At 39.9% G+C, this 58945-nt stretch overlaps 1 long non-coding RNA gene across 2 annotated transcripts; it reads left to right on the plus strand.

Moving 5' to 3' along the window:
- The first annotated feature begins 352 nt into the window (after positions 1–352).
- Positions 353–40454, plus strand: LOC147016001 (uncharacterized). 2 transcript variants are annotated; one of them, XR_015049963.1, is made up of 4 exons: positions 353–439; positions 7792–7917; positions 12250–12331; positions 39883–40454. It is a non-coding gene; the product is annotated as an uncharacterized LOC147016001 (long non-coding RNA). The 2 variants fall into 2 exon arrangements; XR_015049964.1 differs by lacking the exon at positions 39883–40454 and adding an exon at positions 15039–15420.
- The last annotated feature ends 18491 nt before the right edge of the window (positions 40455–58945 follow it).

Genomic DNA, 58945 nt, shown 5'->3' on the forward strand with positions numbered 1-58945 from the left:
TCTCCATTCATAAAATTCACCCCCTCTCCAGTGTGGTGCTGTTACAAAGCGTGAAACGCGATGGCTCACTGCCTGTGACACGTGACCTAGACCTGACCACACGCTCACGCACCTACCAACGATGAACACGTGTTTGACAGTAGCTCGCGTTGCAAGTTTTTAATTAGCTAACATTATGAAAAGAAAGCAAACTACAATCTTTCAGTGTTTTCATGAGCCTGGCCCTGAAGTTACTGCCGCTTTGGATAACACTTCAGAAACTACAGAAAAGGAGCAGCCTGATGCTTACGCTACACCTGGTAAGTGAAAGTCGCATACAAATTAGTTAATCTCTCTATAAATAGAGGGGTGGTGGGGTGTGTGGGGGATTGGCCAATTAATTATTGGTCTATCCTCAGGCGAGATCAGGGAGGACGGAAAACCACCTGAACATTTTGAGGTATGTTTGGACGTTTTCGGAATTTGTATCGTCATTTTATGTGTTTAATGAAATCGCGGCTTCGCGACCCGGAGCGTCACGCCAAGGAAGTTGTAGGCCGCAACGGTTCGGGGCCCCTTTAACGACCAAAATGGCTTCTTCCGCCTTTATAACTGATATCGCCGGATGCCTGACGTTATTACCTGCACGATGATGTGTGTGTTGAATTTGTGTGACTTTGTGTTGTCGAGTTATGAGCGAATAAAGGACTTCATGCCGCTGGCCTATACGATTAGTGTTAGGCCTTATGGCTGTGATAGTTTCACTCTCCCGGCTCTCACGAACGAACGGAAAGATATTTTGGAATTCTGTTTTCAGATTTCGCAGTCGATAGCCATCGGCTAAATCCCAACGTAGAAAACCAGGTGAAAATCGGAGGATTTTTGGTATTTTGGCGACTAAAGCAGCTTTGGGTACTTTGAGAACAGGAAATAAAATGCGCTGATGAATTCCCTTTCGCGGCGGTTAATGTGAATATTTTTTTCATCAGTACTTGGAGGTTCGTGAGGTACAGACCTACGAAACGAGGGGTATCATTCGGTTGTCGGACTTGTGGTGATTAAATTACAGTAAAAAACGATTGTTGGTGGGCCGCGTACATTTCGGCGCCTCGCCATCGAAGGGAACGAAAAATGTTCAATCCGTTTTCGTATTTATCAGTATCTCTAGGGAGGTAATGAGATTACCGCGAAAATCCGATTAAAAACTGCTTATGTTTCGCAGTTTAGCCGCGGCTTGCATTTCGTACTGGGAAAAATAACATTCCGGAAGGAATTTCTCTTCCACCATCATCCGAATAATTTTTCCGTCGGCACGAGGACATAGAGGAAGGATAGACTGACAAAATAAGGAGTTCCACTAAGCTCTGTGACTTGTAATGATTAAATTAGAGATTTTAAAGGCAGCGGTGGAAAAATATGCAAATTCACTCCAACAGCTCTGACGAACGAACGGAAAGTTATTTTTGAATTCTGTTTTCGGATTATACAGTATATGTATGTGTGTGTATATATATGTATATATATATATATATATATATATATATATATATATATATATATATATATATATATATATATATATATATATATATATATATATATATATATTGTTGCGGATTCGCGCCCGCCGGCGTGCGAACGGCCACGTAACTCGAATCGCGGCACGTCGCCCACCGGACGGACAATCCCGTCGTGACCCTCTCGAACTAACGCCGGGAACTAGTCACGGGTGGGCCTTTCGGCCTCACCACGATCGTGCCAATCGCCCCCCCGCGTGGGATAGGGTTGCTCGCCAAATTCGACCTACCTAAGTACCCACACGGAGGGTAGACCGGGCGATCGCACCTCGCCGCAGGTCGACTTCGGACACGGGCCACTTTAAGCGACCCGTTCCGTTCTATCGGGATAACCGAGCGGTGTTATTGTCAACCTGGACGGTTCGATTAATTATCGGGCGTTTTAGCCCACGACCAACCCTTTACGTGAAGTAAGATGGAGATTCAATTGGAGAAAAGACGAAGCGAAACGGGAGAAACAGTTCAACATAGAGCACATTTATTTCGCGATGGCACACGGATAGCACACATATACAATTATACACCAAAAGCCAATGTAAAAGGAGAAGAAACACACAATAATGCACAAAAAGCAAATGTAAAAGCAAAACACAATGCAGATCTACTACCGACTACCGGGCACACGGCAACACTTATACAGTTTTACTTCACAGACGGCGCCGACAACACATATACTCAAAGCAAAAGAAAAAGGGACCACCCTCCACTATGAGGGGGGCAGACGGGCCTGGGGCCGAGACCGCGTCGAGCCTACCCGTCTGGTGATGAGCCGCAAAATGGCGGTGGCGCCCCGACTCCACGGGCCTCGCGGACAGTGTCTGGTATGGGGTGGGAACGGGGCCCCCCTTCTCGCACTATCTCAGCGCGGGGGGAAACAGGAGGGGGTTGTTGATGCTCGGGGGAAGGAGGATATCTCGCTGGCTCGGGTCCCGCGACGAGCGTCTCCACCGCGACCTCGGTCGCGTTACCGGCCTCTCCTCTCCGCAGCTCCCCGACTCTGACACGAGCACCCCCTTGACTGCCTTCGCCGCCGCCACCTCTCCAACTCTCCACAGCTCCGTCCAACTGCCTTCTCCGACTCCTCTCTTGACTGGCTCTTCCCAACTCAACTCCGAACTGCACTGTTTGGCGAGCGAACGCGGCCCTTTATAGCCCCCGTGGCCTCGCTCCTTCACCTTCGACCCTTTACCTCTGGCTGGCTCCCCATTGGACAGAAGAAAGTGGGCGTGAATGCTTTTTGATCCGCGAATTTGCATATAGCGACCACACTCCGACGCACCTGGAGGCGGGGCCAAATCGCCCCACGCTCGCCGATAGGACGGAACAGAAGTGGGCGTGAGTCGTTTTTGATCCGATTGCTTCGGAAAGGTTGGTGCCTCTGCACCCGCTGCTCGGTGCACGCCCTGCACGAGTCCAGTATCGGTGCCCACAAGCGGCGCGGGAATGGTGGTGATGCGATGGTTGCGAGGGCGAGTTGTGACGGTAAAGGTCGTGGCTGTTGTTGTGAAGCGGCGTTGCGGTTGGTGGTTGTTGTGTGATGGCTGTTGAGACGTGGTTGGTGGTGGTAGTAATGGTAGTAATGGCGGCTGGTCCAAAATAAAGATAGTAAAAGAAAAACGGCTATCTAGAGGGGTCGCAGCCCGAATGAATGACATTTATTCCCTCTAAACAACGGGTTTGGGCCTAACTACACATATACTTACAGAGATATCTCACCTAAGGGACCTGAATGGTGGTTTGCGAATTTCGTCAACCACAACAATATATACATATATATATATATATATATATATATATATATATATATATATATATATATATATATATATATATATATATATATATATATATATATATATATGTGTTTCAGGTCCAGGCAATAATATTGTCAGTTAGCTGTGAACCATTGATTGGCCCATGACGATGACTATTAGGCCTCGTGTGCTATTGCCTTCCCTTGAGTTTGGCTTAGGCCTATGCCTCATCCTCATTGTGCTATTGTTCACACCAGAGCTCATTATTAAAAAAAAAAAACCATCCAATTTAGTGCTTAACGTCAATGCTGAAGACTCGTGCACTTGAACCTGGTGATTACATGCAAACTTGCCGCCCAAAGCTCTCTTGGAAGTGTCAACATTTGGGGTTCTGACACCTGATGCATTCAGACTATTCCAGTCTCGTACTGTTTTAATTTGTATCCTCCAGCCATGCAAAATCACTTGGGATCACTGAACGGTACAAAATCAGCCCAAAGCGTTTAAATCTTCCCAGCTGTAAATGTCATTAGCTGTTATAGTCTGTGTTGCTATAATTTGTTACTAAAACATACCCAGTCTTGCAGAATGCTCTCGATTGTGTGTGGGTGTATGTGTTCGTGCCGTGGTGCTTATGGGGTGTCGCTCCAGCACAGATGTGGCGAAGGCGGGAGGGATTCGGGGATCATCACAGTATACTCACTGCAAAAACCTAGACTACACCACTGGAACAGAGAGGACTGGGCAGTTAGTCTCAACCCCCTTCTCACAGGCAAAGCACTCCAGGTGTATACCAGTATGCCCTCAGAGAATGCTCACGATGATGATCGCTTGAAAGTGGCCTTGTTAAAGAGGTATGAACTTAGAGGAGGTATATCACCAGAGGTTCAGAAAAATTAAACCTGACGAAGGTGAAACTGCATTTTGGTTCATGACACGTTTGAGACTGTGCTTTACACAATGAACTTTGACGGCAAAGTATGAATGCAGCTTTGAGGCATAAACTGACTTGTTGGTTCGTAAACAGTTCCTCAATGTGTGTTCTACAGAGATGGCTCTGTTCATACGTGAGAGGGTGCCTGGGAACACTCAAGCAATGAAAACCATGGCTGAGCAGTATATTGAAGCACATGGTGGGTGCATTACTGGGCGGACAGTCAAGATTCTAGGAGGACCTTAAAATGAAACCAAGGTCAGACAGTTTTCTGCACAAGACTGACCCATCTCGGCCTACAAAGCCCAAACTCAGTAAAAGCGTGAAGGAATGCTTATATTGCAACAAGAAAGGCCATATGATGGCCGAATGTCGATTGAGGCCACAACAGAAGGCAGCCATTGCAGTGCATGACTTACAGAGGAAAGATGTTATGTGCAGAGCAGAGCCAAAAGCGTAGTCTACATCAGCTGTGCAAAAGTGTCCTGAAGAGATCTGGGTGAACAAAGGAGGATTTCAGTCAACACCTATGGTCTTTAGCAATTGTGAGAAAACCACCGCTGGCATCGCCAATGGCAACATCACCGTGGATGAAGGCTCTATTGGTTCACAGAAAGGGACAGTACTCCAAGACACAGGATGTACTCGTACAGCTGTGAAGAAAGACCTGATGACTGACAAGGTCTACTCCTGCAAGCTGATTGATCGTACATTGTGTCATGATCCAGTTGTAAAGATCCACGTGGACACACTGCATTACATAGGAGAGGTGGAGCTCATATGCACGGAGGACCCATTTGTGATCTTGTGATCGGTAATATACTGGGAGCATGGAAGGTCAAGGATCCAGACCAAAACTGGATTCTACAGTTGGCACAAGCAGTATTGTCCAAGGCACAGACCAAGCACAACAAGGTCAACATCAAACCATTGAAGGTGTCAAAATCTGACATTCCTAAAGTTACTGTGCAAAAGCTCGACCAAGCTCAGAAGGAAGATGATTCGCTTCAAAAGTTGTGGAAGTGGGTGCAGGATACCAGAGATCATCGGACGTGAAACGAGCAAGTACAGGCTTGAAGTCCACAAAGGTGTCTTGCACCATATCTACACAACTGACACACCTGAGATGAAGCAAATCATCATTCCACCCAAGTATCGGGAGGCCATGATTAAATTGGCACATGAATCAATTGTTGGAGGTCATCTTCGAGTGAAGAAGAGAACTGACAGAATAATGAGCAACTTCCATTGGTCAGGAATAACGAGTGACGTCAGCAGATTCTGCAAGTCCTGCGACATTTGCCAGAGGACCATCCTCAAAGGGATGGTTTCCAAGATACCATTGGGAACCATGCCGTTGATAGAGGAGCCCTTTCACAGAGTGGCCGTAGACCTGATTGGACAATTGTCCCCAGTGTCTGATAAGGGCAACCGGGACATCTTGACCATTGTAGACTTCGCCCCACCGCGCCACAAGGTAGACTGAAGCAATTGCACTCCCCAAGATTGAGACTGAGTGTCACGAAAGCACTGCTGGAAGTCTTCTCCGGAGTCGGACTCCCACAAGAGGTACTGACAAGAGGTACTCAATTTACATCAGAGCTGATGAAGGAGGTGTGTTGACTCATTGCAATGAAGCATCTCTTCATGACACCATATAACCCCAGGTGCAAAGGACTTTGTGAATGGATCAACGAAGTTCTAAAGAGCATGCTGAGGAAGATGCCATGTGATTGGGAGTGACCATGTGATTGGGAAAGGTACCTGCAGGTGGTGCTATTTGCTTTCAGAAAGATGTTTCAAGCAAGTACTGGGTTCTCAGCATTCGAGCTACTCTATGGATGAACTGTAAGAGGGCCCGTGCAGTTGTTGAAGGAACTGTGGACTGGAGAGAACATGTCGGAGGTTCATAATGCCTCCTGATATGTCTTTGACTTGCGTAATTGATTGGAGGACACTTGTTGACTGGTGCGAGAGAGTCTACACGCAGCTCAAAGCAGTCAGAAACATTTATATGACAAGAAAACCAGAGACAGGAATTTCAAGGTTGGAGACAGTTTTATTGCTACTACCAACAGAGCACAACAAGTTGACACTCCAATGGCAAGGGACCATATGAAGTCCAGGAAGTAGTCAACCAGATAGACTAAAAGATCTGTGTCAAAGGCAAGACCAAAATTTGCCATACCAACCTTCTTAAATTGTATCATGAGGGAGCTTACAATGCAGCTGATGTCACGTTACAGCCAGATGTAATTGGTATGGTGGTCATAGACCCAGAACCGGATGGTGAAGAGTGTGTCTTGGTGAATGAAGATTTGCTAGAATTGAGACCCAGGGCTGATGGAGAGACCCACGAGGATGTCAACATCAGCAAGGATTTGTCAGCAAGACAGAGGGAAAGGGTCAGGTACAGATGGAGGAAGAGAAACTCACCTGCGTCAAACGCCCAAGTACTGACGACCAAAAGACAGGTTAGATCGTTCTTGGGCTTAGCGGGGTACTAAAGGAGGTTCATACTGAACTACGCAGATGAAGTTGTACCTCTCACTGACTTCACCAAAAAGGGTCAGCTCAACCACATTCTATGGGATGCACCCCAACAGTGGGGATTTGAAAGGATGAAGAACCTTCTTTGCAAGGCCCCTGTACTACAGATGCCCGATTTTTTGCAAGAGTATGAGGACAGTCTTTCCTGTAGTGTATGCCAGCAAGAAACCCCGACCCTGCAGAAGGAACTAATTGGCAATAGAACGTGATTGTCTTGCTATCGTGTTTGCTGTCAAGAAATTCCAGAACTATCTCTGCAGATGAAAGTTCATCATACAGACCGATCATCAGCCCCTGTTATGCATAGAGAAGTGTAAGATTGACAGCACGAGGATAATGCCATGGGCATTGTTCCTACAGAACTATCGCTTCTGTATTCAAGCCATTAAGGGAGCCGAGAATGTGGAAGCTGATTGTATGAGTCGACTGTGATTGTTTCTTTTTGGTGTGTTTTTCACCCTCTAATTTTAACTGACTTGTAAAAAAAAAAAAAAATTCCAATAATATTTTACAAAAGGTGGGTCTTATTTGTCAGTTAAAAGCTAGATGTGGTAAATTTGATAATTAGTAAATGCCTGTAAATGGACGGTTACATGTTCGAACTTTTGTGTAGCATGGATCGGTAAATGGTAATATAAACTGTTCGATGTAATGAGTTAATTTTGATTGTTGATGGCAGTATTGAAATGTGAACTGCCTGGTGAGATTCGTGAAGGTGCTGGAACGTTCTCAAACGAAACTTCCAGTATAGACTGGAATCACATTTGCTGAAAGACACGGGATTATTCTGTTACTATATAAACCTGCGAGAGCGAGGTGAAGAGGCACAGGTGATATGTGATGAGCTGTGTGTTTCCATCGTCCCCGAATGAATGTAATGTTAATGTCCAAAGCGGTTGACACGTGTGGCCGATTGTAATCACGTTGATTAAAACTCATCAAGATTGTGTATCGGGAAAGAATTCCTTTGAGCTCTTTAAATCAACCTTGTGGACAGGCCATCGTACAAGGGCACCACGACAAGAATCGAAGAATCGACAAACCTGAACGATGAGGTGAACACGCGTGAGTTGTGCTGGCAGGACTGGAACACTGGGCGGTGGAAATGACTCAACATGGGAATGTGAGTTGAACATTGCATGTAATGGTGAACTACTTCATTTGATGAACTTTGAAATTGTAAACTTCCTCAATTTAGCTTCCTCCATCTCATTAATACATCATGTTTGTAATAAATGTATGGGCCATTACTCACAGATGCCAACCCTCCCGATTTCATCGGGAGGCTTCCGAAAATTCACCCAAACTCCCGCCCTTACGATCACTATCCTTATCCTCCCGAAATTTTGATATTTTTGCACTGTTCACTAATCAGAATGTACTAGTATGAGAATTGAATGAAAAGCATCATCTGCTACGTATAGCATGTGGTAACTCCATAACGTTCGCTGCTACCAAATTGTACGTAAAAAATTGCAAATTCAAATGAGGAGCAGCGAAACATTGGGTCTGGATCTCGCTTATGCGATCATGCACTGAGATTTAGTGCATGCGGTATGTGTGCAATACAGTGCATGCGGTATGTATGCACAGTGTATATGCATGCGATATGCTCACTGCATGCAGCTGGGCCCCGTACCAGCCCGGCGGTCACGACCACCGTGCGGTGTTTAACAGCCGCTAGAGTTCTACGAGTCACGCTGCAGCTGTGGAACATCGACTTCGAAGTTACCGATGCTTCAAGCCCTCGATGTTGATTACGAAATGGCAGAAAAGAAGCTTACGAAGACCAAGAAATGGTCTCAGAAGTACAAGACCGAATACAGTCTCCAATACCCGTGTATTCGAAAGTCTGAAAGAGGAATTCATCATGCGTATTGTACAGTATGCAGCGTTGATATTTCAGTTGAGCACGGAGGTCGCGATGATATTCGGAAGCACGTTGGAAGCAAACGGCACACAGACATTGCAAAGGAGAGATCTTCGAGCACGAGTACCGGTACACTTCTGAATTATTTCACAAAACAAGGGACAAGCGAGGAAGAGGATGTTACCCGAGCGGAACTTCTCTTTAGTGGATTTATTGTGGAACATAACTTGCCCATATCAGTCTCAGATCATGCTGGACCTCTATTTCAAAAGATGTTTCCAGATTCAAAAGTTGCTTCAAAGTATGGATGTGCAAGAACAAAAACTTCAGCAATAATTGGTGAGTTGTCAAATGTTACTGCTTCATCTATTGCCGATATTGCTAGACTAGCTCCATTTAGCCTAGCTACAGATGGTAGCAATGACAGTGGTGAGGCCCAGCTATATCCTGTCCTGATTTCGTACTATGACAACAGTGCTGGGATTGTGAAGCAAGGTTTGCTAAGTTTGCCTGCGTGCAAACAAGATTCCACTGGAGAAAACATTTTCAAACTGCTTGATCAGGAAAATTCCGTGGGGAAATTGTGTTTCCTTTTGTGCTGATAATGCCTCTGTCATGGTGGGCAAGCACAAAAGAGTCGCTGCTTATATCCACAAACAAAATCCAGAGTGCTACATCATGGGATGCCCTTGCCATATGATGCACAATACGGCCAAGAAGGCGGCTCAGGCCTTACCCATTGAATTAGATGACTTTCTCATCGATATTTACTACTACTTGGACAAAAGTAGTAAACGCGTCAAAGGAGTGAAAGCACTGCAAGAACTCTGTGATGCCCCGACACACAAGATTCTGAAGCATGTCGCAACAAGGTGGCTGTCCCTTGGTCAGTGCCTAGACAGGCTGATTGAACAGTGGGAGCCACTTCGCCTCTTCTTCAAAGAAGAAGTACGAAGAAAAATGCAACCAACTGTAGCCAAGACTCTAACAACGAGCAAGAAGGACGGCACTGTATCTACTGCCAGTACTGGCACTGCAGGATCAAGCACTAGTGGAGCAGCATTCACCACTACCACTGCAGTATCTGCTGCGAAGAAGACAGCAGGGACAGCACCAAAACCAATGCTGAGAGCAGGTAGCATCACCGGCCCTTCATCACGTTCATCTACAAAGCAGATCCCTTCAGAGTCGAGAAAGACTGTGATAGTCCCATCTACAGGTAAAGAAGGACCCAAGTTAAGTTCTGCTTTTGCCAAATCACTTGATAGAAGCTCAGCAAAACCTTCGAATCAGAGGTCTTCTTCCTTGGCTGCACCTACCTCAAGCTCTCTCCTCAAACGTAAAATTGGATCTGGTACTACGAGTCTGACCTCTTCTGCTGGCAGTAAACGCAAGTGTGATCGCCCTGCGGCTAAGTGTACTACGAGTTCTACAACTAAAAGCGCATCTTCCTCAAACACTGTGCAGGAATCTAGAGAAAAACGTGTCAACAGGATGTTCTTGTCTCCACAAACAAAACTCTATTGTTTCTTCCTTCGATATGCTAACAAGCTTTTTGAGAAGGGGAATCTTCTGCTCCAAAGAGACGTCTTTGTCTCCTGCACGGAGAATTGAATGGTCTTCTGAAAGATATCTTCGTACGGTTTTTGAAACCATCAGTGTCATCGGTTGCTCTGGTAAATGTACCCTTCTCTGACAGAAATCATCAGAAGAATGATGAGGACCTCATGATTGGGAACGATGCCAAACTGTATATAAGGGAACAAAGGAGTCTCAAGAAATCCACCTTCACTCTGAGTGAGTCAGACATCCAAGGTTTCTTCAGTGCAGTTCGCTCATATTATGTGAAAGCCTGCAATTACATCTTCAAAACCTGGCCGCTAGATGATGAATTAGCCAAGCATGCTCAGGTGCTGGATGCTAAGCTACACCAAGAAGTGGGGTTTGACTGTGTGGAGTTTTTCATCAAGAAATTCCCCTGTCTGTTCAGTGGCGGTGATAGTGACATAGACAGTCTTGAGAGTGAATTCGCTCACTACCAGGCAGACGCCTCCATAGCTACAATTGCTACTGAGACAGTGAGAGTGGATGAGCAGTGGCATCGGATTTCACAGCTCACAGATCCCTGCACTGGTGCCAAGAAGTATCCTAATTTGAGCAAAGTGATGAAGGGAATCTTGGTCATTCCTCATTCGAACGCATCATGTGAGCGGGCACTCAGTCTTGTACGGAAGAATCATACTGAATTTCGTCCCAATTTGAGTGTCAAAACCCTGGAAGCTCTCTTAATTGAAAAACTAGCTCATAGCACCCCTTGCTACCAGAGAGAATACAGCAAAGACATAATCAGAAGGGCTAAAAGAGCCACACAGCTGTCACTCAGCAAAGCTGCCATGGAAAAAGCAAGCAGCAGTAGTACCAGCCAGTAAGGTAAGAAAAATATTGCTTCTTTTGTGCTTTTTGTTAATCTTTGATTGTCCCCTAACTTACTAATATTAACATACATGTAACATTAAAAAGTGCACAATTTTCCCCTTTTTTTGTTCAAAAAGTGGGAATTCTTAACATGTTAAATGCTCCAAAATAGGGCTCAGAGGGCACTAGAGAGCGTCTAGAACTCCAGAGCTTCCAGGGCCCGAAGGCGGGCCCTGGACTCCGCCGCAAGGGTCGAGCGCTCCGCGCTCGAGATGTGCGCTTAGCGCACATTATTTGGTGTCGGTTGCAAATCCTCCCTAATTCTGATTTCCAAAAGTTGGCATCTCTGCATTACTCCATAAGAAAATTATGATGAGATATTTCAGGCCTATAATTAGGTTTCTCCCTTTTGGATCGGGGGAGGCTTATAGCTGTTGTAGGGTTTGTTTCGACAATTAGCATCCCACATTTTAATGGTACCCCAGAGTTTCTCAATCCCCGATGAGTACAAAACCACAATTTATTTTTAGTTTTTTTTCTTCCTGCACTCCCAATTTCTGAACTATCAAATTCTGAGCTGTATGTCGGCGCCAGCTGCGACTTTCGGAATTAAAATTTGCCTTCATGGTGTCAATAGAAAGTATGCGGGGATGACAATTATTTTGACCTTGACCTAAATCTTAAGACCATGACCGAATTATAGCCATTTGAATATTTTCTCCAAAACTCGGCGAAGCTTTCTCCAATCAGATTGAGATTGTCCTCACTAGATAGCCCAGAACAAGGTAAATTCGCACTTAATTTACATAATACCCCTCTGAGTTAAATGTCAAGGTCAAATCATGGTTTGAATAAATAACGTGTTTTTTGTCATCGCTCAATTTTGCCAATGCAGTATCTCAAAGACCGCTTGGCCTTCTAAGATGTACTTGCATCACAATAGCGAAGCTGCACTGACGTTGTGCACCTGATATTTGATTCGTGTCCTTGACCTATTTTTTTCGGATTGTGACCGAATTAACAAAAAAAAACACTTTTGGTTATAATTTGAATCAATAATGTGAATTGAAATTATGACGTGAAAAGCAACTTTCTTCTGATGTTCATAATATTGAGTTTATGGATAGGGACACATTTTCTTAATCTACACTCTATCCCTAAATGTTGAAGGTCAAGGTCATATGGTGCTCCAAAAAAGGAATGTCAATCATTGGATCGTGGGCCAAGTGTAAATCGCAGGCGATCACCAAAGGTAAGCCTCCCTCGGTCGGAGGAGGCTTATACCCTTGGCGATTGCTATGTGATCGCAGATATCTAATTGGGTACTTCAATTGTTCGCAATTCTAGAGAATGAAATGAAGTGTGAATGGCTCTTTATTTATAGAATGATCCCTCTGACAAAAAGGGGATCACATCGATGGTAATTATAAAATTATTAAAATAACATTTTAGGAAACTGATAGGTGCAAAAAAAGACCTGTTTGATACAATTAAGGTACAATATCAACACGCATGAAAGAAAATGGTGAGCCTGAGCATTAGAAAGAGTTGGAGGGTCATCATTCTTTTGCAGAAGACAGAAACTAACTGAGTAGCCAATGGAATCAAAACACACTTCAAAGGATAAGGGTAATGCAACAATCCCTTACCCACTCCACCACAACAAAGTCATTTTGAATTCATAATTAAATTCCTATCAAATATATAATATCAGAAGAAAGAGCTCCAGTTCTCACCCTCACCTACTAGAGATAGTATTATTTATGCAGATAAGCTCATGCTGTGCAAATTATTTTGTAAACGTACCATGGGAGTTTTAATGCCCACAACTTTAACACAAATGAGACTGTTTGCTTTTGGCTGCAATCTACAAGGCAGTATGCCCAGAGAGCACCTCCTGCTGATAATAAGCAAAATGGCAGTTTTAATTTGACATAGGGATTGAACCCACACAAGACTCAATTGCGAGTACCATCCTAATTGAGCTGTACTTGCATAATGTGAACACATTTTAACTTATCAGCTTTGTAAACATTGGTACACCTCATTTTTGCAAAACATTGATGGAATAACAGGGGGGAGTAGCCAACAGAACAATGCAGGTATGCAATGCAAAGTACCATTGACAGGGATTGAAACAAGCTGAACATGTTCTGGCTGGCTATACATGAACAACAGATGAGGAAATCATGAAAATATCCAATTGTTGACAAGATCAGAAGATATCCACAAAATAAGATTGAAGCCAGAGATGTTGCAATCCATAAAAAAATATTTTTGAACTGAATACATGCTCCATTTGCTTGTGCTGTACTGACCCCTGGCGATAAATTTGATTGTTACAACATTCATGTTACAAAACTGCAACTTGGGGGGGGGGAAAATGTCAAAGGGTGATAATTCTTCTAATTAACACAGATATTTAAATAGGATCTATGTCGGTCAATCATACCTATTTCAATGCCAAAATGTTGAATAGGCCCGTTTATTAAAGGTGTAGCTATCAGTTATATGGAAAACGTGCATTATTTAAGTTGGTTGAACCGAATACTATCATTGGACTTTATGGCAAATAAATTCTGCATCTCTCGTTTGATACTTTTTGTCCTGTAGCAAGCATCGGGTAAAAACTAGAAACACAGGAGGAGGCCATTCGGCCCATCATGCCAGCACCACATCACCGACAGACTAATTTATCAACACGAGATCAAAACAAGGAAAATGTGAAATGTTTTTTTTTTTTAAGTGTTTTTTGTGGGGGTGTTTTGTATTTTTTTTTTCTTCTTTTTTTCTTTCCAGGGGAGTGGGCATGTGTGAAGATGAGATGGTCTTGGGTAAAAAACACAAGCCTGCACAGATAGCAGCCATAGTTTTAAAGCAACCAGGAGCAGAATAATAACATTTGTTATCATAGCTAAAACTGACCTCGGGTTTATGGAGTTCATATGAAAACATGTGATGAGAAGCTGAAAAGTGATGGCAATTTACATACGCCACCATTTCCAACATGATCACCATCTCAAAGTCCAACTTTCTTAAATCACTTACTATAGCACCTCAGAGCAAGATCTTGGTGCCTAACCCTTTGATTTAAGAGTCAAGGAATACAATTAAACAATTCACAACATGATTATTCGCACATTGCTAAATACAGCTGACCACAGTTAATTTAGATTCACTGTCAGAGTGCTGCATCTTTCAGAGGATTTTTACATGCAGTAGTCATCTAATGCATCAATTGGACACACTGCTTCACCAATATATGCTGTCGTACATGGTTTTTCATTCTTGAGACAAGTGCACTGGGAATCACAGGAGTTTGTTTGGCAATAGCGCATAACGTCATTCAACTGCTCTGTGCAGTGGCAGGCTGGTTCATCAACATTGGCATGATAGATGTCCCACCTGTGTTCTTCTCATAACAAAACTCTCTCTGTAAGATAGAATAACTCTTGCATGCTAATGACAGCCTCTCACCATTTCTGCAGCTGATATTCGCACCATTGAAAGTGTAAACTGAAGCTATCTTCTGTTGGAGGTAGCTTCGCAGGTGCTTCTCATACCTGGGGGAATTCTACAACTCGCAATGTGCTTGGCCATACAAAGCCTCAACAAATTTTGTGGCCGTGACCTTGCAATGTCAAACCTTTCCCCCTAATTGAACAGAGCATGGAATTTTTCAGCTTTCTGCATCATCAAATGGTACACTGTTGGCTTCCCATGCTACCGGAAGGAGCTCACAGTGTCACAACCGGTTATATCGTAAGCTGGCAACATGATGTCATGCCGTTTCTTTCCAAACTTCTCATATATTCTGTGGATTGGGATGTACCTTGCGAGATTTGAATGCTTCTACTTCTGTCGGTGAGGAGAAATATTTCCCTCGAGCAGAGAGTAATGTGATGTAAAAGCAGTTTCAGGACTGTTTTCCACAATATGCTGTGCTCCATTTTCTGCAGAAGCTTGTGTATGTTCCACAATACTGGTGTCTGCCTCTTCATGGTTTGATGCGAAGCCCTCAATTTCCATTCTGCTACCTTCATGATCTTTATAGCCTTGTTCCTGGACCATTTTTGTGAATATAGAATTATATTCGACAGCATAAAAAATGGGAGATTTTCCAAAAAAGACTGGCATTGTACTGATGTTGATAACCCTACAAATGCCGATTTAATGAAAATATTAAATAACAATAAGGTTCGAAAGTTAATAAAATATAAATCTCTTTTTGAGATTCTGAACAAATCGTTTTGGTTTCCTTTTATGAAAAAAAAATGTTTAGATACAAGAATATCTCAACTTCTAGATGAATACATGTTTGATATTCTGTGGTGTGAAAGTGGTGGTTCAAAGGTTAATAGGGATGTGGAGGGTAAGCCAATATTTATGTACAACTAAAATGGCGGCCAGTCTACCAGTCGGCCATCTTTGATTAGATCGCAAAATAAAGTGAGGAGCACGTGTATACCATCATGTCCTGTGCCAAATTTGAACAAAATCAGACCATGCATGTCTGAGAAATGGTTGGGGACACATTTAAGTAACAAAATGGCCACCAGACCGCCATCTTGAAAACATGACTGCATATGTAAGCCATCATGAATTATCTGGGTGCCAAGTTTGAACATTGATAAATGCATGTCCGAGAAATGATTGAGGACGTGTTCAACATTGGGTGTTTTACAACTACAACAGCCGCCAGTAAAAATGACGTGCATATGCATACCATCATGTGTTGTCTTTCTGCGAAGTACGAATAAAATTGGTCCATTGATGTCCAAGATATGGTTGTGGATGCACACAAAAACCAACACAAATCCATAAGCCCCCGTTTTGGACCAAGTCCAACGGGGGCTAATAAATATCAAACTAGAATGGCACTCGGTAGACCGCATGCCTCCACCACGTAATGCTTGATCCACGAGAACATATTGGATCCAATACATTTTTGAAAATCATGCTATATAGTCATTTTTGGCCCCATCTCTCAATGGGAAATAATCGCTTCAAAATATTTAAATTATTCTCTGATCCAGATCCGGATTTGGATCTTCACCAAAATCACATCATTTCTTCCTGGTCACACACCCAATGTGTCCAAGTTTAATCCGAATCCATCCACAACTTTATGATATATCATGATACGTAAGTTTTCGCTCTACCTCTCAATGGTGAAGAATCACTTGAAAAATTCTAGTAGTCAGATCCGGATCTGGATCTTCACCCAAATCTAATCAGCTCATCCTTGTCACACACCCAACCTGCCGACCAAATTTCATCTGGATCCATCCATAACTTTTTGAGATATCCTGCAGAGTTACAGACAAATAAATGAAAAATCACTCATGGAGTGACAACTTGGCAAAACAGCACAAAGTGGAATGGCACTCAGCAGGGCGCATACCTCTGCTAGGTGGAACAGTTTACATGTTCTATCCCACTGATGGGCTGGATCCGAACCAAAATCCAATCCGCTTGTTCTTGTCACCTATTCAACTCTTCCATCTTGTTTTGTCAAAACTCGTCCACAACTTTTTTGAGATTGTAGTGATGTATTTAGTTTTGGCCCTATCTATCAATTTTAGAAATTAGGCCTGTTGACCTTTTGACCTTAAGATTGTTAGTTGAATTCAGCGACCTGACATGAAAATGCTCTTAAAATTTCAAGTCAATTGGATGAAAATTGAGGATTTTAGAAAATTTGGCCCAAATTGGCCTTTTGCCCTATTTTGACCTTTTGGCTTATGTTTACCTCAAAATTAATAGGTGGTTGAATTCCGTGTCATGATTTGCAAATTCTATTGAAATTTAAAGTCAATTGGATTAAAATTGAGGATTTTAGAAATTTGGCTGATGTTGACCTTTTCGCCTATAGTGAGCACAAATATAATAGGTGTTTTAATTCAGTGACCTGATATGCAAATACTTTTCAAATTTCAACTCTATCGGATGAAAATTGAGGATTTAGAAAATTTGGCCTTTTGCCTATTTTGACCTTTTGGCCTATGCTTACTTCAAAATTAGTAGGTGTTTGTATTCAGTGACCTGACATGAAAATGCTCTTCAAATTTCAAGTCAATCGGATGAAATTTGAGGATTTTAAAAAACGTGGCTCAAGTTGGCCCATTAGTAGATGATAAATGGGGCTTCTGGGACACCCATTCAAATGAATATGGTAAAAGGGAAAAACTTTCTGACTCAATCCCCAAAAGCCCAAAATAGGAGACTGATTTTCTCCCCACCTATCCCCTTCCCTCCCATACAAGCAAATGTAAAATTGAGACTATGAAAGATTGAGACTTACTGATTAAAGCACTTCTTCCCCCCAACATAATCACAGTCCTTTTATATTTTCATTCCAATCAAAGAGTGAACCAACGAATATTTGCCCATGTTCTACTTTAGGGAATAACTTAATTTTCTTATAACATTCATTTCCATCGAGTATATTCACAAAGAATAACTTGGTTCTTGCTTTAAGTGTCTTTGTTGAGCAGAAATAAAATGATAAACTTCTCTTAATGCTCTTATTTGACCACCTCTTGAGCCACATGTCATTTTGAGATTGCAGTAAATTGTTTTTCCATTGTTCACTTCATAACCATCAAAGTTTTCAGTCCATTCAAGGATATTAATTTTTTTCTTTACATCGTCCAACTTATTTGTAATAAAATTTATCCACTTATTTGTTTTATCTACTTCCACCCCGGTTATTTCTTCAATAAGACTTATTTGATATTTCTCACATTCTTTGTTTCCCATTTAAATCCCAAGGCTGATTAAATCTTCACTCTTTGGTTTGGTTATTGCTTGATTCTATCATTTATAAATTAGTAAAAAGATGGCGGTAGCCTGTTAAAATTCCTAACCCAATATCTTAACACTTGAACTTATAACCATATTGATTCCATTCCGTTCTCTATTGATTCCATTCTCCAAAATATATCTTATCAAAAGCTCCTAATGCATTCTTATTTATCTCTTCTGTATATAATTGATGTTTATAACTTCTTATTGTATTCATTTTTCTGTACTCTTCCTTCTTCAAGGTTAAACAGTTGTAATAATGTTTAAAGTTTGTTTCCTTGATTATATTTTTCTTTATTCCCTTTCGCTTCTTATCACACCTTTCAATGTTAGTATTATGAATATACCTAAAAGCATAAGACTTTGATCTCGATCATATAAATTCACTCATGACCTTCCCACCCAATTAATCTTTAAACTTACCAATAACATTCTTATTATTATTTGATGAAAACAACACATCACCTAACTGATAATTACTTGTATCATATGTATCAATATTATCATTCATATCCTCATATACACCACTTGTCTTAATTTCCAATAAAAAAACTATCTGTATCCATATATAACAATGACAGATTATCCTTATACTTTGATTTTAAATTATTGTAGAACAGTCATACATTAATGATTTTAACAAGTCAAGAATTGATGTTCCTATATAAATAGGTTTATCCATTTTAATACTCTTTTTTTTTTTTCAAATGAATAGCACAAAAGTTCTCTGAAAACACCTCCGCTCGCTCAAAACTTGGTCTATTAATTAACTTTGAAGCCTGTTTCCAAAATGTAGCAAGTCTTATTTTTTGTCGATTCCTAACATTTTCCATAGTCTTTTCAAATACAGCATTATTCATTAATTTATAAAAGTCCTTCTCAAAATCTGTTTTTGCTTCTGTTCTCCTTTTTGTATTAAAATCAATATACTTCTTTAACCAATGTCTTTGTTTAAATTTCAAAATCCAATGAATTTTCCTCACTCTCAACCCAGCAGATAAATATTGCCTAAAGTTCCTTTGATGCAAAACATAACTTTCTTTATCATTTAATGTAGGAAGTAGTTTTTCTGGAGATTTACTTTTTATTTGAAATGAATTTTGGTAATCACTTAACCATTCTTTTCTTGGACTTTCTTTATCAGGGGCATAACAAAGGTCTTTATGTTTTTGATAAAGTTCTACTGGATGTTTTAAATCAACTTCAGCTTCATTCAATTATTTTTGAGAGGAGACAACAATGTCTTGTAAAACGTTTTCATAATGTTTTTAGCTCGCCTGTTCGAAGAACAGAGAGCGATACCCCATGCATGAGCGTCAGTGTGAGCGTGAAAATGTTAAGTTTTTGGTGTAAGTTATTTAGAAGCTTTCCATTCATTTAATATGTGTAATTGGATGCTGATATTTGGCATGGAGGTTCCTTTGAGGTATATTATTGATGTAGTGAAGATGAAATTAAAAAGTAATTTCAATTTTTTTTTTTTTAATTTTTGACCTGTTTTGAACTTAACTTTTTGTAGCACATCAACGTTAAAGTTTTTTCCCTTTCTAATGTTTTTATCTACCACTTTTTTACTGATTACAATATACAAATACATATATTGCTTTAAAATTATTTGGATCAGACTTCACTGCAATGCCTTATAAAAAATATTTTTAGACCAGTCTTTTAAAAACGATAAATGTATAAACAGGTGAGCATTAGGTGGCTTTAACACCAACTCTCTGGTTTTTAACCCATTTAAGTTTTCCATAAGGTAAAGATTGAGACATAGCCCACCCATACTAATTGTTAACATCATAATACATCAGGTAAGAGTTGTCCTCATTCTTTTTACAATCAGGAAGATATTTGTTATTTGCTTTGGCATATCTCTTGGAACATACTTGAGATGTTCCTCCTCTTTTAGCCTTCTGTACCATTAAAAGCATATCTATGTCACTGATTAATTCCAAATTCTGTTTTGTCATTTTTAACATTGCATTCCAAGCCAAACTCCGGGCTGTGTAATGGTGAGTGGGGTCGAATCCATTAGAATTTTTATTATGACAGACTGTTCTAAAAGTTTCAAACACATCAACCAAGAACAATATATCAGTTTTAAGATACAAATCATGATATTCTCCAAGATTCTTTATATGAAACTTCTCTCAAACCTTTTTAGCTTGTGTATAATCTCTATCGGAAATATGAGTTTTATTCAACTTGCTATAGAAACTTTCCCTTGAAGGAAGTTGTGCTTCTTTAAACTTCTCAAATGAACCCAGATACTCATACGGATATATTCCCTTTTGGGATGAGAGATCAATCTCTTCTTGACTTGAGAAATGTGATTTAAGATTCCGTAAGTTTTTAATATTTGATAAGTTAGATAATGGAATTGCCATAAACTTGGATGTGTTAAGAAATCTGATATGGGTTATGGGGGGGTGTATGAATTGTTTTTGTGAATGAGATGTATTTTTCATGTGTTAGGAATGGCAGAAATATCTCCAGATGTCTTTGAAAGTTCATTTATAAATAGATGTGTGTCATAGTGAGCGTTGCTATGAAGAAAGACAGGAATAAAGTTTGGGGGCTTGTAATTAATATAACAATGGGAATGAGCTGATCCTCTATATTGTTGCGAATTCGCGCCCGCCGGCGTGCGAACGGCCACGTAACTCGAATCGTGGCACGTCACCCACCGGACGGACAATTCTGTCGTGACCCTCTCGGACTAACGCCGGGAGCTAGTCACGGGTGGGCCTTTCGGCCTCACCACGATCATGCCAATCGGCCCCCCGCATGGGATAGGGTTGTTCGCCAAATTCGACCTACCGAAGTACCCACACGGAGAGTAGACCGGGCGATCGCACCTCGCCGCAGGTCTACTCCGACACGGGCCACTTAAGCGACCCGTTCCGTACTAGCGGGATAACCGAGCGGTGTTATCGTCGGCCTCGACGGTTCCGATTAATTATCGGGCGTATTAAGCCCACTACCAACCCTTTACGTGAAGCAAGATGGAGATTCAATTAAAGAAAAGATGAAGCGAAACGGGAAAACAGTTCAACATAATGCACATTTATTCCACGGCACACGGGGAGCACACATATACAATTACAACAATTATGCACCTAAAGCAATTGCAACAAAAGAAACACAACAATGCAGAGATACTACCGACTACGCGAGCACGGCAACACTTAAACAGTTTTACTTTACAGATGGCGCCAACAACACATTTACTCAAAAGCAAATGAAAAGGGCCACCCTCAAAGACAAAGGGGCAGGCGGGGCCTGTGGGCCAATATTTGCGCGGGACCTGAAAGAGCGGTCAGGTCCGCGAAACTGGGTGGATCCTACGCGTGTCTTTGTGATGAGCCGCCAATGTGGTGGCGCGGCGGCGCCCCGACTCCACGATCCTTTGCGGGTTTCGTTGGCACTGCTTGGAGTGGGGTGGGAACGGGGCCCCCCTTTTTGCACTATCTCAGCGCAGGGGGAAAAAAAAGGGGGGAATTGTTGATGTTCTGGGAAAGAGGATAGCTGGCTTGCTTGGGTCCCGCGACGAGTGATTCCACTGCGAGCTCGTCGCCGACTGCCGTCTTCCTTGCCTCGGACCCGAGCTATTCGGTCTCTTCCCCAATTCTCCTCAGCCGACTGCAGCAAACCACCTGTACGCCCTCGCCTCCCGACTCACTCCCCGCTCCTCCAAGGCCAACTCTGCGCTCAAACCGACTCGACCGCACTCCAGGCTTCCTCTCTCTGCAGCTCCCCGACAGACTGCGAGCTCCACTCGGCTCTCCGACCTCTCCAGACTGACTCCTCCCAAACTGACTAAATTCGCCCCGTGCTCGGTGCTTCATAGTCCGGCAGGAGAACCCATATGCAAATTTCTGGATCAGAACGACCCCGGGGTGGAGCCACGCTCGCCCATTGGACGGAGAAAAAGGGGCGTGAGTCTCCCCTGATCCTCGAATTTGCATATCTCGATTCTACTCCGACGCGCCTGGAGGCGGGGCCAAACCGCTCCGCGCTTGCTGATTGGACGGATCAGAAGTGGGCGTGTATCATTCCTGATCCGAATTCTCCTCGGAAAGGCCGCACTTTGCACTCGCGGTTCAGCGTGCATCCCGTACGAGGCCAGGACAGCCTGACGCTCAGTGCTCACAAGTGGTGCGGGAATGGCAGTAGAAGGAGGAGAGGTGAAGGTGGTCGAGGGTTTATTGTGGTGGTTTATGGCCATGGCGACGTTTGGAATGGCGGTGATGCGATGTTTGCGGGAGCGAGTTGTGAAGGTAAAGGTCATGGCTGTTGGCGTTGTTGTTGTTGTTGTTGTTGTGAAGCAGCGTTGCGGTTGGTGGTTGTGACGTGGTTGGTTCAAAATAAAGATGGAACAGAAAAACGACTATCTCAAAGGGTCGCAGCCCAAATGAATCACATTTATTCCCTCTAAACAACGGGTTTGGGGCTAACTACACATGTACTTACAGAGATATCTCACCTACGGGACCTGAATGGTGGTTTGCGAATTTCCTCAACCGCAACAATATTTTCCGGTAAGATGACAATGATCCCGAACTTTGACCTCTCCCTCAATTTTCTCCTCACAAATATGAGAGATACTGTTCTTTATAAATTCCTTTTTCTTTCCCTTTGTTAATGACATTGGATTATTGGTTTTATCCATTATTTCTCTGAGTCTTATGCAATCTTTTTCCAATCGTCTTACAAACTCCACCAAGGCATCTTCTCCTCTATAAAGTTCTAACTTTTTGTATTCATCACCAACAGATGATTTGATCTAATAACAGAAACCATAAGGAGTATGTTTTTGATATTTATTTGGATTTGGAGAAACAGCACCTATCTTTTCAAGGATACTTTCAAAATCAGCATATATTGCAAACAGATGTTTTATAGATTTGTTAAAATCTTTGAATGATATGTTTGAACCTGCTTTTGGAAAATTGATCACGGTTGATTTATGATTACTGCAATATTTCGAATGTTGATTTAATCGTTATTTTGTATGAAAGGAGTTGAGACATCTCTTACAAGGATATGTTTTACATTTTCTCTTGTATAGTTGTGATTTGGTTAGTCTTGATAAATTTTTGATGAAAGCACAATGGGATTTTTCCTTTGAAGTACAGTAGAGAAGGTCAATGTGTTTCATCATTTTTATAGTTGTTTGAAATTTTTAATATCTGAACTTTGTTTGTATACCTTAACAGATACATTATATATTCATTTTCTCAAATTTAGGAATATCTCTCAATGACATTGGAAACTTTAAATCTTGAACATTTAATGTATTCTCGTATTTCTTATAATATTCAACCCTTTCAGGTTTCCATTGTGGAGGATGTAAGTGAGCAAGAACAGACCATAGAAAGCATTTATTATCTTTGTTTTGAATATTAACAACTGCTTTCTTAAGTTTTATCTTCTTTTGTTAAATCAATATAAGAAGAAGCTTGAAGAGTATCTGATTTTAAGATGTGTATATCTAAAAAGATTATATTTGTAATAGCAAATCCACTACCTTTAACAGTGTTATCAACATCTTGTTCTTGTCTGGATTTCATCGTAAACATCACATCTTACAAAATCTTGAAATGATGAGATAAAGTGAGGGTTTTTCCTCATATAGGGAGTAGTTTCATCACCTTCTCTTACCATATTCAATTTTACTCCCATATAAAACTTAAGTTTTCATTTCACTTAATGTGTTTTTAATTAATGTTTCAATACTTTGTTTAACCATATCAACAGCTTCAATGATTGAAGATGGTCCAGGGTCTTGAAAGAGAAACAATCTTATTTTTATATGTCCTTTAAATATCCCATCAGTGTTTTCAATGGAAAATTTAGTGGCACCTTCCCTTTCTTCATTGTTCTTGTGCTTGCATGATTGAAGGTGTTTATTTTAAAAACAATTTTAAATATCATTATCACATCTATCACAATTTTGATTCTTGGTCAAGTGGAGATATTTGTCTGAAAAGATTGAATATGTATTTGTTGGTTTGAAGGTGTTTTTTACAACATTTATATTCAAGATTACAAACATCGCAGTACATTATATTCACCATATTTATACAACAAAACTTTGCTTAAATTGAAATTTTCTTGATGATAATTCCATTTAATTTATAGGTGAATCTGTGCTTAAAAGTATTTTATCCTCCAACTTTTTTCACTTAATAAATACAATGCATCAAGACACAAAAGACAAGTTTCAATCAATCTCTTCATTTGTAAAAGATACTGAGAAATATGTTGAGGATGTAAAATTGAATCAAGATAAATATAACAACTATTGGATTAAAAAAATTATGGTGAATAATATGAGTTCTTCAATTTCCTTCAGTGGAAGGACTTTTATAGTATATCCGGAAGAACGTCAATTAAAGTAGTTCTAACAAAAGTTTCTCCTTTCCTTCTGGCAATACATTCAAAATGAGAAAAAGCAATGAAACAAGAAAAAGTATCAAAAAAGTAAAACCTTATGGATGAAGCTTTAGAAATAAAAGATAAGACCATCTGTAATATGCAAGGAGAAATTTCTATTTTTTTTTTTTTCAACAACCCGAAAGATGTAAATCCTGATGAAATAATGGATGTTAATATATCAGGTGAAATGACATTTCGTTCAATAGTAGTTAAGGACCATTTTAAAATTCCCTTTAATATAAAAAATGTAGTCGTTGAATCTGTTAATGAAAAAAGTACATAGATATAGATGGTAATGTTTTTTTTTTCTACTAATTAAATATGAGTCATTATTCAAATGAAGATTTGGAAGATTATGAGAATGATGATAGTATCTTTTTTGGAACAGAAGACAGTTATGATACCGAGAGTTTGTGTTCAAACGATAATTATGAAAGTAGTTTTATAGATGATTCTGAAAGCATCAATGAAAGTACCGAAGATGAATTTTATTTGAAGTAAAGTTTTACTTTATAAATATGAATAGTTTACTAGATTTTGAGCCTCCTGAATTTCCTGATTCTCCACATGACAAATTTGAGAATTGTCCTGCGTGTGAAAGGTGGGGATTAAAGAGTCAAAAGCCTATAAACAATGTATATTCTGTGATTATGTTCTAATTAATGATAATAAAAAAATATAAAAAGGAAGATAACTCTTTGAGATTTACACCAAAAATGAATTACTTTACAAGATTGATTTGATAAATGAATGTAAAGTGTGAGGTTGATAATCCACCTTTTCTTACAAGAGAAGAGACTGAACATAAATGACGACCATGTTTCGTGGATTGATGATTTATATTAAAAACGATTGTCATTTTCAGGGAACTATCAACACAAGATATTGTATAAATAAAATAATGGATAATCTTGAAATTAAACCTGAACTTCGGATAAACCATAGAGTTTCTAAAAAAGGCAATAAAAAATTAAATAACCTGTTTTCCAAATATATAAAAGAATGATTTTTTTTTTTTTTTACCCATTTGGGAAAATAAGATAAAATTTAACAACCATAAAAATCTTCCAAATTAATTAAGATGTCTCTTAGTTGGTTCAAGCGGGTGTGGAAAAACCTGCTTACTTTTAAAGATGCTCCTTACTCCAAACTTTTTAGATTATGATAATTTTCACAAAGTCAAGTTTTCAACATGAGTATCAACTACTCTCACAAGGTTTAAATGCTGGTCTTCAAAAAGAAGATATAATCGATTTATTTAAACTTCAAAACAAACGAAATGATTACAACATTGAAGATATAATACAGCTATTTTGTGATACACAGAGATATAAAAAGAAAGCAAAACTGATAACTTGTATTCTTCGTGAGAATACAGATGATATACCTTCTCCCAAAGATTTGGATAAATCAAAAAAGAACCTCGTTATCTTTGATTGTGTTAATGAGAGAAACCAAATGGTAATGGGTAGCAACTACACAAGAGGGAGACATTATTCTTGTAATTGTATTTCTCTTAGTCAATCATACTTTCAACTCCCTCGTCGCTCAATAAGAAACAATGCTCATACTTTGATTTTATTCAAGTTAAATTCAATAGATAAAACAATTTTTGGAGAGACAATTATTCTACATTATGTAATAAAAAGGAATTTGGGGATTATATGAAGCACACGACTGAAAAATATAAATATATTGTTGTGAAACAAGATGAGATATTAAGGGATATATTTTTTTTATTTTATAAACAATTACATATATAAATGACGACTATTATTATAAATCTTGTAGGTAAATCTGCTTCTGGAAAAAAAAACTTTCATAAATCAAGGTTCTTGAATAGTACAAATGAAAATATTGTAAATTTTCTTTAAAACCACCATGTGATTCGTATTGTATCAACAACCAGAGCAATGCGACCAGGAGAAGTAGAAGGTGAAGAGTATTGCTATATTTCAGTCGAACAACATGTGTGATTGAGGAATGAAGGCCAAATATTTGAGGAGTTTTCTCTTGGTACAACAAAATATTCACATTGTAAGAGTGAGTTAAAGAAACTAAAATCTGGTGGTCTTGGGATATTAGAAACGAATCCAGAAGGAATGAGACGAATTATTAAACATCTGAGTGGTAATGGGGTTAAGATTTTATCATTCGGTTTTGATGTTGATGAAGAAACTCAATGCAAACGTTTGAAAAGCAGAGAAACAAGTGTTAGTAAAGAAGAAATTACAACTCGTATTAATGTTAAAAAAAGAATTTGATGAAATATTTAAAGAAAAGGATTTATTTGAACATATCTACTTTAATGAAGAAAAGGAAAATTTCCCTGTTGACCTTTATAATTCAGTGAATGATATTTTCCAATAAATAAATGGATGCGAAAGAAAGAGCAAGAACATTTAATGAGCATCAAGGGTTGGTTTCAAAAGTTGTAAAACAACAGGAATACGTAAAGAAGAAACGCAGACAGAAATGAAAGGGTGAAGAAGCATTTGAAAGAAAACAAGATAAAAAATTTTAACCACTTTTAAAAACTTCCCAAGAAAAAATTATAGATGTTTCCACAGTTCCCACAATAGAATATACTCCTAAAAAACTTCAAATGTTAAAAGATTTCAGTCAAATGATGGAGGAAGAATTAGAGCATGTTGCAGAATTAGAATATGACGAAGAATTATTTCAACAACTGGAAGAGATTAATCAACCCCCTGATTATATTGTGAAGGCTCTTCAAAACAATGAATGTTCAGCAGATTCAAAAACCAAAGCAGGACTCATTCCAACAGAACAACCAGCAATATTTCATCTTGTTCAAGAAAAGGGATTGATATTTAATGATGCATTAAGGTTCTTGAGTTCTGCTCAACGCCCTGTTAAACGAACTCCGAGATTAATGTTTCTTCAAACAAAATATGGAAAACAAGGTTCAACTGTGAGGGATGAATCAAAGTATTTTGATAAATCATTGGATATGAAAAATAAGGATGATAGAGTATATATTGATCTGTTGGACTCTCTTAATTATAGGGTTAGTCTATTTGGTAAAAGTAGGAAGAATGAGTAGGAGAAACACATTATTCAGGCTTTAAGTAGGCTTGGTTCAGGTATTAGTTTTCTTCCAAATGACCCATCACCATTACTTAATAGACTGATATTGTTGTTTGGTTGTAAGAAGGCTGGAAATATCAATTGTTTTAATGAAGCATCAGCCACTTTAGACCAGTTGATGAACATGGAAATAATTAATAAATCTCAATATAAAGACATTTTATCTCATATATTAATCGCGTCACATTTTATCACATATTAAATAAGATGAGAAGCACAATCCTTCGTTTTAATTTCACAAGCGACCACACATCTTCATTTCCATACGCACTACAACTTGACGCAACAAAATAATATGAGGCATGTTTATTGTCCATGGAAACTTATACCTTGTTTAATATCACCGAGAAAAATGACAAGTTTAGTTATAATCTGCGAAGTGGATACAAAACGATAACAGTTTCACCCGGAGCATATGAGATTTCTCAAATATCTTCCGAAATTGCTCACCTTATGAAAGAACAGGGTGATGAACCAAAAAATTTTGTTATAGATATTCAAAATCAACGGTTAAACTGAAAAATAACTACAAGGTTGATTTCACAATTGATAATTCATTTAGAAAGTTATTGGGTTTCTCCTCAAAAAAGATTGAAACTAATGGGATGTTTTACAGTGATAATTTCATTCAAATGTCCTCAGGAATAAATTCGGTATTAATTCACTGTGATTTAATTGATGGCACTTATAATAATGGAATAATAACAAATACAATATTTTCATTCAGTGCATACTCATTACTCAACCCCAATTGGTTATAAATTAAATATGGAACCCAAAAATCTGGTTTATCTACCTGTGTCAGGAAAAACCATATACAGAGTATAGTTTTGGATAACCGACCAAGATAATCGCATGATTTATGTTAATGGAGAAATTATATCCATTGGAATTCACCGATGTGAAGTTTTCCAAAAGTAAATATGATGGTTATTGTGAGGAAACACGAGTTGGGAAAATATAAAATAATTGCTGGGGATGGGATGTTCCTTTTCCCATACTACAAGGGTGAAGGTATGTATCTTGGTAGAGGATACTATAAACCTAAGAGACAAAGGGGTGTAGGACATCAATTTAGAAAAAAGGAGATGGTATAATTGATACTCTAATGGGTATAGGTTCAACTATTCTTAAACATAAAGACCGAATTGGTTCAACTGCTTCTGCTGTGGGAAATGTAGCGGGTGCTACAAAGAGTATAAAAGATGCGCAAAAGGAATCTCATAAATTGCAAGCAATAAAAGAAATTAAGAAAGGCAAAACTCAGTTGTCTCCCCAAGAACGACAGAAAATAATTTAAATACTTGGGTCAGGGTTTCAAAAGTTTTAGCATCTTTTTTACGAAATAAATACAAGTATGGAAGCAATTGATAGTATGTATGATTTGGATGATACCATTGGCATCTCAAACTCTACTAAAAAAAAGAAGATTACTTCAAGGTAAATGCAATAACTGGAACAGACTGGAATGCAAATGGAACACAAAGTTTTGATATAAATAATCAAGAAACTTATTTGAATCTCGGCGAAAGTTTCTTGTTGTGTAAATTTACATTCACTAAGGCTACGAATAACACAAACGCTACACTCATAAATGATTTCTTCTGGAAAATGTTTGATCATATTTGTTTGTCCATTGGAACACAAGAAGTTGAAGCGGTTGATTATGTCTCTGCTACATCTGAAATGATGAAATTTACACTATATTCATTTCGTGATAGAATGGGAAAGGGAGCTGTTGAAGGTTTTATTCCTGATATGGCAACTGGCACAAACACAGACCCTGGAGATAGTCAAAGAAAAGGAATGTATAATGATGATACAAAAGCAGGAAATAGTTTCACTGTGGCAGTTCCACTTTAAGGTATTTTTGAATTTTGTGATCATGATAAAGTTCTGTTGTTGTTCATCTTTCGGCTGCTCCCGTTAGGGGTCGCCACAGCGGATCATCTGTTATGATCCGCATACTGATTTGGCACAGGTTTTACGCCGGATGCCCTTCCTGACGCAACCCTGGTCGCCTCTTACGACACAGGGATCAGGATTTGGGTTTCTCCATGATTCCGGGCTGCTCTACACCCTGCCCAGTGCAGAGCCCCCATCCTCAAGCGATCCTCCGAGTAGCCGGATTACAGGCGCACGCCACTACGCCCGGTATCATGATAAAGTTCTGTATGGTCTGAAAATTAGATTTCAACTGCAAAGGAATGATAATTAAAATAGATTGCTTTTTGGTGTGGCTAATGCTTTTGCTGATCAGAATAAATTTCTAATTGATGAAATTAGTTGGTATACCAGTGAATATACTCCTAATCTTAAAACAGAAGAGATGTTGAATAGAAGACATAACTCAGAGAAACCACTCAATGTATCATACTTTAAAAGAAGATGCCAACATGTTAAACTGAACCAAACCACTGACATGTGGAATTTGGGTGTTCTGGAAGGAAAGCGATGATATCTGTGGCTCATTTTTTTTATACCAGATGGTGATACTGCTACTGATAAGAATAATGCATTGAGTGATAATGCAAAGGTGAAACAACTTCGCGTTTCTCCAGATGGAACATTTTATCCACGAGATAGATTGGAAATTAATTGGGGAAAAATGATTATGCTGAAGCATACAAGTCTTACCAAAAGGTGTGTGAAAGCAATGGAAATAAAGAACCAATTTTGGATATGACAGCATTTAAAAGTTTGTATACAATCTATGCCATTGACCTGAGTGCTCAAAAGGAAACTATAAAGTCTAATCAAGTGGATACTTCCCTACGCATTGAAAGAGAAGAGAGTGAAGAAGTTGATACATATTGTTTGCTTTTGGAAGAAACAGAATTGCAGATTAATACAGATAATGGTGTTACAATTAGTCTCGCATAATTTTTTTTGAGATATAAATGAGTAGAAAGTGCCAACTGGGGTATTTGTTAATCAAATCAATCTTCAGAAACTATCATCATGTATTCAAAATCAAAAGCCTTGTATGATTAACGTTAATACAATTCAGAGAAAAGGAGCAGTAAGAATTGATGTTTTGCTCACAAAACCTCGGTGAAAATCTTGAACGATACTGGCTCACTTCAAATTAAAATGTCAAAACCAACGTTGAAGAAATATTCAATAAGAGAGACGAGTGGAGGATTTCTCCCATTTCTAATTCCTTTATTTGCGGGTTTAAGTGCGGCTGGAGCATTGACGGGTGGTATTTCAGCAGCAGTGAAAACTGCCAACGAAAGGAAGGCTCAACTCCAGGCTCAAAAAAAGTTGGAAAGACATAACAAAAAGTTGGAGAAACAAATTGGTGGAAGTGGTGTAATTGTAGATTTTGCTGAAAAACTTGAAAGCCTGCCTGATAAAGCAAGATTGTTAGTTGGAGATATGCTTTCTTCTATCGCACAAGCAGGTGTAAAATCAACTAAAAGGGGTAATGGATTATATCTTTCTAATAAATAAATAAGCATTGATGAGTGGTTTAAAGAATGTGCAAAGAATACAACATCAAATTTAGAACATCAAATATTGTAAGATATTAAAAATTCATAATGTGGTTATTTGTATGAGAGATGAATTCACAAACGTGTCTAAACTTACAAAGAATATTATGAACTTAGAAGATAATAATGGGAACGGTTCTCATTGGATTTGTATTTTTGATCGTCAAGACAAATATTATTTTGATAGTTTTGGTCTTCCACCACCTGTTGAAGTAATAAAATTCTTACAGAATGGTGTTGATCAAACATTTCAAGTCCAAGAATTAAATTCCAAGTGTTGTGGTCAATTATGTCTATATGTGTTAGGCAATGTTTTATGGCCGGATGCCCTTCCTGACGCCAACCCTGGTCGCCTCTTACGACACACAGGGATATGGTACACCTATTCTAACCGGGGCATACACCGGGACCAGTACACTGGCACTCATTTCGCCGACCTCAGAAGGATGACAGGCTGAGTCAACCCCCTGGTGTTAATTCAGCAGCCAATGGGGCTTGAACTCAGGATCCTGGGATCCCAAGCCACCACCCTAACCACTAAGCCAACACTAGGCTATATATATATATATATATATATATATATATATATATATATATATATATATATATATATATATATATATATATATATATATATATATATATATATATATATATATATATATATATATATATATATATATATATATATATATATATATATATATATATATATATATATATATATCCTTAAATAAAATGGCTGTGTATTCCAAAGATACAGAAGTGTTGATTTTATCTCCGAATCATACAGAATTCACAGTTCCAATTAAAATAAAATTTTATAAAGAAGGGCTTATCGTTTGTATTAGAATAGAACAGTGGGGATATGATATGATTGTTTTAGGGTATAATTGGTCATTTAAAATTAACTGAGAAAACCTGGAACAGTTAAATCAGTCTCTTAAGGAAGAATGTTATCGACTTTGTGCCGAGAATGAGTTTTGTGGAAGCACGATTAGCAAACAGCAAATAAAATAATTTAATAAGGATAAAATCAATAATGGTTTTGCCATAATTTATATCATGAAAACACAAAGAACAGGATTATATATAATAAGTAAGTGAATACAAACTGATTTAACTATGGGAAGATGGAGTGGTATTTCCTGTCTATCTATAATTCCTGCAATCTCTGTGTGTTTGTCTGTCTGTCGGCGACCGCTGTTTCCCGATGACCGCCGGTCCGATCTGATTGAAACTTGCCCGGAATATTGCCGGGGCCCCGCGGATGTGCATTTTCAAGGTTTGATGTCAATCGGACGAGCGGTTCCCAAGTTACGGCCATTTATCTGTCGACTAATGAGAGGACACGGTGCAATGACATCACAATGAATGTATTTTTTTTTGCACGATTGACGTCACAATTCTTCTTCTTCTTCATTTGGTATGACGTCACAATCGACGCTGGGGACCTGAGTATGTGCCTTTTCAAGGTTTTATATCGTTCTTCATCCATTTCAGGTGTTTCCCAAGTGTTTCCCAAGGTTTGAAAGCTGTTTTTTCCCAAGGTTCGAATTAATTGTTCAAATTATTAATTAATCCAAAGGTTTGAATTTTCCCAAGGGAAACAGCTGTTTTCCAAGGGTTTGAAAGCTGTTTTTTTCCCAAGGTTTGAATTAATTGTTGTGCTTGGTAGACATTGGTGAATACATTTACAGAGAGAGGGGCGAGAGGAGGGGGGCGAGAGAGGGGGGATGAGAGAGAGGGTGTGTCACAATTCAAGAGAGAGGAGGGGTGAGACTAGGGGGGGGAGAGAGAGAGGGGGTCACAATTCTTCTTCTTCTTCGTTTGATATGATGTCACAATTGACGCTGGGGACCCGATTGTTTCCCAAGTTATGACCATTTATGATACAGTTGGTCCGATCTAATTGAAATAATGCCCCAATCCATCGTCGTTTACGAGGGTGAAGGAACGAAGCTGCACATATGGGCTCCCACTAGTTATATTAATCTGTCATATATTTCTGATACATAAATGACAGCAAGAAGGCTTCAAGAAAATTATCATTTTTGTGTCCAAGCGTACCTTCAAGAAAAGGGTATTCGGTATTTTAATAAATATGTTCTGTAACATAAGAATGAGGTATTTTCAATAAAAGATTGGCTTTATACTGATGTTAATAAACCAACAACTTTGGATTTAACTAAAATGTTCAATAATGAAAGAATTTTAAAGTTAAGAAAACACAAGGCTCTTTTCGAAAATCAGAAGAAATTTTATTGGTTTCCTGTTGTAAAAAAAAAAATTATTTTGGATGCAGGAACATAAAGTAATCCAGATGAATATATGATATTCTATGGGGTGCAAGTGGTTCAAGGATATTAAGGGATGAGGAAGGACTTGAAGAAACTGAGAAGTGAGAGGAGGAGAGGGAGAAGAGAGAGAAGGAGGAGAGGGAGGAAAGAGATAGAATAAATAAATATATAAATATGGAAACCAGTGAGATTATAAAAAGATCAAAGGTATTACAGAAAATAAATCTCAATGCACCGAGGAGGAAAACAAAGCATTGCAAGTCTATTGGAAATATATGTGTCAACACTATTAACATCGGTTTCAGGGAGAAGATTTGAACGAGAAGTGGAGATAAAGAAGAGAAAGAAGGAAAAGATTACATAATTGATAATGTTGGTGTAATTGACTGATTAACGTTTTACTCTTTTTTTTTTTTTCTTAAATATATGGAGGAGAGAGTGAAGACATTTCTAAGGATTCTATATGTTTTAAAAATTAAGATTCAAATGTGCATGTTGGAAACTAAAAAGGTTTTCGCACTCTGTAGGAATTTTTCACATAAGTAAATGAGTTATTGTCTAAAATGTAAAAAATATCTCGCATGTTAAAAGTAAAAATAATAGGGTTATAAAAAAAGGTACATGTTCGGTGTGTGGCTCAAAAAAAAGTCAATTCACCAAACACAAATGAGGGGAGATATACAAAAGTTTTTATCAGGAAGTAAATTTACAACAACTGGAATATCAGGGGAATTACATCTACCAGGGTATTCTTTCTGTGGTCCAAGCACAAACTTGGATAAAAGATTAGATGAGGTTGACAATCCTAAACCGTGGAGCAAACCTATCAATAGGGTTGATGAAGTGTGCATGAGACACGATATTGATTATGGAAATAGCACAACGTTGGAAGAAAAACACGAAGCCGATAGAGTAATGTTGTATAATTTGTCTCTGATACAAAATCCATCCTTGAGAGAAAAAGTTGATAGGTTCATCGTGAAGAAGATGATCAGTGCTAAATTGAAACTTGGGCTTGGAAATTCAAAAAAACTTATTGGCTCTGATGATGTCATTAAGATTGAAGAACAATTAGCTGATGAATTACACAAACCAATAATCACAAAGTTTCATAGAAGGAAGGTTTATTCCAAGGAAGTTGATTATATCTGGTCCGCTGATTTAATTGAACTCAATTATGATAAGGGGTACAAGTATGCTTTAACCGTTATTGATTTGAGGAGTAGATATGTGTGGGTTGTCCCTTTGAAAAACAAAACAGGTAATACTCTTATGTTAGCTTTCCAAGAGATATTCAATAAAAGCAAGAGAAAACCTAAAAAATTTTGGATTGATGAGGGTACAGAGTTATACAACAAAACATTTATGAATTTTCTTTAAAATAATATTACATTACATTACATTACATTATACAGCACCTTTAATGAAGGAAAAACAGTTGTTATTAAGTGTTTTAATCACACTTTCAAAGAGAGACCATATAAAGAATTCACTCAACTCTGTTCTCAACAATAGTTGTCTTTAATTCAGGACATTGTAGATAAGTACAATGACACCATTCACACCTCAACGAAAACTAAGCCATTAGAAACATTTACAAAATTAGAATATGAAAAAGATTGATGTCAAAAAGCCTAAGTTCAAAGTTGGTGATATTGTAAGAATATACACGTGGAAATCTCATTTTGAAAAACGTTATACTAAGTGATGGACAAATGAACTTTTTAAAATTGTTGATCTCGTCAATACAGTTCCTTTGACTTACAAACTACATGATTTAAAAGGGGAAGAGATTTTAGGTTAATTTTATTCATAGGTATTACAAAAGACAAAGATAAATTAAAAATACCCTTGGACTTGCAAATGATGTGATTTAAAGGGGGGAAGAGATTTTAGGTTCATTTTATACACAGGAATTACAAAAGACAAAGATAAATTGAATTTTTTTTTTTGACTTTGCCCACACAAGCCACATCCACACAAGTCCCACCCACATATGCCACATCCACGCAAACCCACCTGCGCAAACCCCACCCACATATGCCACATCCACATCCATCATATCCACATAATTAGTGATTAGTTTATTAGTTCCCACACACAACATGGTTATTTAATTTAAAAAAAAATTGCTCCACCCACACAAGCCCCACCCACGCAAACCCCACCCATACAAGCCCCACCCATGCAAACCCCACCCATACAAGCCCCACCCATACAAGCCCCACCCATACAAGCCCCACCCACATAAGCTCCACCCACCCACATAAGCCCCACCCACACAAGCCCCAACCCCCTGTGCACCCCCACCTTTGACCCACCACCCCCCTCCTCCCATCCACCACCCTCCCCCACACCCACACGGGGAGGGGAGAGGGATGGGGGGGGTGGTGGTTCGTTGGGGGGGCGCACCTGCCGCCCCCCCCGAGCCTAACCCACCCCCAACCCCCCCCCCACCTTTACATCTCCTTTATTATTTTCTTGTAATTCAAAATCAGATAATTATAAGAAAAGCATATATAATAAAACAGGATTACAAACATTGAACAAAATCTTCTTTCACAGCAGTCTGATGGTTTGTGATTTTGAAACTCGGTCAACATATTCTGTTCAAATTAAGAGGGAAGAACAATTAGGGTATATAAAGATGATTATATTATGATATTAATAAAATAATAAATATAACATTTACCTCCATAAGAGTGTCGTGTCAGATTCCTCCAGAAGATTAAGTTGTGTGTTTGGTTCATCCAGACAGGTGTTTAAACTGAAAAAAAATAAAAATAATAATGTCAGACACGCACACGTACACACACACACACACGTACACACACACACGTACGCACGCACGCACGCACGCACGCACACACAGACAGAGATAAAGACAGAGGGAGAGAGACAAAGACATAAAGACACAGAGAGGCAGAGGGATAATTTCTCACCTTTGACTCGACTCATTCAAGGTCAGAGGAAGTGAGAGAATTTCTTGCCAGCCAACAAAAATTTCATTCATTTCTCTTCTGAACAATCGAATGTCTTCAAGGAAGTGATTCAATTTTAGCCACTCATCATGTAATTCAAATAACTCGTGTTCCAGATCAGTTATCAACGATGTTCTTATTGGGGACAACCTGTTAGAAAAAGTCATACAATAATTATTTGTTGTATAGTGATTTAATTCTGTATAAAACAACAAATAATAAATTGGGTTAAGGATCTCACCTCTCATCTTGTGAAAACAATTGATCTGCAAGGTTGTAGTAATAATCTGAACGCTCCATATTCGAAATAAAACTTACAAAGCCCGAGCAATGCATATGAAGCAATAAATAGGGCAAGTTGATGGCGTCAATGAAATGTGAAAACAATGGCTTTTTCAGGGTGTCTCGCATAGGAAATGAGTCGCATTTTTTTCTTCGGGCAAGGGAACTTGGCTGACTCTACACTGACTCATTTTAAAACAGCTTGCTTTGAGTATAATGAAAATATAAAAGGACTGTGATTATGTTTGGGGGAAGAAGTGCTTTAATCAGTAAGTCTCAATCTTTTATAGTCTCAATTTTACATTAGCTTGTATGGGAGGGAAGGGGATAGGTGGGGAGAAAATCACTCATATTTTGGGCTTTTGGGGCTTGAGTCAAATTTTTTTTTCCCTTTTTCCCCATTCATTGAATGGGTGTCCCAGAAGCCCCATTTATCATCTACTCCCATTGGCCTGTGGAGACCTTTTCAGTCGACCACATTTTATGAAGCTTCATTGTGGGACGGTCGCAGGGTTGGTGACATTAATCTCTGAAAAATTCAGAACGATCGTTTGAGCAGTTTGGGCTGGAGGTGAGTGGCCAGACAAACACTCAAAAAAAGACACACAAACAAACTGAGGTGATCAACATACTTGTCAAAATATTTATTTTTTTTGCCAAGTAAGAAACACAAACAAACAAGCCGGTAGGCAACGAGGGATCCGCTAGGATCGAAGCGCTGGATACGATGCTTTTCATTCTGACCGATCCACCAACGAAGATTCATTGCCAAGACGTATTGGTTCACATACAATTGTTCCTCTGCCTGGCAAGATTTTTCCTATTGCGTATTTTGCCAACTGGCACTCATAAAAAATGATGGAAAATAGACACCCTATTTTTGAAGGATACCATTTGAAAAATAATCGCTTTGCTGGTTTGTGCTGTGGAGCCTCGCGTTGCAGACACACACACACATACACACACACACACACACACACACACACACACACACACACACACACACACACACACACACACACACACACACACCGATAAACTTCTCTCAATGCTCTTGTTTGACCACACCTCCTGAGCCACACAATCTTTTTCATAAGCCACGCCCACTTTCCTACACCACTCCCACTTTTCATCAACCACATCCACTTTCCCTAAGCTCCGCCCACTTTCCTCAGCCCCTCATAAAAATGACGGTAAATAGACACCCGGTTTTTGAAGGACTACCATTTTAAAAATATCACCTCAATCAAAAATCGGTTCGAGTAAAATTTTCTAAATATCTCGAAGTGTTTAATTCCAAAGTCTCGTTTCTCTACATTCAAAACTGAAGGACAAGTATTGAAAATACTGCACGCGGTTTTTTGGCCGCTGCACAGCAACGGGTGGTGGCTAGGCAACGAAATTCAAACGTACACATTCCCAGACCATATGGCACCTGTTGGCAAAGTTTCATCGAAATCGGTTCGCTGGTTCGTGCTGTCGAGCCTCGCCTTGCAGACACACACACACACACACACACACACACACACACACACACACACACACACACACACACACACACACACACACACACACACGGAAAACCTGACAATAAGGGATATCTCGCATATATAGCGAATCCAACAAACAAACAGAGGCAATCAACATATTTGTCATAAAAAAACATTTTTGCCAAGTAACAAACAGATACAGGGGTGAAAACATAACCTTCACTTTTGGTGGCGGAGGTAAATATCATTCAATATATCGTTTTTGGCCCCATCTCTCAGTGGTGAAGAATCACTTCTAAATTATGAGATCCGGATTCGGATCTTCACCAAAACTGAATGAATTATTTCTCATCATACACCTAACATGTCCACTAAGTTTCGTCTGAATACATCCACAACTTTTTTGAGATATCGTGCTATTTATAATTTTTGGGACCATCTCTCAATGTTGAAGAATCACTTAAAAAATTTTAGTAGCCGGATCTGGATCCAGATGTTCACCAAAATCTAATCAGTTCCTCCTTGTCACGCACCCAACCTGTCCAAAAAATTTCATCCCAATCCATCCAACAACTTTTTGAGATATCCTGCACACAGCCAGATAGACAAACAAACAAGAAGGAGACGTCGTGCAGGGCATGATACTTTCAAAATCCATAAAACAATTTGAACTCAAAAATAATTGGTGGTTGAATTCAGTGACCTGATCTGCAAATCCTCTTCAAATTTCAAGTCAATGGGCTGAAAATTGAGGATTTTAGAAATCCCCCCAAAGTTGTTGACCTTTGGCCTTTGTTGACCTTTTGACCTCAAAAACAATAGGCTTCTTCCTCATGACAAACTCTCCCATGTGGTGAAGTTTTGTGAAGATTGGTTTAAAATTGTGACCTGTAGGCGATAAACAGACAGACAGACAGACAGACAGCCAGACAGACAGAATAACAAAATCGACTGACCTATACACTTGAAAAATCTTCAACTTTGCAAGTAATAAACAAACAGAAAGGGGTGAAAACATCACCTTCGGTGGCGGAGGTAACGAGAATGGCACTTGGGAGAGCATCCCTCCGCCTGGCTGAACAGTTTACATTTTGTATCCCACTGATGGGCTGGATCCGGATCCAGAACTGAACAAAAATCTGAAAAAAATTATAATCCGCTGATTCTTGTCATCCACCTAATTCATCCACCAAGTTCCGTCCACAACTTTTCGAGAAATTGTGCTATCTATCGTTTTTGGCCCTATCTCTCAATTGTAAAGAATCACTTTTTAAAATTATAGTGTCTGGATCCAGATCTGGATCTTCAAGAAAATCTAATCAATTCGTCCTTGTTTCACACCCAACCTGTCCACCAAGTTTCGTTTGATTTTGAGCACGATATTTCAAAAGTTATGGACAGATTCAAACAAGCCTACATTCAAACAAACGGGTGAATATATAACCTCCGTCCACCTTCATTGGTGGATGTAATTGTGCTTCCATGTGCCATTTACAGTTTGCTCCTGTCCTTTGTGATTCCAAGGTTTTTAAACATAAATTTGCACAAGGACTTAGTTAACACCCTTTATTAAATGGCATGCTTTAAAAATATTAATCGTTTGAGATGGAGATCGAGCTATAACTTATGACTACTTATTGTTATTACAATACTCGATCAAGATGGAGATGTTACTCATTAAAGAGGATGGTGATAAATAGTCCTTTTCCATGTGAAATACCCATGATTGAGCCCTTCCCAAACTTACTTCCTCTTCATTAATACAGATTTGCCTTTTTCACTTTCTGCACTTTTTGCATGTTCAAGATTATTGCAGACTTTGATATTTAAGAGAAATATGGGTCAAAATACAGAACGTTTTGAGCACAGTACTGCTTTTTGTTGTTTCTTGCAGCAGTCCCTTATGCATTGTGACAAATACAAGTGGAAGAATGGTAGAGCTGTTTGCTGATGACACCAAGATGTATGCCCCAGTATGTAATGTTGCCCAGACAGATGATCTTCGAGCTGATCTGAATAGGGTAAATCACCCAGTCTGAAAGATGGGACCTACCTTTTAATGAAGGAAAGTGCAAGGTTTTGCATATCGGCAGAGGCAATGAAAATGGGTACAGTTTCGAAGGAACTGAACTTCAGATTGCTACTACAGAGAACTTAGGAGTCATCATCAACACCGAGTTGAAATTCCACCAGCATGTCCCTTCAGTAGTTAAAAAGGCGCACCAACTACTTGGGATAGTTAAGAGAGCATTTATTCATCTGAGGAAAAGGACTCTCCCTCCACTGTTCAAGACACTCGTTTTACCTGAATTGGAATAGAGTAACGAAACTTGTGGCACTTGCAGTACAAAAAGAATGTTGAAAGAGTACAAAGGAGAGCTACCATACTCATCCCTGACGTATGCCCGCCGAGCTACCAGGAGAGGCTCAGGTAGTTGAATATGCATTCTTTCTTTTTCTGAAAACGACAAGGAGATATGATATTGGTGTCCCAAATATTGCATGAAATTGTCAAATTGGATCCAGAGCACTTTTTCACTCCAAGCCACCAACTACAAAGGGCACTCTCTGAAATTGTTCAAAGAAAGGCATCATTTGGAAGTTTGAAGCAAGTTCTTCAGCAATAAGTGGTGAACAACATGGACAATCTCCCACAGCAATTTGTGGAAGCTCGCTCGGTACAGTCTTTCAAAGTGAACTTGGACAGGCCTTGGTGTGGGGAAAGATTTGACCTTCAATGAACCCTCACAATGGTACACGCATTAAGCTTTACTGAAGCAGAGACAAGTAACAACAGGATCCTACCTCATATCCATATCATCATGATGATGATGATACTGTATATAGTGTACTTCATTGCAATGAGCTCTGACATGAACCACAACAGATATGTGAAGTGGTACCACATTGTGTTTCATTTTCATAGTGGTGAACTTGTAAAGTAAACCTTTTCATAATTAAAGCATTGTTGTTCTGGTATGTTCAATATTAAGTGCAGATGGACAAATGCATGAATAGAAAAGTTGGAAACCCAGCAGTCAGTGAAGTTTTTAAGCAGTGTGCTTAGGTTGGGATGACAAAAAAGAGATTATACAATATTCATGGTTCCTCTGTTGAAACATAGTGACAAACTCGTTCCTGACAAGGGCACACAGTGTCCAGCAGCCTGTTCTTTAAGCCACTACATGGCATGCACAACTCAGACCACAGGTGGCCAACCCCAACCCTCATCTAAATGCACCTGATTTCTCAGTGATCTCAATTATCTTGAGTCAATTTGGAAAGTGACATCTGGTTATCATAATTTGGGTAACGCATCAATAAATGACTAACTCATGGATTCCATCGAATATTAACCACACTACCCATGTCATATGTTAGCTTTTGACGGGCGGCCCTGGAGCAAATTTTCAGCATGGAATATACTGCCAAAGTAAGTGTGATTTAGGCTTGATTTAACCATTTTATATAAATTTAGGCTTGATTTAACCCTACGCACATTTAGGCTTGATTTAACCATTTTATATAAAACTCCTGGAAGTAATCACAAAAACTATAGATATTACAGTGCCTTCAGAAAGCATTCACCACCCTTGACCTTTTCACATTTCATTTTTACAGCCTGAATTTAAAATTGATAAATCTGATTTTTTTTTTTTTTTGTCACTAATACCCCATAACCATAACACATAACTGTGCTGTGTCACGTGATTGGGTTTTCGTATATCATGCCTCGCCCGCTAGGGGTGGCAGAACTGTGCTTCCGGCTGCGCAATAAAGCAGAGTAGATGGTGGCCCGCGTGCTTCTTGCGTCCCGCCGCACCTAGTACACACTAGTTGGCTGACGAAGATGGGATCATACGGACTTATGCCCGTTTTCGACGGGGACGACTTCGAATCGTTTTCAGAGCAATTGGATTGCTATTTCCACGCGAACGATGTGGTCGACGAGGGCAAGCAGAAGTCAATCTTGCTCGCTTCGCTTTCGCCGGAGCATTATCGGCTGCTGGGTGATTTAGTGGCACCGAACAGGCCCCGGGATGATGGGCTGGCGTTTTGGGACATCGTGGAGAAAATGAAAGCACACATGGCGGTTGAGCAGACTCGCGGGGATGTTCGAGCCATCACCGGCCACGCGGGGTCGCGAGTACCCCGGGACGCGCGCACGGCCTTCGATGCGGGTCGGACGTCGCCGCGCGGCCACGCGTGCAGCAGGGTGACACCGCGGACATGCTTGGGATGTGGAGGTCGGCACCTGCGCCGTGCATGCCCGTATAAAGGCAACGTGTGTTTGAAATGTCACAAGGTGGGTCATTTGGCGCGTGTGTGCCGTGGGGCTTCGGCCACCGTTAAAGTCGGGGACGCCGATGTGCGACGCGACTCGGGGCGGAACCAGCGGCCGGTGTTGAGCCTGGGTTCAGTTGGCCCGGCGACGGCGCGCCCGATGACGGTGGAAGTCGAAGTGAACAAAACGCCGATCACGTTCCAGGTCGATACGGGAGCAGCGGTGTCGCTCATTGGCGAACAGATCGCGCGTAGACTCAACGGCTTGAAGCTTATCAGGTCAAACCTCGCGCTGTTCACGTACACCCGCGAGAGGATAACGCCAGTCGGGATGGCAGACGTGTCGGTGCGGTACCAAGGCCAGGTCGCCACGCTTCGGGTGTACGTCGTGCGGGGGAGGGGGCCGTCTCTCCTCGGCCAAGATTGGATGGCCCGCATCAGGCTTGACTGGGCCGCAGTTAACCTTGTGCAACCCGTGCCGAGCCAGTGGGAGGATCAGTTGGAGGAGATTCTTCAAAGACATCAAGGGTTGTTTAGAGGCGACCTTGGGAAACTCAAGGGCATGGAGGCGAAACTCTTCTTGAAGGAGGGGGTGGTTCCTCGGTTTTGTAAACCGCGTCCGGTGCCGTATGCCCTGCGGGACAAGGTCAAGGGTGAACTGGATAGGCTGGAGGCCTGTGGAGTGATCGAACGGGTGTCGTGCTCGGATTGGGCCACCCCGGTTGTCACGGTGCTGAAACGGAATGGAGACGTCCGATTGTGCGGGGACTTCAAATCCACAGTTAACCCGGGGCTCAGCGTGGAGCAATATCCACTGCCGTCAATCGATGAAATATATGCGCGATTGGCGGGGAGTCGATACTTCACGAAGCTAGACCTGCGTGATGCATATTTTCACCTGCCGATGGATCCCGGGAGTAGCGAGCTTTTAACAATCAACACGTGTCAAGGACTCTATCGATATACCCGACTCTGTTTTGGGATTGCTTCGGCTCCAGCTTTGTGGCAGAAAGCCATGGATCAGGTTTGCATTGACCTGCCCGCTCAGACCTACCTGGACGATGTGCTCATTGCGGGGAAAACGGCGGACGAGCATCTGGCGAACATTGCCCGAGTGCTAACAAAGCTAGAAGCGTGCGGCCTGCGCTTAAACAGGGACAAGTGCGCGTTCTTCAAGCAGCGCTTAGAATACCACGGGCACGTCATCACGCCGGAGGGGCTGTTGAAAGGTCCTCGGAAGGTGGAGGCGATTCAGCGCATGCCACCACCTCGCGACAAGACGCAGCTACGCGCGTTCATTGGCATGGCCCAGTATTACCAAAGGTTCGTGCGCGGGCTCAGCTCACAACTTGCGCCGTTGACGCGGTTGCTCAAGAAGGACGAGCGCTGGGTTTGGGGGCCTGCACACCAGGTGTCGTTCGACCGCGTCAGCGGCTGCTCACAGAGGATACGGTCCTCGTGCACTACGAGCCTGCACGTCCGCTCCCTATTGGCATGCGACAGCTCTGCATATGGCATCGGGGCAGTGCTCTCCCACAGGATGGACGATGGTTCCGAGCGGCCTGTTTGTTTTGCATCCCGGACCCTGTCCACAGCAGAGCGCGGATATGCCCAGATCGAACGGGAGGCTCTCAGCATCGTCTGGGGTGTGCGGAGGTTTCATCAATATCTGCTGGGACGGCATTTCATTTTACAGACGGATCACAAACCACTTCAATTCATCCTGAGACCCGAACGCGGAGTGCCGGTGGTAGCAGCCGCGCGAATACAGCGGTGGTGTCTGTTTCTGGGTGCTTACGATTATGATATTCAGTTCCGAAGCACCGAGAAGCATGCTAACTGCGACGGGCTCTCACGCTTGCCGTGTGCGGAGGGTCCACCGGCGTCTGAGCTGGGCGACCGGGTCGACGTGTTTGCGCTGGACCAGGTCAAGAGCGGGCCGGTCACGGCCAGACAGGTCGCGGTGGAGTCGGCTCGTGATCCGGTGCTTGCCCGTGTCGTCCAGGCAATTTCTACGGGGAATTGGAGCGATCTACCTTCGACACCGGCATTTCAACCTTTCACATCACGCGCAGCGGAGCTGTCGTTGGTCCAACGGTGCATAATGTGGGGAATGAGGACCGTGATTCCATCGAGGTTCAGGCAGCGGTGTTTGGAAGAACTGCATGCCAGTCACCTGGGCATCGTGAAGACCAAGAGTCTTGCTCGTAGCCTGTTGTGGTGGCCGGGGTTGGACAAAGACATTGAGCAATTGGTTAAGCGTTGCACCACGTGCCAGACAGATGCTGATAACCCGCGTCGAGCTTCGGGGCTCTGGCCTGTGCCAGACCGAGCTTGGCAGAGGGTCCATGTAGATTTTGCGGGGCCGGTTAATGGCAAGATGTTTTTGATTGTGATTGATGCATTCTCTAAATGGCCGGAGGTGGTAGTAATGCAGCATAATTCAGCAAGCATTACGGTAGAGAAGCTGCGGACGATCTTTGCTAATAAAGGGTTGCCGGAGATCCTGGTCTCTGATAATGGTCCGCAGTTCATCGCGGGTGTATTTGATGAGTTTATGCGCCAGAATGGTATTCGACATCTAAGGTCCGCACCTTATCATCCTGAGACGAATGGCCAAGCTGAGTCGTTTGTCAAGATGTTGAAGCGGGCTTTGCGCAGGGGGGGTGTTGCACCTGTGCAGACGGTGGTCGATGTTTTTTTGCTCCATTACAGGAACGCAGTTCATCCTGTCACGGGTGACTCACCTGCCATTCGTCTCTATGGACGGGCTTTGCGGTCCAGGCTAGATTTGCTGTGACCTGGAGGGTCGGTGAGTGGGGCTGTGTCAGTAGGGTAAGAATACTGATTCTGGCTCACTTTGCCCCATGTAAATGAATGGGGGATTTTCAGCGATTTATATTTTTTTTTCCCTAAAAATAAATCCCCTTTTTATCCCAAGGTATATTTATTTGTCTCCCCTTTTAACCTGGAGGTTGAACCTCATTGAATTGAACACCTGAGGGTTGAACAGCTCACTCATTGAACCTATAAAGATTTGTTCATTCTCAAATTCCTTCAATAGTTTAATTTTCTTTGCACAATAATCCCCATCTAAAATATTGATAAACAAAACATTTGAATCTTTATATTTTTTAAGATACCCCATTTGTGCCATTACGAAATGATAAACTTCTCTTAATGCTCTTGTTTGACCACCTCCTGAGCCACAGGTTATTTTTTGTTAAGCCCCGCCCACTTTTCTTTAAGCCCCGCCCACTTTTGCTAAGCTCCGCCCACTTTTCATAAGGTATTTTTCTAAGCCACGCCCACTTTTCCTAAGCCCCGCCCACTTTTGCTAAGCTCCGCCCACTTTTCATGAGGTATTTTTTCTAAGCCACGCCCACTTTTCCTAAGCCCCGCCCACTTTTGCTAAGCTCCGCCCACTTTTCATAAGGTATTTTTTCTAAGCCACGCCCACTTTTCCTAAGCTCCGCCTACTTTTGCTAAGCCCCGCCCACTCTTACATCATTTCCAGTTCATCTCTGACTCACAAAGAAATCACTAGAAAATTACAGGATGTTATGGTTTTGAAAAATTTCCCAATGAAGGCTTGCCTAGGCTTGCCCAGGGAATTTCCAAAGGAAACCACACCCACCAGTCTTTCTCTATAAAAGCTTCAAACCCAGGCTCCATTTTAAACATTTGTTCTTGCTGGCAATGGTGTTCTGTGTGCTTGTCTCGAACTGTCTGTCTTCTATGGAACTAAACCTTCAAGTTGATGAACTGGATTCAAACCTCTTATCTATTGAGGTAAGATTTTTTATTTTCCTATTTTCAAACTTTGATTGAAGCATACTCATTTAATAATTAAATAACTTAATTAATACATTATTATTTTCTCTCACAGGAAATTGTGTCTGAAATACGAAATGAAAATACTGCTTTTGCTACAACTTGGGGGAAATTGTTGGCTTGGTTGAAGACCTTGAGTGGGATGACTTTGGTGTTCCTTGGAACTCTCTGTCTTCTATGGAACTAAACCTTCAAGTTGATGAACTGGATTCAAACCTCTTATCTATTGAGGTAAGATTTTTTATTTTCCTATTTTCAAACTTTGATTGAAGCATACTCATTTAATAATTAAATAACTTAATTAATACATTATTATTTTCTCTCACAGGAAATTGTGTCTGAAATACGAAATGAAAATACTGCTTTTGCTACAACTTGGGGCGAAATTGTTGGCTTGGTTGAAGACCTTATGAGCGACCAAGACCCACAGAACGAGTTCGTCCTTGATGACCCAACCACAGAGTTATACCTTGGAGACCAGCAAAATCCTGAAAAAGAGTTTTACAGCAATAGTACTCATTGTGAGTTATCAAGACAATACCCACTGAACAAGTTATACGTTGATGAGCCAGAATACAAGTTTTACCTTGGAGACTCACAAATTTTGAAAAAATCAGTAAATGAGTTCTGCCTTGATGGTTTAAATAACTACCTTGGAGACTCAGGAAAAGGGTTCTGCCAAGATGGTTCTAAATATGGGGCCTACCTTGGAGACTCACAAATTTTGAAAAATCAGTAAATGAGTTCTGCCTTGATGGTTTAAATAACTACCTTGGAGACTCAGGAAAAGGGTTCTGCCAAGATGGTTCTAAATATGGGGCCTACCTTGGAGACTCACAAATTTTGAAAAAATCAGTAAATGAGTTCTGCCTTGATGGTTTAAATAACTACCTTGGAGACTCAGGAAAAGGGTTCTGCCAAGATGGTTCTAAATATGGGGCCTACCTTGGAGACTCACAAATTTTGAAAAAATCAGTAAATGAGTTCTGCCTTGATGGTTTAAATAACTACCTTGGAGACTCAGGAAAAGGGTTCTGCCAAGATGGTTCTAAATATGGGGCCTACCTTGGAGACTCACAAATTTTGAAAAAATCAGTAAATGAGTTCTGCCTTGATGGTTGAAATAACTACCTTGGAGACTCAGGAAAAGGGTTCTGCCAAGATGGTTCTAAATATGGGGCCAACCTTGGAGACTCACAAATTTTGAAAAAATCAGTAAATGAGTTATCCTTAAGAGACTTTGTAAGTTGGTTTTACTTTGAATACTTGAAATGTGGGTTCTGGATTGATAACTCACAATGTGATACATATCTTGGAAACTCAACGGGAATGTGGTTATACCTTGAAGACTTGGAAAGTTGGGTTTATGTTGGACACTTGAAACTTTTTTGGGGGCTTTTATTTATTTATTTATTTATTATTATTATTATTATTTTATTTATTTATATTTTGGAGACTTTTGGAGTTGCTATCACTCTTTGGGATCTAAACCTATCGATGTAGTTCTTTGTCGGATGGTGCTTGATGGGAGCAAGATCAAGAAAGTTCTGGGAAGAAAGTGCAGGCTTACTCCCCCTTTTTACGTCATCAAACCTGAAAGCCTTAAAAGACAGAATTGGAAGAAGAGAAAAAAAAAAAAACGTAAAATATATATATATATATATATATAGGTGGAAATCTCATTTTTAAAAAGACTGTGTTGGGTGAGGATTGAGTTGAGGTTGAGATTTTGAATGTGAGGGTTGGGGTTGAGATTTTGAATGTGAGGGTTGGGACACACACACACATACACATCAACAAACAAAAGTTAAGCCTTGACTATTCAGTTGAGGATTCTGTGTTTGGGGTTCACAGATCTAAGAACGTCCCCCTTGACACACATTATATACTGTTATACACCTCGGACTTGGCCCTCGAGTGTCCACAACGGTGTATAGTAGGAGGGAGTGAAGCGCCAACCTATTGCTCCCATTACACACACACACACACACACACACACACAAACAAAAGTTAAGCCTTGACTATTCAGTTGAGGATTCTGTGTTTGGGGTTCACAGATCTAAGAACGTCCCCCTTGACACACATTATATACTGTTAATATATTCTAATTGTACACCTAGTTAATGAACAGAAAGAAAGAATCTATATGAACATCTAGTCTATGAAAAGAAAGAAATAATCCCAATTGAACACCTAGTTAATGTACAGAAAGAAAGAATCCATATGAACACCTACTCAATGAAAAGAAAGAAATAATCCATATGAACACCTACTCAATGAACAGCTAAAAATCAAGATGAACACCTACTCATCTACTCGATAAAAAAGAAATAATCTAATCAATGAACTGTTAATATATTCTAATTGAACACCTACTCAATGAACTGTTAATATATTCTAATTGAACACCTAGTTAATGAACAGAAAGAAAAGAATCCATATGAACACCTAATCAATAAACTGTTAATATATTCTAATTGAACACCTACTCATCAAGTCAATGAAAAAGAAAGAAAAGAATCAAGATGAACACCAAGTCAATGAACAGAAAGAAAGAATCCATATGAACACCTAATCAATAAACTGTTAATATATTCTAATTGAACACCTACTCATCTAATCAATGAACTGTTAATATATTCTAATTGAACACCTACTCATCTAATCAATGAACTGTTAATATATTCTAATTGAACACCTACTCATCTAATCAATGAACTGTTAATATATTCTAATTGAACACCTACTCATCTACTCGATAAAAAAGAAATAATCTAATCAATGAACTGTTAATATATTCTAATTGAACACCTAGTTAATGAACAGAAAGAAAAGAATCAAGATGAACACCTAGTTAATGTACAGAAAGAAATATTCTAATCAATGAACTGTTAATATATTCTAATTGAACACCTACTCAATGAACTGTTAATATTCTAATTGAACACCTAGTTAATGTACAGAAAGAAATATTCTAATCAATGAACTGTTAATATATTCTAATTGAACACCTACTCAATGAACTGTTAATATTCTAATTGAACACCTACTCAATGAACTGTTAATATTCTAATCAATGAAAAGAAAGAAAGAATCCTAATTGAACACCTAGTTAATGAACTGTTAATATATTCTAATTGAACACCAAGTCAATGAAAAAGAAAGAAAAGAATCCATATGAACACCTACTAATCAAGTCAATGAAAAAGAAAGAAAAGAATCAAGATGAACACCTAGTTAATGAACAGCTAAAAATCTAGATGAACACCTACTCAATGAACTGATAATATTCTAATTGAACACCTACTTATCTACTCAATGAAAAAGATATATTCTAATCAATGAACTGTTGATATTCTAATTGAACACCTACTCAATGAACAGAAAGAAAGAATCACAATTGAACATCTACTTATCTAATCAATGAACTGTTAATATATTCTAATTGAACACCTACTCAATGAACTGTTAATATATTCTAATTGAACACCTACCCATCAAATCAATGAAAAAGAAAGAAAAGAATCCATATGAACACCTACCCAATGAAAAAGAAATATTCTAATCAATGTACAGAAAGAAAGAATCACAATTGAACACCTAGTTAATGAACTGTTAATATATTCTAATTGAACACCTACCCATCAAGTCAATGAAAAAGAAAGAAAAGAATCCATATGAACACCAAGTTAATGTACAGAAAGAAAGAATCCATATGAACACCTAGTTAATGTACAGAAAGAAAGAATCCATATGAAACCTAATCAATGAACTGTTAATATATTCCAATTGAACACCTACTCAATGAACAGAAAGAAAAGAATCAAGATGAACACCTAGTTAATGAACAGCTAAAATCAAGTCAATGAAAAGAAAGAAAGAATCACAATTGAACATCCACTCAATGAACTGTTAATATTCTAATTGAACACCTAGTTAATGAACTGTTAATATTCTAATTGAACACCTAGTTAATGAACAGAAAGAAAGAATCCTAATTGAACACCTAATCAATGAACTGTTAATATATTCCAATTGAACACCTACTCAATGTACAGAAAGAAAAGAATCAAGATAAACACCTACTCAATGAAAAAGAAAGAAAAGAATCAAGATGAACACCTACTCATCTACTCGATAAAAAAAAGAAATATTCTAATCAATGAAAAGAAAGAAAGAATCACAATTGAACATCTACTCATCAAGTCAATGAACTGTTAATATTCTAATCAATGAAAAAGAAAGAAAGAATCACAATTGAACACCTACTCATCCACTCAATGAAAAAGAAAGAAAAGAATCAAGATAAACATCTACTCATCTACTCAATGAAAAAGAAAGAAAAGAATCAAGATAAACATCTACTCATCTACTCAATGAACAGAAAGAAAGAATCAATGAACAGAAAGAAAAGATTCCATATGAACACCTAGTTAATGAAAAGAAAGAATCCATATGAACACCTAGTTAATGAAAAGAAAAAATCCATATGAACACCTAGTTAATGTACAGCTAAAAATCCATATGAACACCTAGTTAATGAACAGCTAAAAATCAAGTCAATGAACAGAAAGAAAAGAATCAAGATGAACACCTAGTTAATGAAAAGTAAGAAAAGAATCAAGATGAACACCTAGTTAATGAACAGCTAAAAATCAAGATGAACACCTAGTTAATGAACAGCTAAAAATCTAGATGAACACCTACTCAATGAACAGAAAGAAAGAATCACAATTGAACATCTACTTATCTAATCAATGAACTGTTAATATATTCTAATTGTACACCTACTTATCTACTCAATGAAAAAGAAATATTCTAATCAATGAACTGTTAATATTCTAATTGAACACCTACTCAATGAAAAGAAAGAAAAGAATCAAGATGAACACCTAGTTAATGAACAGCTAAAAATCAAGATGAACACCTACTCAATGAACAGCTAAAAATCAAGTCAATGAAAAAGAAAGAAAAGAATCAAGATGAACACCTAGTTAATGAACAGAAAGAAAGAATCCATATGAACACCTACTAATCAAGTCAATGAAAAAGAAAGAAAAGAATCAAGATGAACACCTACTCAATGAACAGCTAAAAATCTAGATGAACACCTAGTTAATGAACAGCTAAAAATCAAGTCAATGAAAAAGAAAGAAAAGAATCCATATGAACACCTACCCAATGAAAAAGAAATATTCTAATCAATGTACAGAAAGAAAGAATCACAATTGAACACCTAGTTAATGAACTGTTAATATTCTAATTGAACACCTACTCAATGAACTGTTAATATTCTAATCAATGAAAAGAAAGAAAGAATCCTAATTGAACACCTAGTTAATGAACTGTTAATATATTCTAATTGAACACCTACCCATCAAGTCAATGAAAAAAAAAGAAAAGAATCCTTATGAACACCTACCCAATGAAAAAGAAAGAAAGAATCACAATTGAACACCTAGTTAATGAACTGTTAATATTCTAATTGAACATCTACTTATCTAATCAATGAACTGTTAATATATTCTAATTGAACAGCTAAAATCAAGATGAACACCTAGTTAATGAACAGCTAAAAATCAAGATGAACACCTACTCAATGAAAAAGAAAGAAAAGAATCCATATGAACACCTAGTTAATGAAAAAGAAATATTCTAATCAATGAACTGTTAATATTCCAATTGAACACCTAGTTAATGAACTGTTAATATATTCTAATTGAACACCTAGTTAATGAACAGAAAGAAAGAATCCTAATTGAACACCTACTCAATGAACAGCTAAAAATCAAGTCAATGAAAAAGAAAGAAAAGAATCAAGATGAACACCTAGTTAATGAACAGCTAAAAATCAAGTCAATGAAAAAGAAAGAAAAGAATCAAGATGAACACCTACTCAATGAACAGCTAAAAATCAAGATGAACACCTACTCAATGAACAGCTAAAAATCAAGATGAACACCTACTCAATGAACAGCTAAAAATCAAGTCAATGAAAAAGAAAGAAAAGAATCAAGATGAACACCTACTCAATGAACAGCTAAAAATCTAGATGAACACCTACTCAATGAACAGCTAAAAATCAAGTCAATGAAAAAGAAAGAAAAGAATCAAGATGAACACCTACTCAATGAACAGCTAAAAATCAAGTCAATGAAAAAGAAAGAAAAGAATCAACATGAACTCCTGCTCAATGAACAGCTAAAAATCTAGATGAACACCTTCTCAATGAACAGCTAAAAAACAAGTCAATGAAAAAGAAAGAAAAGAATCAAGATGAACACCTAGTTAATGAACAGCTAAAAATCAAGATGAACACCTACTCAATGAACAGCTAAAAATCAAGTCAATGAAAAGAAAGAAAAGAATCAAGATGACCACCTACTCAATGAACAGCTAAAAATCAAGATGAACACCTACTCAATGAAAAGAAAAGAACCCAATGAATACCTTCTTTTCCTCATATCTATTTACTTTTTCTTGTTAAAAAAGCATTTTTTCCTAAATAATTCACGTTTTTATCAAGAAAATATAAACTAAAAATAAAAAGTGAATTAACCAATTTTTTGGTTTTAATTAAAAAATTGGTGAATTCACTTTTTATTTTTAGCTTATATTTTCTTGATAAAAACGTGAATTATTTAGGAAAAAAAGCTTTTTTAACAAGAAAAAGTAAATAGATATGAGGGAAAAGAAAGGTATTCATTGGGTTCTTTCTTTTCATTGAGTAGGTGTTCATCTTGATTTTTAGCTGTTCATTAACTAGGTGTTCATCTTGATTCTTTTCTTTCTTTTTCATTGACTTGATTTTTAGCTGTTCATTGAGTAGGTGTTCATCTTGATTTTTAGCTGTTCATTAACTAGGTGTTCAATTAGGATTCTTTCTTTCTTTTTAAATTTAAATTTAAATTTAAATAAATTTAAAAAAAACTATACTAAATCACTAGTAACAACTCAGACAAGCTCATATATACTGGCAGTCTAAAATATAAATTCACATCAAGTGACTGCAGCAGCACTGTACATCCTGCAACACCGTGCCTACAACCACTACTGTCTGGGAGAAACCAGGGATGCAGAGGACCTTCCGGAGTTTGAAGACTGGTGTTGCCAGAGAGGAGAAGACATCCCCCAGTTTCACAACTGGGCAACCGTGCTGGAACTAGAACTGTTGGTTCTAGTGTATGTGCGTTCTCTGAGGCAGGGATCGTTAATGATGTACCTCGATGCTCTGACAGAGCTGGTCCCCTGGTTCCATGCACTGGATCACACCCACTATGCTAGGTGGATACCAGTGCACCTGAAGGACATGGCCGAACTCACCATCAAACACCCAGATGTAGCCAGGAAATTCAGGGAAAGCCACTTCACCATTCAGAAAACAGAGGGTGTTCTCTTCAATCCCGATTGACCAGGCACATGAGCAGAATAATGCCTGCATCAAAGGAGACGGTGGAGCAGTTGGGCTCACTGACAGCCCAAGTGCCCTACGTCGCTGGATGGTTGCGGGACCAGAAGTTGCCAGGGTGATCGAAGAATTCCAGGATGGGAACCAACACTGGAGATGGCAAACACCAGACGCACGTCATCATGATCAGACGCCAAGTGTACAGGCCTCATTTGTGAAAGATGTTCGCTCTCTCGTCGGTGTCATAGAGGAGATGGGCAACCCATTCGAGGAGGAGAGTCAGAATGTAGTCAAACTGGACACAAAAGATCGCAGATCCTGCTGCTGTGGAGACCATGATGAATGCCAAGAGGATTGGCCAAGAGCAGTTCGAGGCTTTCACCAGAGAGTGTCTGTTGGACAGAACAAAGGCAGTGGACGCACCCATTCCTCGTAACAAGCTGAAGGTGTTCAACACTTCCACTCCAAGAAGCCAGAGCATAGGTCAGCAACAGCTTGCCTCCATCAAGAATGACCGTGAACTCTTCGCACGCCTGTACATTGGCTGCCAGACGAGGGATGGAAACCTTGAGGAGTTCTTTTGTCACGAGAATCAGGCATGTCCTCCTGCATTGTCTGATGGTGGAAGCCTCTGCACTGGTACCAAGAGTGATCTCCTCACATGCTTGGAAGAAGTCTCCGAAGCAAAGACAGACTCCTGTCACGACCTGTATTGTGCTTAATGGAGCGGCCATCGTCCAGATGCTGAAGCCAACTGCATCAAAGACCTTTGAAGAGTATGCACAACAGATCTTCATCCCATATATGTCCACGAAGCTGCAAACAGTGTCATGCCTGGATCTGGTCTGGGATAACTACCTTGCTGATTCACTGAAAGGTAGTACACGTGCAAAGCGAGGAAAAGGTGTGCGGAGACGTATGGTGGCTGCCGCAGCTATACCAGGAAACTGGCAGAACTTCCTACGAGTGGACAGCAACAAGACCGAGCTGTTCAGGTTCCTCTCAGCAGCTCTCATGGAATGGTTTGACCAGGAGGACAAGCAACTCGTCATGACTGATGGAGAGGCAGTGCTCAGCAAGCCACGACTGCCAGATCTGACCTCACTCGCCCCATGTAACCATGAAGAAGCTGACAGTCGGATGTTGCTGCATGCATCTCACGCAGTCCAGTATGGACACCATGCAATACTCATCCGGACTGTAGACACTGATGTTGTGGTGCTGGCAGTGTCCCTGGCACAGGAGTTGCAACCAGAAGACAAACTGGCTGGCATTCGGAACAGGCCAGAGTTTCCGATACCTAGCAGCACACGAAATAGCAGCTGGATTGGGACGAGAGAAGGCTCGTGCACTGCCAATGTTCCACGCTCTAGCTGGATGCGACACTGTCTAGTTTTCATAGACATGGCAAGAAGACTGCGTGGGCAGTCTAGATGGTACTGCCAGAACTCACTGAGGCGCTGCTGCTGCTGTCCTCTGCACCTCGTGACATACCAGACGATGCAATGCGCATCATTGAGAGGTTCGTGATCCTGTTGTATGATCGAACCAGCAAATGCACAGACATTGACAAGGCCAGGAGGAAACTCTTCGCAAGGAAGAACAATGTGCAGCTCATCCCTCCAATGAAGGCAGCTCTGGAGGAACATGTCAAGAGGGCAGTGTATCAAGGTGGACATGTGTGGGGTCAGATACTGCTGCCAGCACCAGAGCTCCCTCCACCAACCAACTGGGGTTGGTCAAGGACTGGAGAAGGAGAGTACACACCTTACTGGACCAGGCTAACTGAGGCAGCTCACAGCTGCATTGAGCTGGTTTCTTGAAAGTGCAAGAAAGGGTGTGTGAGGTGCTGCAAGTGCAAAAAGGCTGCCCTTCAGTGCACAGCCCTCTGTGTGTGAAGGGGACTGCACATGATGATGAGTCAACAACATACATGTACTTGTGGCAATGCTGAACTTGTTAACATGACACTGTTTGTTTATGTACACGTATCTTCAGTACTGGTATATACCTAACCTCAGAGACCAGTACACCTAGTCTCAAATACTAGACCATGTAGTATGTCAGTATTATAACTCAGACATTCTTTTCAAAGTATTGTGTTGAATCCAATATTTGCCGAGATAATTTCCAAGTAAAATTATATAACAGACTGTGATAGATAATATTAAGTTGAAAATGGTACCATTGGATTCCTTGCCCCCAAAAACACATTTAGATACCAGAATTAAGTCAATAGCTGCATTACGTCCAGAGATAATTGCAAATGTAGATTTCAAGTGGTGGCCATTTTGAAATCCAATATGACAGACATAAAGAGGGAATTTCAAGTGGCCCAATATTTGAAAATGTTCGCAACATATTAATGTACATTTGTGCCAAATTTGGTGCTTGAATCACAAAATGCACAACAGGTTTGCTATGCTGCTACACTAGAACTCTGAAATTGCGTTGTGAGGAGGCATCGATCTGGGGAATTGTATAAAACAATTTATTGGGTGTTGAAAGTTCCCAAGAGCACAGTGAGCTCCACCATTAGGAAATGGAAAGAATTTGGAACTAACCAGACTCTTCTTAGAGCTGAGAAACCGGGCAAGAAGGACCTTGGTCAAGGAGGTGACCAAGAATCCAATGACAACACTGACAGAACAATGGAGTTTCTTGGTTGAGATCGGAAAACCTGCCGGAAGGACAACAGTCTCTGTGGCACTTCATAAATCTAGGCTTTATGGGAGAGTGGCCATACAGAAGCCACTCCTGAGAAAATGGCCTATGACAGAACACCTGGAGTTTGCAAGAAGTCACGAAAAGGATTCTGAGAGCATGAGGCACAAGATTCTGTGGTCTGATGAGACAAAAATTTAACTCTTTGGCCTGAATGCAAAGTGCTTCATCTGGTGTAAACCGAACACAGCTCATCACCCATCAAACACCATCCCCACCATAAAGCATGGTGGTGTGTGGTGGAGATTTCCAACGAAAAGAGAAAACCGTTTATATTTTAACAGATCATTTTTTATACAAAAACACTTGTATGTGGAAAGAAGAGCTTGTCTCAAGAGTCCAAGCAGATCTCTGCCTCTGAGCCAGAATACATGGCCTTTTATACAATTGGAAATTGGGAGGGGGTCAGAACATCACCTGGCACTTGGCCAATCAAAATACAAGAAAGCTTTGTTTGCACACGAGGTCCTTTAAGCAAAGAGAAAACAATCCTGAGCATAATTAAGCAGATTGTATTGTGAAAGAATGCATGTTTTTGGTAGGAAGTGTATGCACAGAAAACCTCATTTACTTGAGACTGATAAGCATTCATCTCAGCATGCAAATGGATCATCTGGTTTGCACAGCTTTTGTAGAACAATTAGAACTGAATGACCTCTGCAGTTCGATGAGACTCCTGTTGATAAGAGGACAATGGGAAGACAGAGTTCGTGTTTGTATAACTTTGCAATTGAATGGGAGGCCAGAGTTAATGAGACTCATGCTTCTGGGGACTACACTCGAAGCATTCTTCAAAGTAATTCTGCCCAATTTGCCAAAGTGGAAAAATATAAGATGGTATTGTTACATCGTTAACTAACATACTATATCTATTTATTTATAAAACAACCTTCAGTATGTAATAATTTATCAAGCATATATTTTGGAGTAACAAATATATAGATGGATACATATTTCATAAACATAATCTAACGAGACCCAGATGAACTTGGGCAAGCATGGGGATTATATATTCATTATTATTGCATTGGTTTGAAATGTTCACTTTGAGTGGTACATTGATGGTGTTGAGCATTTACTCGTGGATTCAAGAGACCACTTTCTCAGCAATGAGAAAGGCAAACAATATATTAATCAATGATCCTAAGTTTGTGAAGATAGTAGACGACACATGAACCCGTTGGGTTCCCATTGTGACAGCGGTTGATGGAAAAAAAAAATCATTTCAAGAAAAAAAAAAGATAGCTCAAGCGAACTATACCGCTGAGGTTGTTTGCATTGATCAAATACTCCCGAAGAGTACTTGACTGAATTAGGATTTGGTTTTTTTAAATCTTTTTTTTCGTTGCCTGATTTGAATGAAACTTAATACTGCACACCGCAAGAGAATGGTGAGTAAGGTGGCCCTAAATTTTTTTGCGTTATCGTGTACTGTTTTGTCTATTTCGGGAACATACATACATACATACATACATATATACAAGATGAGAGTTTTAGTAATATATATATATATATATATATATATATATATATATATATATATATATATATATATATATATATATATTGTTGCGGCTGTGGAAATTCGCATTACACCATAAAGGGCCCTCGGGTGAGATATCTCCATAGGTACATGTGTAGTTAGCCCAAACCCGTTGTATAGAGGGAATTTATGTGATCCAGCCGGGCTGCGACGCTTTGAGTTAGTCGTTTTTCTTTTTCTATCTTTTATTTCAAACAAACAGCATCTCAACAACCACGCCATCCCAATCACAGCGCCAATCACACGACAACCACGTCACCTCCACCATCTACGCTACCACATCTTCGCCACTATGTCCGCTTCCGAACGGCAAACAAAGGCGCCAAGGAGGGAACTGCGAGGATGCGCGGGTTTCCCTGCCTGTTTTTCCCACACTTTGGAGTGGAGGAGGGGCGATGCAGGTCAAAGGTCAGAGGTCATGTAAGGGAGGGGTCTCATTTTGGGGGAATAATTCTCTGGCTCAGAGCCAAAAACTGACTCCCCCGGCCCCCACACGGGGCGGGGTGGAGGGAGAGCATGAGACAACGCCCTTTTCGGGAACCCTCTCGAAGGAAGGTGGAGCCGAGAACGGGGCGAAGGGTGGAGCCCCGCGCTATAAAAGACGGACATGGGCGGGGTGCTCGGGAGCCTCTTCCTCTTAAGCCTCTTCCTCTTCCTCTTCCTCTTTGTCTTCTTTTCGTCTTGGCTGGTGGTCTGGTCTGGTCTTCAGTTGGTCGAGTTGGTACGAGAGTCTGGTTCTCGAGGGAAGAGGTCCTGCGGCTTGGCGAGCGGCCCTGTCACGAAGTCACGGACGGGAGATGCGGCAGTGCCCGTTGTGAGGTGGAACTGCGCGTCCGGACGGGGAGTGCCGGAGAGGGTTCGCCGGCCGCTAGAGAGGTCGGGGCCAGGCGCGACCACGCTGACGGTCGTGGGAGGGACTCACCAGCCATAAAAGGGAAGTCGCAACTTCTTTCTTTCTTTTCCTTCCTTTGCTTTTTGTATAAATGTGTGTGTTGGCGCCGTCTGTGAAGTAGAACTGCGTAAGTGTTGCCGTGTGTCGGTTGTAGCTCTGCATTTGCTTTTGTTGCATGACTGTTTTAACTGTTATATGTGCATTTTTGACTATGGCTGTATATACGTGCTTGTCTGTGTGTGTGAATAAAATGCTTGTTTGTTGAACTGTTC

Source organism: Eptatretus burgeri, chromosome 12, assembly GCF_056783735.1.
Source record: "Eptatretus burgeri isolate ZD-2024b chromosome 12, Ebu_testis_v1, whole genome shotgun sequence".
NCBI lineage: Eukaryota > Metazoa > Chordata > Myxini > Myxiniformes > Myxinidae > Eptatretus > Eptatretus burgeri.